Source organism: Thalia democratica, chromosome 5 (genome assembly GCF_965202585.1).
Source record: "Thalia democratica chromosome 5, ktThaDemo2.hap1.1, whole genome shotgun sequence".
NCBI classification, from domain to species: Eukaryota; Metazoa; Chordata; class Thaliacea; order Salpida; family Salpidae; genus Thalia; species Thalia democratica.
This window is the reverse complement of record NC_139169.1, coordinates 80,523,436-80,595,524: the sequence shown is the minus strand read 5'-3', so window position 1 is coordinate 80,595,524 and position 72,089 is coordinate 80,523,436. Positions and strand designations below refer to the sequence as shown.

The 72,089-nt window shown below is 23.1% G+C and overlaps 1 protein-coding gene across 1 annotated transcript; it reads left to right on the top strand.

Moving 5' to 3' along the window:
• The first annotated feature begins 34,476 nt into the window (after window positions 1–34,476).
• Window positions 34,477–63,533, top strand: LOC145837208 (ubiquitin-conjugating enzyme E2 H-like). The gene is made up of 7 exons (XM_082944982.1): window positions 34,477–34,574; window positions 35,562–35,632; window positions 36,776–36,850; window positions 37,841–37,880; window positions 52,883–52,935; window positions 54,754–54,882; window positions 62,469–63,533. The coding sequence occupies exons 1-7, from the start codon at window positions 34,522–34,524 to the stop codon at window positions 62,612–62,614; spliced, it is 567 nt and encodes a 188-aa protein (XP_082801108.1). The 5' UTR covers window positions 34,477–34,521; the 3' UTR covers window positions 62,615–63,533.
• The last annotated feature ends 8,556 nt before the right edge of the window (window positions 63,534–72,089 follow it).

The window sequence follows — 72,089 nt, the reverse complement described above, 5'->3', positions numbered from 1 at the left end:
CAAATAAAAAAATTAAACTTTCAATTAATTAGTAAACTCATGATTTTTCAGTAAGATAAATACTAGTCTTGTTTAAAATGTGTTTTATTTTATCGTTGAATTATTCTTAGTTGTTGTAAAAAGAATAAAATGTATTGTGAGCGAATTGAGATAAACTATTGCAATATTATTTTTATTATTGCAACTTGCTTTTTAGACTGTTAAAAAAAAAGATAAAAGTGTTGTTGTTAACTATCATTCATAAAAGATCGAATAAGTTTAAAAAAATGAAGTTTATAGTTGAAATAGAAGAATTTATGAAAATTTAAAAATAAAAAATTGCTTCTATTATTTTTGTAAAAATTTTTTAGTAACTTTTTTATCAATAAAAAAAAAAAACAAATAAAGAGATATTTATTAAACAGTTTCTTAACAAAATAAATAGTCTTAAATAAATAAATATAATGAGCATAAATAGTGTTTTTGTCTAAACAAAAAAAAATTAGACTAGAACTAGTATTTAAATAAATAATAAATTACAACAAAAAAATTTATTCGCCGCACCCGATAGGAATTCTCATTGTGTATTTTGTTCCAACTTTGTTCTTGTACATCGTGAAATCGACGACTTCAGTTCTCAGCATTTTGTCACTTTTACACACAGGAACCTTAAAATCGACCTGATTGAACTCGTTCCTTCTCAGGTCGAACTTGATTTCGTGCTGGTACCTGAACCCTAATCCACCTGGCGCTTCTTGCTGGCACACCAACATGACCAACCCTGTTGCGTCATAATCCGCGTTGGCACTTTGCCCTTTGATCTCACAGTTGTAAATTTTCATGAACTTGGTGAACCTGAAGTTTAGAGTTTTGTTTTACATTTTACTTTTACCTCAGTGAGAATATAAAGTGAAGAATATAAATTAAGCATTACTCTGATCAGTTAAGGTTGATAAATATCTTTTTTGTAATATTTATTTTATATTTACAAATATTAAATACAGAGAGTTTGTTTATTTATAAACAAAATAGGTACAACTGTTTTATATAGAAAAAATAAAAAAGTTGAAATTTTCTAAACAAATCTTGACAAAAACAGTACAAGTTTCCTACCTTATAATTTTTTTGCCGTCTATAACTTTGTTTTCTACAACTTTCTTTCCATCTACAATTTCTTCCTCCACTATCGGTGGGATATTTTTATCCAGGTACTTTTTGATTTTACTCATAGTGTAGTCTTGTTTCGCATACTTGTTTTCGTTATAACAACCAACGGGCAAGTAAGTGGCATAAATAACTGAACTGTCTTCGTATTTTGCAAAAAACTTCAAAGAACTGATAACTTTTTCATAAATGTCGCACTTGTATCCAAAGAAAGTTGGTAGCTCGTAATCGCTATCGTCTGTGCTTTTTATGTTGACGCAATCTTCGAATTTTGTGCCCCTGTCAGTCTCGGTTTTTGTCAGGCACCTTGCTGCTTCGATGAAGCTTTCGAATCTGAAAATAAAAACTTTAATATTCGACTCAGAAATCTACATAGGTATATTTTATTTATAAAACCGTATAAATCTGTAGTTTTAAATTAAACTTAACTTACACTGAAAAAAAAATCTGAAATTTAAAATTTTAACTTTTAATATTTAAATTATAGTATGATTAAGTCATTTAACTTATAAATCGTTTAAGTTCGCTACTTTAAATCCAGTTTAACTTACAATTTAAAAATATTAAAAAATATTATTCTTAATCAAATCTCACCCGATGTTTTCAAACTTGTATTTTGTTGATGTATAATTATGTTTAGGTGCCATGTCGAAAAACTTAAGATTTTTATATTTCCTATTTGAAGCGAATGCCATTGCAATCATAACCGACATCAAAAATAAGGTAAATTTCTGCAAAAAAAAAATGTAAAAAAAATATTTTCTTTTGTAAACATGAACCTGTTAAAAAAGTATCAAAACACAAACTATATTAAACAACTTCATTATAAGAGCATTATTTACATATTAATGTCAAAAATTCTTTTGTGTTTCATGATATTTGAAAAATTAACAAAATCCTTAAAAACTTCGGTATTTTAATCTAAACATTAAGTTTTTACCTAATAATAGCTTTCAAACTAACCAATTTCATTTCACGAATTGTTTTTTATTTTATTATATCACAAACTACTCTGTGCTTGGTAAAAGTGTTTATAAATTTAATTTTCACATATCGCGTATTTATACAGAAAATTAAATGTCGATGAAAGATTATTTTTGTTTCTCGGTTATAAACAGTTTCTTAAAACTGCATAACATTTAAAGATTGTTCAAAATAAAATTTTAAGTTTTCTCATTAATATAAACTTATTTTCTCATATAAAATTAAACAACGATAAAAATTAAGACATTTTAGATGAGATATTTTTAGAGTATTAAAACAAGTCATGTAATTATCAGTTTAATCAAATTAACACATTTGAATATTTTAAATGTTAAATTAAAAAATGTTAAAAATAATTTTTTATTGTTTCAAAAGCTTGTTTGGTTGTTTTCAAATGAGCTGTAACATAATGATAATTAAACGATTTAATTGATTAATTAACTTTATATAATTGTTTTTATAGATTTTTTTGAATATATGAAAGTTTAAACAGTTGATGTTTTATTATGCTATCTGTCTCTCTAAACTTTATTCATTAAGTAAAGATTTTTCGTAAAAATTTTGCTAGTTAAAAAGTGAGCTATTGTTAGCTTTCAACTAAATAAGTTATTAAATATTTTGGTTTTAAGAAAACTTACTAAACAAGTTATAATAACTAAAAATTTCAAGCATAGTAAAATTACAAAAAGAAAAAAATCAAAAAAAGTTTCAGTGTACACACCCCAATTTTTATTTTTTTTTGTTTTAATATTATTTAATTTTCCTCAATATTTTTATTTTATTCATCTCATATCTAAATTATAAAAGTCAAGCAAATTACCAGTATTGCGTAAAGTTTAATGTAAAACTTTAGTTTAACAAAAGCATAATACTTAGTCTAAAGACCGAACAGTTAGTTACTTGATTGTATAAATAAGAAACTATTGCAAAGATAGTTTTTTTATACATACTCAAAACTTTTTTAGAACTTAAACATACGAAGCTGACAACAATTGTTCAATGTAGTTAATACTTGAGTTATTCGTAAATTTTAGCAACTTTAAATATACCTTGTTAAAATATATCTATTTGTGTATTTTCTTATAATAATTTTTTTTAATTTAGAACGAATTTTTTAGTAATAGTACTTTAACTTATAAAACAGATATAAAGTACCATGTAATTTCGAAATTTTAGAGGTTTTTAAGAATTTTGATATATTTCAAAAGCATCTTACTGATTTTTATTAAGTAAAAAATTCTCAACTGCTATATTTTTCCAAACAATAAAAAACTGAAAGCAAAATAACACTACTTTTTTATTTTCGAATTAAAACAGCTTAAATAAAAGTCATAACTTGGTTACTAAGCGTAAAGATAAATATTTTTTGATTTGTTTGTAATTAAAAACTTAAACAAAAATGACGCCCTTATGAATTTTATGCTCAAGGTTTTTATTTTTTCTAACTTGTGTTTTCAAATTAAGTTATACAAAAAATATTATCAAAAATGTTGTACTTTTTTTTGTAGTGCCAATAAACATACTTAAATAACTTTTATTTGTTTAAGTAGGCTCTATAACTAACTTACATTCAAGTTTTAAATGTTAATCAAAAATAAGATTTTGTAAACTTAAAAAAGTAAAATATAAAAGTTGGTTTGTTTATTTCAAAAATAGCATTTTTAAAAGCCTGTTAAGATAATCTACTGTAGGTATAGTTATATGACTTATATAACTCTAACAGTTATTTTTTTTTGTTTTAAAAATAATCGTTCAAGATAATTTTGATGAAATCTTATAGTATTATTATTATTTTTTCCTTAATTCAAAATAAAGCAATAACTTGCATAGAGTACAAAACATTATTGTTTGAAGAATTTTAAAACTTTTTAACATATTACAGATTAAATTTATGTATTTATTTCTAAAACACTAAATTGAAAATTAATAATTTTCTATGTCAAATATATTAAAAGATTGTGTTTTTAAAATATTAAAAAAAAAAGAAAAAACAAAGAACTTATTCAAGTTTTTATCAAAAATGTAAAACTTGAGATGTAAGCTGGTTTTAGATTCAGAATAATTACTAAATGTTTGTTTTTGAATTAATTTCTTTGTTTTTTTCTAGTAAAACAAAGTCAGTTTTGAGCTAATATTTTTATTTTTGAAGTTATACAACTAACATAGTTAGTAATTAAAAAGTTCAAAATCCATTAAAGAAAAAAAAAACAGTTACTAGGTTTTATTAGACATAAGTATGTCGTAATTTTTATCTATAGATGTAAAAGTTGTAAACAAAAATTTATTTAATAAAAAACTAAATCATAGGTCATGGTTTACTACGATATGAATTTAAGCAAATGTCGTTAAAGTATAAAAAAGTGAAATAGCTTTTCTGGAATTTGCTCATTTTAAATTGAAGTTGTTTCTGAAAATAAAAACATAAAGTCAAACAGATTTTTTTTTGTAAATCTAATTAGCATGTAGACTTTCTAGCCAAAGTATTTTTAACAAAATACAATGTTTAATTTTGAGCTCTAAGCATATATATTTTTAACTATATGTTTTTTAACAATTTTTCTTCAACAACTGAATGTTAAAAATCGAGTAACAATGCTTTTAGTTTTTCTTTTTTTTACATATGCGCTACTTTATTATTAAATCTTATATATTATAATTTAACTTTGTAATTCTACAAAGTGTTCGTTTTTTAGCTAAGTTTTTAAATTATGCTGAACAGTTTAAAAAAAGTTTAAAGTTAATAAATGTATAAATAACTTGTTTATATATCAGTCATTAACTTAAATAAATTTTAGTTCTAGCTTATGTTTTATAATTATTTAAACGAGCTAAAAACATGAACAAGACTCAATTATGTTTAGTTACTTGTTTGTAAAAATTCGCAAAACTTCTTTACCTCATTTGTCTCTTTTTGTATTAAAAAAATTGGTATACGTAGTATTCTTCTGAAATAGTTTTTGTTTGTAACTTTTTGTTGGATTTAGCAGAACGTATCCAAAGTCTTTTGTTAAACTTTTAAAAGCACTTTTAATTTTTGTATTTTACCTTATCGAAACATTTTTTTTTGTTATTTCAAAATTATTTTCATATACCATAAAACTGTTTTGTTTAACATTAGTTATTAAACTTTGTAACGTTTTGAAACTTTTTGCTTTAAATATTACAAAGAAATCAGCTGTTTCAAAAAACAACTTTTGGCTAAGTTTTTTCAGTTGATACCAAATCATATTTTTATCTTTTATATTATACATTTATAGATGTTGTATATAAGTAAAAAGATCTGTAATAAGTTTAATTACAACGATTAAACGTCTTGTATATGTTTTTAAAAGTTTATTATTGCACATCTTATTTTTCTACTGTCAATACTGTAAAGAATCGTCACATAAACGATAGATTTTTACAGCATATTCGTATTTAGTTGAACAAAAATGCTAATTCAACTAGCAATTTACCACTAAAATTGTTTTCAGTTAAAGTTCTTGCAATTGATGTTTTGTTTGTAAAGTTAGCAGTGTATTAAAAGTTTAAAAGCTTATATGTAAATAGTTTGATGCTTTGAAAAATTATGATAATAATCTTAGTTGCTTAACGATAAAATTACTATAACTAAATTTTAATTTTCTATAAATAAAAATGACTATAAGTAGAATAATGTATATGGTCAATTCTTTTATCAATACCGCTGTAAGATTGCCTATAAATTAGAAAATTCATCGCATTTACAAAATAAATTTGTTTACAATTAATAACTAGCTTAATAATTTTGAATAACGAAGTTTTTAAAATCGGAAGCTAATTAGTTTTAAAATAACTATTTTCTTAGACTTATAATAGTTATATAACCAACTAGTAACTAAACATGTAAAAAAATATTTCATTATAAAATTTCATTAAAAAACGTGTTTAGATGTCAAAAATCAACTAAACTTCATACGAACACTGCTACTAAATATAAAAAGTAGGATTTAATTATTTGTTTTAAGTAACTGTTTAAAATAATTAAAAACTGTTTTTTATTTTTATAGATATACTTTGCTGAAAAAATAGCGCTTTAATAAAAAAAGAAACAAAAACACGCTAGAATTTAAACTAATTAAATTATGCGACTTCCAACTTTAGCAATTAAAAAGATACACAAATTTGAAACAAAATTTAATATTTAGATACCCAGTTTTAATAAAGTTTTAATCTGTGCAAGCATTCTACCAATAAATGTGTAAAAAATTGTCGCAATAGAGAGATCAATATAAATATGCTTTATAAAAAATCTCTCTTTACTTTAATTTTTATTTTAAAGAGTTCCTTTTAATTTTTTTTATGATTGAAAATATGTTTAAATGTAATAAGCTGCCCTATTGTCAACAAAACAAATTACAAGAGTAGAACAATATTAATTCTAATATACCAAAATTAGTATATTAATCCTATAGTTATTTGCCTTAATTAAAAAAGAATGCTCAATTTACTGGGATGTAAAGAGCTTATTTAAATATATGTATTTATCCTAAAATTTATATGTATTTTATATATGTGTATTTATTTATATGTATATTAATCCTAAAATATATCTGATCATTTTCTTCTTCAAGGCAAATATTCTGTAATCAATAGCTTTTTTAAGCAAATTTAACAAGTTGCACTAATTAAATATACTTATTATTATTAAAATTTTTATTATCTAACTGTTTTGTTAACCACTTTTAGTGGTTTTTAAAATTTATCAAAGCATATCAAATCAAATAAAAGCTTCTTAGCTGTGCATGAATACTTCACGAATTTTCTATATAAAATATTTTGAACTAAGCATTTGCGTTCTAAAGTTGTATACGTCACTGAGAAATTTCAAAAACTCTGATGGATTCATGTTAAAATTAACGCATATAATAAAACAAACCTAAGCCTTTAAGTAAATGAATAGATTTCTCCAAATAAAACCTTTTCTTAAAAATGGAAAGAAAAGTAGATTTTGGTAATTAAAGTTAGTATTGACTAACGCTAAGTAAAACTAATAAATTGATAACAGACTAATGTTACATAATTAATTAACTTAATAACTAAATTATACGGTTAACAAAACTAAAACTAAAATTGATTACAGAGTTTTTTGTTTAAAATCTTTTATGAATAAACATTTAAGCTCGGTCATACTCTAATTCAGGTAATTATTTGTACTAAAAATATAATTAATTTTTTTAAAGAGCAATATAACAAAAATAACAAAATTTCTAAACAAAAATTTGAGACAAAAATACATTTTGAAATTTATTTTATTTTTGTGAACTTAAAAATTTTTCAATCTCCGCATTTCAAAAGTTGATGTAGATAACTAAACAGGTTTGTGTAAAACAGTAAACTTAATAAAGTAAGATTATGCGTCAAAAAGGTAAATAAAATTGTACGTACTATGCGATGCTATTATAAAGTTGTCTGACAAAATTTTAAGTATATAGCTTAAGTACTTGAAATTGAAAGCATTAATAGCAATTTTAATAAGAGGATACAGACTTATTTAAACTTTCATAAAAAATAAAATTAAACAACAAAAGCAAAACTTAGTAGCGAATTTACAATAACTTAAACAAGTTAAAATTATAAACAAATTTTTGGTCGTATAAACTTGGCTTATTAGTTTTTATAAATAAGGATTATAAAACATTTAAATGACACATAGTCCTTTACAAACAATGAAAATCATATTACCGTTATAGTTTTTTGAGCATTCTAAATTATTTAACAAATGTTCACCTGTTGCCGATTGACTTTTTATTGGCTTATTTGTCCCATAGGTCATCCAGTTTCTTAAGGTGTTGGTAACATGTTGGTCCCTTCTTATGTGGAATCGTTGCAAAGTTCTGCCAATGTACTCACTATCACAGTGGCATTTGTACTTATATATTATGTTGGATTTTTCGGGATCAGGAGTGAGATCTTTAGCAATCCCGTTAAGGAGTTTTCTGGTGTAATGAGTTATTCTTAAATTTACTGCCCGAGCTTTATAATTCAAATTTAAATCCACCAATGTTTCTAAAAGAGATATGCCAGAGTTTGCTTTATATGGCAGCTAAGAACGTAGAATTTAATTTCAATTATTAGATCTATAGACAAGTTGACGGTGTCTCGATGGGCAGTCCCTTGGGTCCTGTGTTAGCAAATATATTTGTTGGCTATCTTGAGTCCATTTTATTTGCGAATATAGAAAAACCTCTAAACTACTTTAGATATGTTGACGATATTTTTGTTTATTACAAGATAGACTACAATGTGGATGATTTGTTTGACCAAATCTCCAACTTACATCTTTCACTTAAGTTCACTCGTGAGCATGAAGCTGATGGCTCTTTACCTTTCTTTGATGTCTTAGTTCAACGAACACCAATCTCCTTAAACACATCCACATTTATATAAAACCAACTTTTTTAGGCCAATATATTCCTTGGCAGTCTTTTTGTCCCATCTCACAAAAAACCAATTTAATATCATGCTTAGTTTTTCGAGCATAAAATATGTTCCAAGGTGAATCTAAATAAAGAAATTAATAACATTAAAAGTATTTTTGGCTCCTTAGGTTACCCTTTAGAAGTTATTGAAAAATAAAAATAAATAGGACTACAGCAAAACTTGTCAGCCCTACGAAATGCGGCCAAAATAAATGTTCAGTATATTTTAGACTTCCATATTTAGGAAAGGAAGCTAAGCTTTTTGAAAACCAAGTTTTAGAAACCATAGATAACACTTTTGGGGCGGTAAATTTAAGAATAACTCATTCCACCAGAAAACCCCTTAACGGAATTGTTAATGAAACCAAAGCAGTATTTAGCTTTAGTTAAATTAAACGATGATTTAGTTTTAATTGAGTCTTGTTGAATAGCGTTGTTTCCCCTAATATATGCTGAGTCAGCATGATGTAAAAAAATTTCATGATTATTTTATTGTTAGCTATTAAACTTTTTTTTGATTAATTTTAAATATGTTTGGTTAAGGTTGGTTAGGGATAAGGATATAAAAATAAAACTAAAAAAAAAACAAATATTAGGGTAAACATCTCTACATTACAATCGGACTTGTTTTAATTGGGTCAAAATTAGATTTAGTCTTAGTAAATTAAAAACACGATATAGTTTTAGTAATGTATATTTAGTCAAATCAAAATATGATTGCATTTTATTCAGATTAAAACATGAGTTAGTTTTTAGATGCTCAAAATATGTTTTAGTCAAAACAAGGTTTAGTTTTAGTTAGTTTAAAATAGGACAGTTTTAGTTAAATAATAAAATGATTTAATTTTTTTTAAATAATGGTTTTAGTTATAGTTAAATAAAAAAAGAATAGTTTTAGTTAATTTAAAATAGGATATATTTTTAGTTAGATAACACATGGTTTAGTTTTAGTAGAATCAAAATAGAATTTAGTTTTAGTTAAATAAAAACATGGTGTTTAGTTTCAGTCAAACGAAATCATGTTTTAGTTTTAGTTAAATCAAAATATAATTTAGTTTCAATTGAATCAATATAGGTTTTTACTTTTAGTTGCAAAGATATTAAGCACTAACTAAAAAAGCTGAGTTGAAAACTTAAATTATAAGTTTAAATAATAAAAAGGAGGATAAAATTGCATGAAGAAATTTTTGCCTGGGTTAAATTTATTTACAACTTTTTTCAATTTTATTATTTAATTTTTCATTTTTTAAAAATTCAGTTTATTTTTACTATCACTGTTGTCCCTAACGCTACTCTCGGTCAATAAAATATTTTTTTTTATTATTTATTTTTTTTATTTTACGATCAATGTTGTCCCTAACCCTACCCTCGGTTGGTAGTTTTTTTTTTAAATATCTTTTTTTTGTTAACTTCTTTTTTTCTATATAATGATCTTTATTAGTTTTTTAATTTTTTTTTACTATCACTGCTACCCTAACCTTACCCTCGGTTAGTAAATTTTTTATTTTGTTTTTTATTAATTTACCTTTTATTTTTTTTTTTGTTTTTAACTGTAATATAATTTAGTTTTATGAATCAAAATATGATTTAGTTTTAATTAAAGAATTAGGGTTTAGTTTCAGTTGAATCCATATAGGTTTTATTTTTAGTTACAAAGATATTAAGAACTCAGTTAAAAAAATTTAAATTAAAACTTAAATTATAAGTTTTAAAATTGTTTAAAGTAAAAACAAGCAAATGTAAATAATGGGTAGCTGTCTAATTTACACAAGGGGACAAATTGTACGAGGGCACTAAACTACACGAGGATACTTTTCAACGAAGATACTTTTGCACGAAGGGATAAAATTTCACGAAGATACTTTTGCACGAAGTTTCACTTTTGCACGAAGACAATTTTGCACGGAGACATTTTTGCACGGGTTGAATTTGTTTTAATACTTTTTTCAATATTTTTTTTTAATGTAGTTTTATTTACAATCACTGTTACCCCTAACCCTACCTTCAATCGGTAGCTTTTTATTTTTCTATCTTTGTTAATTGTTTTTTTAATAATATTGTTTATTAGTTACCTTAAATTTTTTAATTTTACTATTTTACTTTTTTCATTATTTTTATTTTTATTAATTTATCTTTTAGCTTTTTTTTTTGTTTTTTTAACTCTTGTGCAAAAATCTAACTCGTGCAAAATTGAGCTTTGGTGCAAAATTGTCTTCGTGCAATTTTGTTCCCTCTCTCGCAAATTTGTCATCCTGCAATTTAGTAACCTCGTGCATTTTTTTTTGTGCAATTTTGACCCGTTCGGGTAGCTGTCAAATTTGCACGAACGTACAAAATTGCACGAAAATACTTTTGCACAAAGGGTCACTTACGCACGAAGACATTTTTGCACGGAAACATTGTTCCACGGGTTTAATTTTTTTATAATTTTCTTAATAATGTTAATTCTTTTTTAAAATTTAGTTTTTTTTACTATCACTGTTACTCCTAAACCTTACCCCCGGTCGGTTTTTTTTAATTTTTTACTAATTTATGTTTTACTTTTTTTTGCTTTTATATATATACTTTTTTCTGTTTTTTTTACTATCGTATAAAAATGATCCTCCGTGCAAAATTAAAACTCGTGCGAAATTGACCCTTGGATCAAAATTGTCTTCGTGCAATTTTGTCTCCTCGTGCAAACTTGTCGTCGTGCAATTTAGTCCCCTCGTGTGATTTTGTCTTCGTGCAATTTTGACCCGTTCCGGTTCGGCACACCAGGTAATAATTATGAAATGATTTGTTTTAATTGAAACTACATGTTGTTAAAACATTAATTTTTCTCTAATGTTGTAATTCAGCTCTTTAGTTTCATAAAAATAGTAGCTTAAACTTATTTTCAAGTAAATAAGCTTTAGTTATCAAGAAATTAGTTATGTATAAGTTATTTTTTTTTATTAAGTAGCCACTTTATTTGGCTTTGAAAATTATGGTTCCTACATTGACAGTGTCAATAGTCAAGGTATACGGGAGTGTTTTAGTTTTTTAATTTAAAAACTAATAGACATAAATACAAATATTCTTAACTTTAAGACATTTTAAACTTATAAGTTTTACTTAAGTTAATTCACTTACGAACTACTATCTAAATTAAAAAACTTTTTTAAGACTTATGTATTGAATTTAGTTATAGTTTTAGTTTTAGATATTCGTTACATTGCATATTTCATAGTTTGCTTCAGTTAAGTAAGCATCGATTATTTTAAATTTTATTATATCTTTATACTATACTTTAGGAAGGAATTATTGAAAATGACTAAAAAGTAAAAAGAAAAAAAGTATTACTAAGCAAGACTTAAAATATGTATCAAACATATTCTTACTGACCAATAAATTGTAAGAAATAATTTTTATGATTTTCAAAATTTATATGCTAGGTTTAAACTTTTAAGACTAGCATTTCTGTTCAATAAGTAATTTTTTTATGAAAATATAAAGTTCACTTCTACTAGAATTGGTTACTCTATATTGGTTTAGTTTAGAATGAAAATAAAAGTAGTATTAAATGAAAGTTTTTCAAAATTACTGCTAAATTGTAAATTATAATGAGTTTACACAACTTTTTTGAGATTGTTTTGCAATTTTTTGTTTAAAATTTTGAAAATAAAACGGGTCGGTTATAAATTGCACGAGTTTACTAAATTACACTAGTTTACTAAATTTCAATAGGTTACTAAATTTCACGAGGTTACTAAATTTCATGAGGGGACTAAATTGCACGAGTGAACAAAATTGCACGATGGCACAAAATTACAGGAGGGAGCAAAATTGCACGAAGACGATTATGCACCAAGAGTTAAGTTTACACCAGTTACATTTTTGCACGAAAGTAAAAATATACAGAACAAAAAGAAGTAAAAAATTTTTAACAGGATATCAAGTTGCACTTGATTACTGTTTAGATTTGATGGAAAGTTTTGAGCTAATATTATTGTTTGTTCAAGCGGTTAAGAGAAAGCTTGCAAGGTCTAGTTTTATACTGATGCAAGTTTAATACAATTAACATAAGGAGAAAATAAAGTGCGAACAAGAACTTACTGTTGTAATGTTGAAAAAAGTTAAGAACGCTTCTATATAAACCAGCCACAGAAAGTAGTAGGAGATCCTAGCCACAGCCTGCTGAAGTAAACATGTTATTCATGTTGAATAGACACTTAGATTATTTTCTTTTGTTATTTAAAGTGTTTTGTTAGTAATGTTACTTTTTAGAAGTATTTATTTTTTACATATTAAGTAGTTAAATCTTATTTTGTTTTATACATTCTTAAATTTCGTATTAGATCGACTCGTGTGTAAAGTTTTGACTACATTTAAAGTAGTTTCTAAAGTATGATGTTATTTATATTTTTATTAGTGTTCGCAATTGCTCTTTAATACAACATGTTCATTCATTGTCATGCCTAGTTTTATATTGAGTAGCCTTAAGTATTATTAGTATCATTGTTTAGTATAGGTTAAGTTTATATTAAGGTACCTACATCCATAGGTTACAAATTATTAGATAAAAAAACATAAAAAATAATTTTAAAAAAATGTTACCGACCGAGGGTAAGGGTTAGAGGTAACAGTGATAGTAAAAAAAAAATAAATAAAAAATAAATAAAAAAAACATTCTAAAAAGAATTAAGTTATCGACCGATAATAGGGTAGGGGTTAGGGGTAACATTGATAGTAAAGAAAAAAAAACTATGTAATAAAATATGTGTTTGTCTCCGTGCAAAATTATCTGCTCGTGCAAAAGTACATTCGTGCAAAAGTAACTTCGTGCAATTTTGTACGCTCGTGAAATTTAGACAGCTACCAAAAAAAAACACTAAACATCAACACTTTAGTACATTCTTATTTTATTTGTTTTAAAAAGAATTTGTTGTATTGATTTGAATACAAATGAAATTTTGAAATGTTAAGAATTTGACATTTTTTTACATCATCTATTATGTCTATCAACCAAATCTACCTGTGTTTTAGTTTTAATCTTTTAAAAATTTTAACTTACGCAGAATAGTTTTAAATAAATAAAAGTAATCAAAATGTTATTTTTTTACTTTAAATTAAAAAAAAATTGTTCCAAAACCTGCTTTTAAACATTCAATTAAGATTTAATAAACTACCTATAAAAAAATATAAATCATTTTACTTTAACTTTTAGTTGAGTCTTTTTGGCTTAATTTTTGAAAAACTATCGCGTTATTGTAGTATTTAGTTTTTGTTTTCAACTTATATTTATTGGTTAGCCATATTTTGTGGCTTTGAAAATTATTACTTTCTGTGCTCCTAATGCACCAGTTTATTTTATTATAATTTCAGCTTTTATATATACGATTAAGTTAAATCTTTTGATTGTGATATTAAAGTTATTACGTCAGTCGCAGATTTATTTTTGTTAGTTTTTGAGTATTAATGAAATTTGCAACGAAATTTTGTAAGATGTTTAGTTACAGCTAAAAACAGCGAAAGTATTTAATTTGATAAAAATAAAATGAAAGTATTTTAAAACCATATGATGAATTTTTATTACAATTTTAAATGTTGATATAAATGTTGAAAAAAAATCTACATGTTTTAAAAATAGTTTATCGTTGGTATTTTATACTAGTTAAATAAACATGAATAGTAAGTATTAAACTATATGTTTAAAATTATGCTAAAAAATTAAAACTAAACAACTTGTTTTAAACGTTTAATATATTAAAAATTACAAACAGTGCATCTAATAAGTTAGTGAACTTTTCGGAATTTTAGATTAAATTTTAGCACAAAAAAATTTAAAAAATGCGATGTGACCTGCTGACCTGCTACACATTCACATGAGTTAGATTTTAATTAATAAATAACAAATAATTATTTTCGCTTTAAATTATGTGGGTATATTTTAAGATTATGTTGTAAGAAAGATTTTTAGTATGATTTTTTTTTTAAGTTAAAGGTTGAAGTTAATTTTAAGATTCAAACTGGTTTTATTCTATATATTTTATACATAAACATAAGATTTGAAATCTAAAACTAAAGAATTTAATGAATGTAAATTAAGCTGCAACATCTATATACATAAAGATACTAAATAATAGTTTTTAAATTTACATTTATTATATAATTTCTGTAGTTTTGAAAATAATATTAAAAATACAAAACTAAAAAAATATTGTGTAAAAGTAAATTTTATTACAGTTATGACTAAAACTACTGTATTTAACTTGTTAAACCTTATATTAATGTATTTTCTACTTTCATATTGTAAATAAAATTAGTTTAAAAGATACTTTAACATAGTATAAATAATGAGTCTTTTTGTAGATTAAAAAGAAATCCCCTACTATAACTAGTAAATTTAATTTTCAATATCAGGGACAAAACTAGTTAAACTTCAAATGTTTAACTAGTAAATTATAACTACAGTATCAGAGACAAAAACTTCATTTATTATTTGTTATAATATTTAATTACATTATTTCGCGAAATCAAATCTGAAAGCCGCTTATTGACCAAAAGTAAGGGTTAAAGGTTATAAAAAAATAAATAACTACGTTAGATGGGAATTGATCGCGTGTGGTGATATTTTCTGGAGGCGGATTCTAACTCTCGGTTTGTATATTTCACTGATATTAAATTAAGTAATTATATGTATATTTTTAAGCGACTGCAGTAATGTTTAATTTGCTCAATTTTTCGACACTAAAAGTGCTAAAGAGAGCTTATATTACAGAATTATCTATAAAGAGGGTAAAGTTAAGTATTAAAGATTTTGTCGTTTTAAGCTAATCATGTTCGTTTTAAGCTAAAAAAATTAAAATAAAAACGCTTTTTTTTTTGCAAAATTGTATAAGTTTCTGCAGATTTGCAGAAACGTACCAAGCTAGAAGCCTGCATATAACCAATCGTTGTGCTTCTGCTCTTGTATTTTCTATCTAAACTCAAACAAAAATGCAATTGATATTTCTCTAAATATATAGCTTTGGATAAAACTGAAAAAATGAATAACATTAAAATAAAAGTCTAAATATTTAAATAAAATATTTTTTAGATTTAATCTTAAAAAAACTCTTTACAAGGTAGATAAATTAGCTTTATTCAAATTAAGATTAATTATTCCAAATGAGAATATACGTAAAATTAAATAAAAATCTATAAAACTATGGTAATACTTAGATATTTTTTCTAATATTCAGAGATATAAGTATCGTGTTTTAATTTTTTTTTAATAGATATATATGAGTATAGTTTTTAAATATGTCTTAGTGCAAATTAAGCTGATGTTTATACATATATATATATATATATCACAGATGTTCTTGTGCTAAAACTTTATTTCAACTAATGGCGTTTCACTGCTCTCAAATAAATTTAAGAACAGATCTACGGAGTCTATAAAATGTTAACACACATTAGAAAAAAAGCAGAAAAAAGCATGTATAATTATGTATAGTATTTATCTAGGTAGTAACTATAAATGGACTTTATGGTTTAAAAACAAAGTTTGGGATAAAAGCATAAAATTATAAAATTGTCTACAAAAAAAACAAATTTAATAAAAGTAGGCACTAACCTCAAAAAGCTCTAAGAATAGGCAAATTTTAAAAATGAAAATTAAATTGAGTTGTGCAGAAATGTTACGTCATAATAATTTTAACAAATTGTTCAATAATTTATACAGCTTAAAAACATGAAGTATTAAACTTGCAAGTATATGTGAGTTTTGTGAAATAAATTAGTACATAAATAGACAGAGTTATTTAAAGTAGAATCGTCGGTTATGGGGACAGATATTCGATAAATCTTGCCGCTTATTCAGAAGTAGGTCTTTATCTTCTGCTGCAATTACTGCTCTTTCTGTATTGCAAGTTGGGCAAATTCTACTTACTCCGTTGGATGCATGTTTGATCTTAGAAACAATACTCCACTCCATGTTTGGCCTTTTACCGTACCTGTGAAAAAAGCTCCAGACATAATCCGATAAACGCGTGCTTTGTTTTTTATTTATATTTTTAAAAGTATATTTATGATTAGCATATCTATCCTTGAAACTACCTGCTGTACTTCCGATATAAATTTTATCTGGGCCCTTACTTTCAACTTTAACTTTATAAATTACATTTTTAATTAAACAATTACCTTTTAATGGGCAGTTATCTTTGTTTAGTTTACGGCAATTACATGTTTTAGGCGTATTACTTAACTTATTACTATTAGGGTTAGTTGGTTTTGAATATTTATTTATAGTTTTATTGTTATGCATTTTACTTATACTTTTAGCGCTATTATCACTTACTTGTTCTAAGTTTTCTTTTATCATTTTAGAAATACTTCTAGTTATACGTTGATTATTATAATCTACACTATTGTTAGTACTATTGATATGGATATTTTCATTATCATTAATATTAAAGTTATCATTATAGCTTATATCTTTAATGTTTAAAGTTTTAATATGTTTTACATTATTGTTAATATAATTAAAATTTTTACTATTAGGATTATCATTATTATTACTGTTATTAAAATTATTATTATTATTATTATTATTACTGTTATTATTAATTTGATTAGTATAATTAGAAATATTGTTCATATCTACGTTATTACTAACTTTATTACTAGAGTTATTATTTGTGTTAGCTTTGATATGTCTACTTTTAAAATTTGAAATTACTGTTTTGTTGTGCGATTGTATTAAAGTTTTAACATTACTCATGCAACTAAATTTCTGCACAACTCAATTTAATTTTCATTTTTAAAATTTGCCTATTCTTAGAGCTTTTTGAGGTTAGTGCCTACTTTTATTAAATTTGTTTTTTTTGTAGACAATTTTATAATTTTATGCTTTTATCCCAAACTTTGTTTTTAAACCATAAAGTCCATTTATAGTTACTACCTAGATAAATACTATACATAATTATACATGCTTTTTTCTGCTTTTTTTCTAATGTGTGTTAACATTTTATAGACTCCGTAGATCTGTTCTTAAATTTATTTGAGAGCAGTGAAACGCCGTTAGTTGAAATAAAGTTTTAGCACAAGAACATCTGTGATATACATTCCGATAAGCTTAGCTTATCAGGATCTCCAGGATTTAACGCCTTATAACGTTACATCTTATATATATATATATAAATATATGTATATAAAAAAGTTTTTTCAATATGCAAAAACTTGCAGAACTCAATTTTCATGCCTAGGCACTCCTCAACTGCAAAACAAGTTCAAAATAAAGCACAAAACAAAACACTCAAATGAAAGTTTAAAACTTAAGCATAAATACATTATGACGTAATTTTAAAGTTGTAAATATGCTTTGAAAGGGGGCAATTGCCGTTTGGAGAACATCGTTTACAGGGCCACAGTTAACTCTGACGTTGATATGAGGTTCTACATCGGCTTGTGCTTGACTCAGTTCAGATTCAGGTATGCCAATCATAAAAAATCCTTTAAAGGCGGCATACATGAAAATGAGACTGAGCTTTCAAAGCATGTTTGTTGCTTAAAGGGCAGCGGCATTGAACTTGAAATATCCTGGGAAGTTATAAAAAGAGCACAGCCTATAGCTGACGGTAATAGCCCGATATGTAGACTGTGTTTCAAAGAAGTAACAACCGTTGTATATGCACTGAAAGATAAGAGAAACCAAAACAAAAGTAGCGAGTTTATATCGTCTTGTAGGCATTAAAAAACGCTTTTGAAGTTTGATAAGTTTTAGTTTCACTTCATTTTAATTAAAAAATTAAATTTGTACTTAACTTTTTATCTTTTTTTTATCATATTCTATTTTTTGTTCAAATTTGTAGTCACTCACTGAAGCTTTGTGAATTTTTGCCAGTTTATTGTCGATTGGTGAGTTAATTTTTGAACAAGCAGTTTTGCATGATTTTTAACAGTTTTCTCTAAACTGAAATATAACAGTAATTACATCATAATGTATCTATGCTTAAGTTTTAACTTTCATCTGAGTGTTTTGTTTTGTGCTTTATTTTGAACTTGTTTTGCAGTTCAGGAATGCGTAGGCACGAAACTCGAGTTGTGCAAGTTTTTACGTCGTAAAGTAAACTTTATGTATATATATCATTTATTAGGAAGATTCGACTTTGAAAAATCCAGTACATACGTTTCATAAATACAAAAAATATTGTCTTTAATCTTCAGCTGGTTCAATTAAAAATAAAAAAACACTTTGGTTATATTTAAATAACATTTATTGTAAGTACTTTTAATTGGACCAGCTAATTATTAAAAAGAATCTTTTTTGTTTTTGTGAAACGTATGTACTGGAATTTTTAAAATCTTATTTTCCTAATAAATTATTTAAAAGCCCTTTAAGTTGTCTCAGTAGAAAGTGATTTAGTTTGAATAATCATATTGTTTTCTATATATAGATATGTAAAACACTTATAGAAGTAAAATACACAAAATAAACTTTTGCTTTAGACAGCTGTTTCTGCGTTTAATACGCGTCTTCAGCCAAGTTTTATTTAATGAAAAGCAAATTTGTAAGTACAGCAATAAAATTATACATAATTATATATATATATATAAACATAAGCTTAAGCTTATACTAAAATAATTTCAACATTTATGCAAACTTAGTGTGTCTTATACTTTTTAATGATTTATTTAGTGACGTAATGATCCTTAAAGTTTTTGCTTAATTTCGTCTACATTTCGATTTATGTTACAAGATATTATTACAATAAACAAACTGAAGACCTTTTCTTTTTAACAGAACAGTGAAGCAATTGTATTTGAAAACTTAATGTTTTATGTATATACATATGGATGTAGAGCTAGACCTCGCAATGACACTTATGCACCATACAGAAACCAAATTTCCAAGCGACATATGTCAATGTTGAATCAAATGACATGTTGTCACCTAAATCCACCAGCAAAAGGTTGATAATTATATCTAAGGATGAGAGCACTTTTAACAGAGCGAAATAGCCAGGAAGAGTTAGTTAACAAATTGAAATATAACGCTGGTAACAGTGAAAACACCAAAAATAAAAACATCCTGTACTTCACGCAACCATTTTGTTTGTCGGTAGAGACAAAAATCGGTAAACAGTTCCTGGAAATTGTCAGCCGAAACTTTGGCCCAACGCACCCTTACCATAAACTCGTTGAATGCCAAATAAGGAGAGCCAGATAATGTCTCATAATCGCAAAATGTTAGAGGATAAGGTAGAGGAACAAAAGCAGTGTAACTTCAGAGATAAATGCAAGGTAGATGGCATTAGTTTATTAACAAATTTCATCTATATAGCGACATCGGAGAAAAGTAAGCAGTATGTTGGCTCATCAGGTTTATCGTTTAAAAGTAGGTACACGCGGCATAAAAGTTCTTTTAACAAGAGTAAATACAGACTAAAAACTACGCTTTTGAAATGTATATGGGATTTGAAGGATAGAAATGATGATTTTAGCATTAACTAGAAAATTTTAGCACGAACAAAAAACAAATTCAATTTAAACAAAAAGTAAATTTAATTTAAAACATCTGCAACATTAAAACACGAAATCTCAGAATTAAACTCAAATCTAGCTTTAAATAAACAAAATGAACTTTTTATTGATTGTAAACATTTTTCTAGCTTTTATTTTAAATAAATTTGAATGTTTATGCAAGCTTAGTGTATCTTAAATATTTTTATGATTCATTTAGTGACGTAACAATCCTTAAAGTTTTCTGTTTATTTCATATACATCTTAATTTATGATTTAAGATATTATTGTAATAAACTAACTGAAGAGCTGTTCTGTCTATTAAAACAGTGAAACATTTGTATTAGTAGTAAAACATTGTATTAATATATATTGGCACCTACAGTTTATTTTAGAGAGCTTTTCCATTTCAGCATTTACATAATAATATATAAATATAAACTTATATATTTGTAGCAACATTTTTTACATTAAAACAAGTACAACTTAAACCGTTCACTTTATTTTTGTAAATTCATATAATTAATATTTTAGCCATGTTGTGTGGCACCGAAATATGTTTCTTTATTTGTCAATGATAGAGAATGAATGGCAATTGATGTTTTATATCATTGTTGAAACTAAACATTTGCTGTCCAAAATTTATTACGTAAGGATGGTATATCTTATTATTATAAATTAGCATTGAAATATTCAAGTTATTAAAATTTTAAAAAAGTATGTAAAATTTAGATATTTCGGTAGTTTTCTAATTAAAGTTATTAGGAAAAACAGTTAAGGAACTATTTGAAACAAAACTTACTGTCACAAGTGAAAATAAAAAAGAAATATGAAAAAACAGTACAGTAATAAAATAAAAAAACTTAATACAATAACTAAGTGATTAAAACCAAAACTTAAAAATGTTTTATTTATAACTTTAGTCAAAACGCTTAAAAAAGTAAGAAATGAAGAATAAAAACTATTCATATTTTGCTTTAGTAGTTGTTTGATAAAAAAAAAACTTCTATCACTAATTATTTAACTAAAATTGTATCAGACTGATTGAATATTTCAAAGCTTAAGAAAGTATGTCTACGATGTCTAACAAAAATAATAAGTTTAATTTATATTTATACTTTCATTTCAATCTGCGATTGCTATAAAATTTTGTTAAATTATAGTTTTAAATTGTCAAATAATTAGTTTATAACATTTAAATTAAAACTATTATTAGTTGTCACTGATAAAATTTTTGTTATATAATTTTTCATTAATTTTTCACTAAATTAGTTTAATAAACGAAAAAAGAAAGCGCTCAAAATGTTCGGTACAAAGACCTGGTGTACAAAAAACCTTTCGGTTATTTAGTCGCACACCATTTGGATACTTTTTAACGTTTTTTCCAGGACAATTAAAAATATATAACCTGTAAAACGCTAATACTATAATTTTAATTTATGAATGTTTTGTACTAAAATAAAGGTTTATCCGTTTTAAGAGTTTACGATTAATTTTAAGTACTTACGTTTATTTTTTACTCAAAAAATTTTTTTTTAAATGTATCTTGTATTGAACCATATTGACTAAAACCACTATCACTAAAATTTAAAAGTAAAACTCCGCCATGATTAACATAAACAAACTTAAATTCTAAATAAAAAGCATTTTAATTTTTTTTTATTGTTTAATAGTCCTAATAAAGTGTTTAAACGTGTATTTTTAATACCTAAACAAAATAAAATTTAGACTGATGCATTTCCTAAAATTATTTTGTTTTTAAACTAAGTAATAAAGCAAAAACATTAAACTAGAGCTAGTGTTTGCACACGGATCTAAAAGTTTGATATAATAAAATTGAATTTAGCTTTTAAGCAAAATTATGTATTTGTATGTAATATTTGGGTGACAATATCACCATATATTCTAAACTTGATCAACTTTGAAATATAGCAGTGGGACACCTTTAGTTCCAACCTGCGCAATTCCCACCCGATCAATCAAATTAAAACAAAATAAAATCAAAAAAGAAAACATGACCGCCCTAACTTAGGGGTAACAGTGATTGTAAAAAAAAAAATAAAACAAAAAACAAAATGAAATATAAACAAAAATAATAAAAAATATTTTGGGTGGAATTTGATCGGTTGGGTATTGTAAGTATACCATGGTAGTGTCTGTACTTTGTATAAAGTAATACTGCATTATACTTTAAATAATAAGTAAATTTGCTTTACTTTATATTTAAAGTATAATGCAGTATCTACGAATTTAAAACAAAACAAGGTATTATATATGTACAAATAATTTACTTTCTAATTTTTAGATCACAATTTTTACACTATAAAGTAAAGTAAGTTTACCTATATTTTATATTTTATAAGTCTTAAGACTTACGCTTGCATGTTAAACGACTTAAAAAGCTTGCTTTTTTTATTTAAAAAATGCAAGTATTCGCAAATAATTTAAGAAAAGGATTATAGCCGACCGTACACTGTTTGAAAATGTTTTGATTAAGTAAAATTTAAAATCTTGTATACTACCTTGGTAGAAAATTGAAAATAGTTTGGTTTTGGTACTGGTTTTAACTAAAAATTTAAACATAAGTCATTCATTTTCATAAAAACTTTTATTAATTAATATTGTTTAGCGTATCCTCAGAATAATAATGCTAAAAAATTTAGTTTCAGGTAAAAAATTTAGTTTCAGGTAAAAAATTTCTACTATTTTAAATGTTTTTGTTTTAGCAATTTTGTTTTATATTTTACTTTAAATTAGCTTAGTACAACTCAATTCCAATTTAAACTTTTAAAACAAACTTTTATACTTTATGACGTAACTATTTTTAGCTAGACTTTTCAAATTCATTGAATATAACTAAGATTCTACAATAATATTAATAGTTTTTAGCAATATTATTATGAGGATGCGCTAAACGAAATTAATTAATTTTTTTTTTGAAAATGAGTGACTTATGTTTAAATTTTATAGTTAAAATTGAAAATGTTTTTAAGAAGAAAAAACCTTATAAATATATATTTTAACTTGAATTCTACTGCACATCCACAGTACCTAATGTTTACCTTTTCGATTTTTTATACTTGACTAGTGTAAATAAATATTTTTTAAATATAGTGTTTTCTTGTTTGGTGATAGAAATATATTTAAAGTAATTAAGTTTTCCAAGAATGCAAAAACAATTTTTGGTTAAATTGTCATTTTCCTAATTTAAATAAAAAATTGCGTCTATTTACTATAAAACGATTGAGTTAAATTTATACTTTGTTTAAAAAAAAAAGGTTCCATTTATAACTAAATATTTAGTACGACTGAGCTTAAAATATTTAAGAAATTATTAACTCAAAATATCAAATTTAACTAAAGTTTTTTGAATGAAAATTTTGAATAATTTTATTTTGCAGCTATTTTGTTTTGTTTACTTAAACGATAACGTTTAAATTTAAACATGGGAATATTATTATATTTTAATGCTTTTGTAAATTAAACTTTTTGTTTTATTGTTACTTAGTATTTTAGAGGAATTTTTTAATTGCCAAGTAGGATCTATTGAATGAAAAGAATTCAAAATGTTATGTTTGAAGACTCATATATGTTTTTTACTTCTACAAAGTTAGATTGTAACAACATATACCATTGTATACAAGATGTATTCGTAGAGAAATTTGTTTTTAACTTTACAAAAAATTGTTTAAGTTGTTTTTTCATCATTTAATCGATTTAGATGCATAGTTATTACGGTTCCCTATTTTATAAAGTTGTGATTTATAATTAACATTATAAGAAAATTTAACAACTTTATAGTTATTACAATGTTGGAAATAAACATGATTATGGGTTACAAAACAAACTATTTAAAACATTTTTTGATATTTTAAAAATAAATAAATCATTAAAAGTATTAAACTTTATCTTAATGAAAATAATTTTGATACTTTAAGACTTGTGAATGATAATTTACATTTTATTGTAGTCTTTTGAAATAAGGCTAAAATTTTACCTTTAATACAAACTATAACAAAAAAAAAATCAAATCTATAAAATAACTTAAGAAGTTTGTATAATTTTAATTAAAAGTTGAAGTTGTACAAAAGTAGTTGTTAATCCCGTTTTGCATATTTTCACTACGTGTAAGAGTCATTAGAAATGTCTATGAGATAAGAAAAAGTTTTTAGTATGTTCACAACAAAACTTGGTTCTAAACTCGATAAGTTTATCAACTAGAACAAGCTTAATCTAAAGTGCTTAAAGGTTTATCAATTATTCGAATGACTGCTTTGGAAGATAAATTGGAATGTTTAGCTTTAAGATACGGTTTGTATTTTCATAAAATTCATTTTTAATACTTATGCAAAAACTTGAACAGGTGAAAATTTCAAGTGAATTAAAAGTTAAATGACAATACCAGTTGTTTAATAGAAAAAAATCTCATCGGCTTACAACCGAGATCGTTTGAATAATGACGTCACTAATTATTCATTGCAGCAAACTGCAAAAAATAAGTGCAAAAATTGCATAAGTTTGCTAATGTTTTATAAATTGTTACAAATGTATATTATATAGTTTAAACCTTAAATTAAAAATTATATAGCATAAAATTGTAGAAAAAAATTTAGCATTATACTGTACTGCATTAATACATAATGTCATAGTTGTGTTTTACGTAAAGTAACTAATATGGCATTAAAAAAGTATATTGTATATATACCTAATATATCTATTTTTGTAAAACAGTTTTTTACAAACTAAACAAAAAAACCAAACTAGTTAACAACCGGTATTTCACAAAGTAATAAGAAAACATTGTATTACAGTTTTACTGCCATTGAATATACTACAAACAGTTTTAAGCATTTAATGAAAACTGTCAAAAAAACATATTGTTTTTTTAATGCACTTTGTTTTTATAAAAAAATCAGTTTAATTTTTATTGTTTTATCTCCTTTATTCATTCTTTTTTTCCAACTTATCAAAAAAAAGACTAAATTAAAACTCTGAAGTTTAAGTTTGTAAACTAGGTTTGGATTTTAATCAAAATTTACAACGATTTTTAGTTAAGAATGGCTTACATATTGTTAATTTTCATTTGGTATGCAAAATTAAAAATGTAAAACTATGAAGATATCAATAAACTTACACTGACATTTAAATTTACTCAATTCTTGTCCCTCAACGACGTGAAAGTTTTATAAGTCACAAGCTCTATGACGTAAGATGGCTAATACGTCACAACTAGTTTTACGTCAGAAATTATACGTCATAATATGACTAATCTGTTTTGTCAGTACAAGCTTTAAGTTTATATTAATTTTAAATAATATTTGAGATTTTAGTATGTTTTGAATTGCTGTACTTTTCGAAAAACATAAAAACAACTAATTTAAAGTTTATAAGCTCTTAATTTTCTTTTAAATACGTATGCTTTGTTTTTAATTTAACTAAGCGGTTTTAAAAAGCTTCATTCTTTAAATTTTACAAATTCGGAGAACAAACTATAAAAGTCTTGATTTATATTTCATATTTATGAACTTTATTCCTAAAATATAAAAAATCGTAGCTAAAACAGATTTATTTATTTATCTGGCGATTTAAAGTTTGAAAGTTTTGGAAGTTTATTCTTTAAATTCTATAACAAAAGTTTATATAAGAAAACAAACTAAATAAGTTATTCTTAAAAAAAAATCTGTGTAATCTTTTTATCATTTATGTTATATTTGTGTGTAATTTGTGTTATATATTTAAAAATAGTTTGTTTTATATAATTAAAAACATTGTACTATTGGATAAGAAAATAGTTATAGTTACTTATAATTGTTTATGAACATTCAAACATTTTGAAAATAAAAGCAACTACTTATGTGATCAGGTGCCATTAAAAACAAATTTAATGTAATAACAAGTTTTTTGGCCTTTAAAAACATCAGATAAAACTAAAAACTTGTTTACGGCGAAATCACGAGCTTTTAAAATTTCTGCTAATTTTTTTTGAAGGAAAAGGTGACAGGTAGAACTTGTTTTCCAAGCAAGTATACTCAAAATACATTTAAAATGCAAAACTTTCCCAAAACATTTTAGTGTAAAACTTGAAAAATGTAAAAGTTGTTTATCACAACATTATAAACAGTATCAATTAAAAAAGCTAGTACTTTATACGGCATAAAACTTGAATTTTTTATTTAAGTATTAACACAAAAAAACATTATATTATTTCGTATTTATCCATTTGAAGTTAATTTAGGAAGTTAATTAACTAAAAGTAATTAAATGCTATCACAAGATTTTCTATTGTGATTTAGCTTAAATAAACAAATCAAAGTATTAATTCACATGGAAAAAAAAAAAAAACATAAGGTATAAACTCGAAAGTCTAGGTTTTTAGACTTTTTTTTCTGTTAATAGAACGTAAATGTTAATTCATTAGTATAAACTATTAAAGTAAAAAATATATTTACAACATATTTTTAGTAAAATTAGATGAAATAGTTAAATTGTTCTTTTGTGTCTATCATAAAACCTGAAATATAAACTTAAGAAACTGAAACTGTTACTTATAAGTTTTTTTAAATTTATGATTTCGTTGCACTACGTTTTATTCGAGAACCGTTTTAAAATTTAGCTTGTTACAAAAAAATTATTAAAAAATTCTAGTAATAAAATAAAAAAATATTTATAAACAAGAAGAAAAAATATCTTTATAGCATAAACAAATTTAAATAAAAGAAGAGGAGTTAAAATTAAACTTTTTTAAAATTCGTAGATATTTATTTTTGTAAGTTTTAAGAAACTACTTTTAAACAACAATTAAACTTAAAAAAATTTTTTTTATAGTATTACTGTTAGATAGATACTTAACTATTATTTATACTAAATAGAAATATACACATATTTTACTTTAAACATAGCATTTTAAACTAATAACTGAAATATGATCTTCAAATAAAACTATTTATATAATGTATAGTCAGAATTAAAATATTGTATGAAACTTTTACTAATATGTGGCATAAATACTTTTGTTTGCAAAACAAAAACTGTTTACATTTTAGTAGTAAACACTTATCTTAAATAAAAACAACCTTTTGTAAAAAACAACACTACTCGTAAGTTGCTGGTAACAAAAAAGTTTTTTTAAACTTTCTTAAATTCAGAAGTGTAGGTATAGGAGCTTAGAAAAAACGTAATACATATTATAAGTTTTTGTTTTAATCTTTTATGACTTTTGTAAACTTTTATTTTAACTTTAGTAAAAAATAAATAGACTAAAAAAACTTGAGCAAATTGACAAAAAAGCTTTAAAAAACAAAAGTACTAAATATTAGGATAAATATTTTTTTTTTTTTTCTAAATATAGACCAATTTAATATCCTTTTTATTTTCGTACATGAAACAATACTTTTGTATTTAGTAAGCTTAGATCTATCGTTTTATGTACTTAACAAATAATTAGTTGATTTTAACGAGTCGATATTTTAAACCTTAAATCAAAATTTTGGCAAATTAGTGTAAACGCTTTAATTTTTGTTATCAATAAGAGAAATATTAATTTTATAAAGTTGTTTCAACTTTAATTAATTAAATGTTTGTTTTTTGATATAGACTATTTGTATACTTTTGGTTCGTTATAGACTTAAAACTTTTTATTATTTTACTAATAAATGTGTTTTAAACAGTTTAAAACTCTTAATTATTTCCTTTGCTTTTGCTTATAAATTTGAATATTTCTTATGTTTTAATATTGTTTCCTGATATTTTGAAATAGTCTTATTTCAAATTCAGACATTTAATAAGTTTAACCGCTGAATTGTCAAACTGCAATTCTGTAATGATAAAAAAAGTGTTATAATGAAAAGCTATGGAAAAATTAATTAAAATAGATAAACTTATGAAAAATATATAAAGAAAAACATTTTGTATCAAAAGTTATGTTTATGAAGTGTTGTGTATTGCGATATTTTCGAATCAAAGTTTAAAACCAAATAAAGTTAATTTGTTATTTTTTGGTATCATTTTGCTTAAAAAAGTGCTAAAATCTTGAGTAAACTAATGATTTCATATCTAACTAAAGCAGATTTAACAAAAAAATTTTATAGAAAAAATATTTATTACAAGTTCAGACAGTTACTTAGTTTCACCGCTAATTGATTATTTTACACTTTTTAATACAAATCTTTAACTAAATTGATATTTTATTAAATTAGTTTTAACCACATGTTTAATTTTAGAATCTAGACAAAACTTAAAGTTTTTTGACTTTATTTAAGTATTCATGTAATTATTAAAAAGAGCTAAACAAAAAAACAACAATAAAATAGAAATTGTTAGAAATTATATTTTAATAATTTTGTAACATTAATGGTATAGAGAAGTATTTATAAGTTTTTAAATGTTGTTTAGATTTTGAATTGTCAACAAACAACATCAACAATTCTCAATTATATAAAAACGTAATGTGTTTTTTCACCAAAGAAAAAAGTTTTAGACATGAAATATAAACACTCAATAAACAATATTGTAATCTGTACTTGTTGTAACTCTTAACTATAACTTTTATGCCTACTTGAGTAAATAAAATCACTTTAAGGAATAACAAAAAATTATTTAGATATATGCTATATAGTTTAGTATATACTATATACTTCGTTTTATTTAATTTTTCACGCCCTTCTGAAATTCGCACAATACTAAAGTAAATCTATCCACTTGCTGTGCTAGAAATCACCTCGTTGTTAAGAATGAGAGCAAAACAAATAGTTTGAGATTTTTTTCATACTTATGAAGTTCTCTCAATTGAAGGTTACATTTTCAACATCTTGTAAACAAATATATTAAATAATATTCACATATCTCAACTCTTTTGACCCTTATTTGACTCTTTTGACTCTCAGGATCACATTTAAAAAAAATCTTTTGAATACATTTATGTCTAATTTAAGTTATGTGATGTTTAGTTGTAAGTTAAAAAAAAAACTGTGAAACACACTTATAAGTTTTAAAGTTTGAATTATGATAAAAAAAGAAAGTTTTTTGAATTTTAATTTAGTCCGATTAAAATGTTATTTGTGTTATCCATATTTACTATTAGTTTTTAATTTCAAAATAATAAATTACTTATTTAAAAGTTTTTTAATTACTTTGTCAAATCACTAAACCTTAACATATAATGAATAATTTTGCTCATTAAGTATTGTTCTTGAATTTCTTTGAACTTTTAAATTGTAAAAAAATAGTTTTTAATTTTTTTTATTTTAATTAATGAAAACTAAGATGATGTAACAAGTCTAACAGGTTTCTTGAATGAAATAGAATGTAATTAAATTTCAGTTTTAAGTATTAGAAAACTCAAAAAGCAACTTAATATTAATTTAAAATTTCTTATACTAGTTATGTAGTAAAAGGTTTTTTTGTGACTATATTAAAGATTATTTAAAATATTAACTGTTACTCTTACTATTTATTTAAAAACTATTATATGTCTCTAAAATGTCCTGTAGTTTAAATATAATTCAAGTTGTTTTGTTCAGTAACTATGATGTCACACCAAAAGACAAAAATATTCAAAATTTGTCAATTATACTTCATCCTGAAAAGAGGACAATTCAAAGTTGGTAATCAATCAACATTTTAGAGACTTATTGATTTTGATAGTTTCTCATTTTATACAAAACCTTTTAATAGTCTTGATTACATATATGACAACTTATTTAAAAAATTATGCAAGAAGCTCCAATAACTTTACAAAGTTTTAATGTTGTTGTATGTATTGTTTTATAATTTTATCCACAAGTTCATTTGTTTGTACATTTTCCATATGATGCTTTATCACTAATACTACACATTAAAATTTTTCAAATGATATTTTTCTATTGTCATCATATAAATAAAGTAATCTCAAATAAATTTTCACTTTTAGTTATGTGTCCACCTGTCAATACCAAAGTAGTTAACATGTTCAAATTGTGACAAATTTAACTCTCTGATCTGTTGTATTTATTTGACCACTTTAGAATTTAATAAAACTTGCTAAACTTATGATCTGATCAACTCAGACACAATTTTAAACTAGGGTTTAATGATTTGTTGATTTTATTTAGTTTGGAACTTAAAAAGTTTTAATTTAACTCTTAAGGCCATAGGGGGGTCCACTTTGTTTTTTACAACTTGATCTTATTTTGTAGAATTTAATCTGAGCTATCAGACACTTTTAACCGCTTAAAAAAACTCAAAGTAACTTTTGAGATATAAGCGATCAAAGAAAGGGCGTTCAATAGGTTCCTAATGGAAGGCGAAAACTAAAAATGCGAAAAAAGACTATTTCACTAAAAATCTATCTCCTCCTTCATTTTTTGAGTAATCTTTCTCAAATTTTTACAGAATGTGTATCATTAAACTATAAAGAGATCTATTGTAGGAATTTTTTTAATTTTGAGTAAAAAAAAAAATTATTGTCAAAAAACTACCCTTTTTTTTAGTTTTTTGTGAATAAAATTTTTATTTTTCAAAATTTCAAAAATTCCAATATTCAGATTCTTCAAAATATTAAAAGGAACATTTCCTGAAAATTTGAAGTCTCTAGGTCAAAAAATGAAGGAGAAGATAGGTTTTTAGTGAATTTTTAAATTTCCGAGAAAATTGACCTCGAAAAATTTGCAATCCATACGTTTGTATCGGAAACTTTTTACAAAAAATAAAATATCTCAAAAGTTAAATTATATTTTTGAATTCTATAAAAACAGGCTTGTAGTTTGTATTTAAAGCTTTCATATAAAATCCAAAGTTATTTTTTGTAAAAAAAAAAGTCGGACCCCCCCTATGGCCTTAAATTAAGCTCTTTCAGTACTTGAAGCTTTAAAAGGGGTTACAACACTTTTAGGTTCCTCAAGCCACTTTGTCTGGTTCAAAGTTTTAGGTGGTGTAGTATAAACTCAGTTTGTTTCAGACTTAAACTTCTTTTTTGTGGTTTAACTTAAGGCTAGTTGTGGTTTAAAGCTAACTCTCAGAATTAGAAAAAAATTGTTTTAGAATAAACTTTTATTTTTAATAAATTATTTTCAACATTTAGTACTTTGAAATTTATTTTTTTACAACGTCTCTTTCCTGTTTGGTATTTAGTCATTGCATTATTCTTATGATATTTTTATATTCTCAGCTTTTGATTTATTCTTTCAAATTATTTTTACATTATCTCTAACTAGTTTTTTTGATTCAAAGAGTGGCAGCCCTATGTTCAAGTTTCAAATGAAAGTTTTTTAATTAAATTCACATCAACCTACAATTGTAGCAAAGGTTTTCTTTATTTTGACTCATATCTTTAGATTGAATAACTTGTAATAATTTTAAATTGGACTATCTTTTTACATATTTTCTTACTTTGTGGCTGTTTCAATTAAAGTTCAATTTATTATAAGTGTATGAACAGTTTTGTTTTACTTTATAAATTCATTAAATGCACTACAAAGTATATAGCTAAAAATAAAAAGTATACCTAGTAATATTTACTTATGAATAAATGCATAAATTTACTAACTGGTAAGTTTTAGTTATAAAAAATTAAAGAATTTTAATTTGTCTTTAACTATCATCAAAATAATAGTTCTGCTTGTAAATTCTTTAATTTTGAAAGTAAAGTATTTTACTTGCTTGTGTGTAACATTTTAAATATTTTTTTAGTAAATTGATACCATGTGTGCTGTGTTCATTTTGCAATGTACTCCTTTGGGATTAAAATATATTTTATAGTTTATATTAGGTTATAGATAAGAGTAGAGGTATCAATATTTTACTTACTATTGTTTAAAAGTTGTTTTCTTTAGTTTCTGTTTGGAAGTGATACTTAAGAATGATTATTGTTTTACTTTTAAGCAATATTTTATATAAAAAACTCACAACTTATTAAACATTTTGAGTAGTTTTAAAAAAAGTATTCTCAACCTCAAAAAGTTTTCTTTCACTAATTATATGTTTGTGATTTAACTGTTTGTTACCAAGGAATAAGTTAAATATTCTTAACATGTGTGAGTAGTTTTAAAATGCCTAAAATAGTAGAATACATTAGTTATCAGTATGTTTGTTTACAAATCTTTCTAGATTTAATAAAAGTTTTTACAAGTTATAAATTCACCCTACTTATAATGAACTCAAATGCTTATGCATATTGTGTTTGCAAATTCGTAAATAAACATTGCAATTACCACGTGACAAAGAAATAAATATTTATATAAATAACACATCAAAATTTGTTGTGTTCTGACTGTTATGGTGAGTTATATTTTTAGTTTAAAAATTATAAATATTATCATTAATATTAAAATTAAGAAACTGTTTTTGGTATAAAAGGCCCAAAAACCATTAAAATAATATTTAATATATAATTAATAATAAATATATATAATAAATATAAATAATTAATAATAAATAATTAAAATAATATTAAGTAAGTTTAATTATTATGGTTTAAATGGTAGTTAGTATATATCTGTAAAACAACAATTAATTTGTAAAATTACCTTCTAATTGATTAAATTTAAGAAAATTTTGAGTTAGTTGTAGTTTTAAATTAATGATAACACTATGATCATACATATTATTACTATAATTAAATTAAATAAAATAAAAAATGGTTAGGAACAAAAAGCCACTGATGTAATGAAGTCAGACTGAGACAGTGGTTTTTATTTAAAAATGTTTTAGATGTATTAATATAGTTTTTGTCACTTTTTGCTTTTAAAGGTCTAAAGTACTTCTCATGTGCTAAAAATGTTGTGCTTGTAAAGGCACCACTAATAGACAACAAAGTGTACTGAAAAGTATCATTAATAATATTTTGTATTCTCAAATCACACTATCTTCATAATGAGTTATAGTTGATATAATTCACTAAATAATTTGTAGTTTTAGTTTTATATTTATGTTATAAATTTGACTTTTGTTTTCTGGGTATAAAAGTTCATTTACTTTGTAAAAGTAAACACTTTACTTATTTTGCATATTTTACAAATTAAATCTCAAGTTTATTTATAGCGAATAAGTTCCAAGAACTATCTCGATTTGTTTTCTAATTTACAATTTAATAAAAAAAATTATGTTTTAATCAAACAAACCTAACTAATACGTAAAGTCTGAATCAAATATTTTCTTAAAGTTTTAAGTAGGAAGTAAGTGTTATAAATGTTTTAATATTAAGTTGTTGTTAAATGTTTTTTTAGTTTTATAATGTAATGATTCATTTGTTTTGGCAGTTTTGTTTAAACACAATAAAGTCTATGCTTTGTGTCAAATTTTTAAAATAGTTCTTTCAATTTAAATTTTTAATCTTTGCGTAATTGTTAATATAACACCTTTTGTTATATTATTTATGAATAGCTTAAATCTTATGAGTACTAGTTTTTACCATCATATAAGAAATATACATTTTATTTTATTTATAAGTTTTCATACAAAAACACTTTCATATGCATAATAGCACCTATGTATTAATGTTAGTACCTACATATAAGTGTTATAAGTGTTTCTTTTGTGTTATTTTAAAAGTAAAATAAAGTTATAATGACAGTTATGTTTCATTTTAATATAAGGAACTGGACTTAATTAGACATTAGACAACTATAATATTTGTGTATACATAATTAATTTCTATAAATTTTGTCAATGAGTGCTATTATTATGTAAATAATATTCTTAAGGCATAAATATTATGCTATAATTTTATTTAGTGAAATTTAATTTTATAGCTTGTTTAGGTAATAAGATTTAGTTATAAACTAGTTCGGTATAAGTTACATCAATTTTTGAAATATTAGTCTATTTTAGAATAATTTTCAAACTAATTTAAACTAAAATGTAGTTTATAAATTTAGAATAGTTTTGTTTGTTATATAAATTATATTATTAGTATATTAACATTGGTTCTGATATAAGTATAAAAAAAAATATATGTAATTTAAATATTTAAAATAAGATTTTTTGTGTATGTGTCAACTAGTGATTCTCTTAACAAGTATAAGTTTATCAATTAACCAACAAACCACAGTGTAGAGCCAATTTCTTAAGTAAGCTCAACAATAATACAATTTGAAGAGAATAAACTGAGTTATTCAAAGTCATTCAGAGCAAAATGAAATTTCATTGCATCAGCTATTATTAAGCACAAAGATGAGATTAAGTGACAAATGATTTAATTAGCTAATGTTTCAGTGAACAAAAGAACTTTCTCTTTATTATATTGAGTTTATGCTTTGTTGCATCATAAAACAGCTTTTAAGAAAATTGTTGTCATTTTAAGTTTGACATTTTAGTTTTTGATAGTCGAAAATTTTGATTGTGTAGATTAGGGATATTTTACTAAGCATATAAAAGTACGTTATAAACACAAGATTTTCTATAAAGATTTCTGATTAATGTACAAAAGTTTTTATACTAGTAAATATGATTATAAATTAAAATTTTTAGCTAGTCAAATAAATTTTAATTAAGTATTTACAAAAAAGCAAAGATGTCTTCTCCAAGAGTTGGAAAAACTAGACAGAATAAAGATATATGCAAATTGTGAGTTTAGTTCTAATAAAATAAAACAAAGTGTTATATGCAAGTTGTGACTTTATTTTAAATATTAGTAATCCATAATGCAAATTATAACAACTTAAACTCTTACTAGTTTTATAAATATGTAATTATAATAAAATCATTATACCAATCTAAATTGTAAATTTATTTTGGAACTATGTTATTTAATGTTAAAAAAGATTTATATTCAAATAGTAAATTTTTCAAATGGAAAAGTAAATAATAAAATTTATATATATTTTAAGCTTTTGTTTTACTACAAAAAGTATGATCAATATTAAAACTAGGATAAATTTGAACTAGTTTAGAACCATAAAATAGTCAAAATTGAAACAAACATTTGATAAAAAATCAATCATCAATTTTGTATGAATTTAAGCTATGAGTTTATTTTAAAATTAATCATTAAAATAGAGATGTATGTATTCATCAATTTATTTTTAAATTGAATAATCAATAATCAAATAAAACTGCAAGAACTGAAATAAAATGTAATTTAGTTATATATTAAAATAGCCTGTTTTATTTGATGAATAAATAAAGAGCTTTAAAAAAATTGCAATAAGATTTTAGTCATTTATTGCATACTGTTCCAAAATTTTTTTTGATTTAAATTTTAGCAAAGTCTAACAGCAAATTATAAATTTGAAAAAATAAATAAAATTTACTCATTTTTAATGTTAAAGTTTTTAGTATAAAACATATACTTAGTTGAGCTGTAAGGATTAAATATGCTATATAACATTAAATTTTAGATAAATAAATATTATAATTTTCTTAACCCTTAATCTTTTTATATTGATAATAATTTCAATTCTATTTACAAAAGAGTCTAGCTGTAGAAAGCATATTTCAAAAAAAAATTTAATATAGTTTGAATGTCACAACAAGTACAATATGATAATTTATGACAAAATGGTTCTTCATGACTCATAAATAACTAAATTGTTTTAATTAATATTTTTACAGATCTCAGCATTATGAGGTGACTTACAAAAGTTTAAGTGAATTTGTTGTTAAGTTTGAAGGACCAAAAGATTGTGAGTTTTAATTAAATTTAATATTTAATGAAATTTTTGTAACCTATGTTAAAATTGAATTTGAGCCATAAATTAAGGAGGGCTTAAATAACTTTTTTTACAGCTTGATTTTAGTTTTCAGGGCTTTAACTAAAATATATTTTGCTATTTACAAGGGTTAAAGTCGGAGTGTGCAATAGGATCCTTATTGGAGGAAAAACTACAATATAAATAAATGTACAATAGTAAAAAGCAAACATCACTAAAAGTCTATCTCCTCCTAAATATCTTGATAATAATACTTCAAATTTTCAGGATATGTTTATTGCAGTATTTAAAAGAATCTTTGATTTTTTTGGTCGTGAAATTTTTATTTTCTTATTCTAAATATTGCAACAAACATTTTCTAAACGTTTAAAGTATGTGTCAAAAAATGTAGTAAGAAATTTTTACTTATTTTTATTTGTTAAATGTTTTAGTTTTCTCCTACCATAAGGAACCTATTTTACTCTCCGACTTTAACCAGCTATATCTTAAATATTATTTTAGATATTTAAAGCCTGTAAAAAGCAACTTATAGCTTAGTTAAACTCTACAAAATAATAAAAAGATATAAAATAATGTTTAAACCTCCCATCTGGCCTTAATACAGAGTAACATCATTAGTTTTAGTTTATAAAATACTTCAAATTTTTTAATTATGTAAATTTCCTAAAAAGATATTTCGTTTGTTGGAATTGCTTTTCATGATTTACATATACATTTAAAAATAAAATTTAAGTTGAAGTCTTGACAATCACTAGTATATATAAACTAACCTACAATATTAAATTTGAAAAAGCATATAAACGAAACAAATACTTTTATTTGAATAATATTCTACAGTAATGTTTTTTAAAAATAAAATAAGGAGAACGTAAAAACAAATTTTATTATATTACTTCAAGAATATATTCAAAACAAAACAAAGACACAGCACATAAAGTTTGATAAAAATTTGCTTAAATAAAGTTTACAAGTAAATTTCAAATGAGTTTGAAAACTCTAATCTATAATAAAGGAGTCTAAAATTTGATTAATAAGTAATTTTTTTTGTTGCACCATCAATCAGAGTCTATTTAAGTTTGCAAATGTTTATTTATGTTTTAAAGTATATTTTTCTAGCACCTTATGAAGGGGGAGTTTGGAATGTTCGTGTTGAATTGCCAGATAGGTATCCATTCAAATCACCATCTATTGGTTTGTTTAATAATGATAAAAATAATACAAGATGTTTATTTAAGTTACAATCTATTGGTATGTATATTATTTAAATGACTTGTGTTATTTACTTATTAAAATTACTATCACTTAATCTGTTTTTTAAAATGAGAGTTGTTTATTATTGAAGTCAAAGGAATTCACTTGGTATAATTTACAAATTGGTCCCAATTAGTAGGGCTATTAAAAGTTTTTACCTCCAAGTAAAGTTTGAAGTTTAGAATTTTTTGAAAATTAAATAAAGTTTGTGAATATTAAAAGTTGTAGAAATAGTAGGTTTTCAACATTTTCTTAGATTGAACAATTTGCATTAGTATTACTTAAGTAAATGACTTCTGTAAATTTTTGAAATTATTGGATTGGTTACAAAATGAATGAAAATTTAGACTTTCAGTTACTTAGCATTTTTGTCATTTTTGTTAGAACCTTCGGTTATGTACCTATTCAACTCATTTATTTTTATCCTTAATGTTTCAAAATCTAGTTTGAGTTTTGTTAAGCAATAAACAGTGTCTGATATCTGAGATCCAACTTGAGATAATTGCAAAAAAAGTAGACCCAATGGCAAAAGTTTATAAATGCTCTCTATTAAGGAATTTTGCTTCTAAACATAATAAGTTTTATTGGTAATAAGTTAAATTCCAGTCTCATTAAAGAACTCTATCTGTTTTTATTTTATAAATTTGTTCCTATTCCTGACTATAAATTTGGTAGATTTGAAATCTCTAATATTTTTTTTTAAATTCTGGAATTACTAAAAATTGTATTAACATTACTTAGTTAACAAGTAGTTGTTTTTTGACAATTGTGGTAAATGTTTGTCTAAAATTTATTAAGATTTACATCTGTTGTACAGCCTTAATTTAACATAAAAGTTTAAAATATTAAAAAATTTCACATACATGAAGTTGTATTAAAAATACAATTATACTTTACTTTTATATAATTTTTTGTTTTATGTTTTTGCAGGATTCATGAACAAAATATACCATCCAAATATTGATGAGGGGTAAGTTTGTTTAATTTTTTATGATAAAAATGTAAAATTTTCTACTTGTTAAACTTTTTTTTGTTTTCTTATACTGTTCGATGCAGTTATTTTAAAGGCTTTTTCATGAAGTAAAAAGAAAAATCTATGTAAAGTTGTTTAAAAGATCAATATTTCCTAATCAAATCTTTGTTCAACTTTTGTATATGTTTGGTTATTTCAGAAAAACTCAAAAATTCTGTTTATTTTTTAGGCATTTCAATGATTGTACTATTTTAAAGAAATGCACTAAAAATAGAAGCAAAATTTCTAGTCAATAATTGTTTGTTTTATGATTTATTTGCTTTGTAATTTTGGTATTTATACAACAAAAAGGCAAACAACTTTTTATTTGGATTTCAATTTAATGTGGACTATTAATTTGCAAAAAGAAAATTATAATTATTATCATTTAGTATCACTAACATATAGACTATCAAATTAAAACAGAATAAGTAACTTTGTATACAGTTTATAATGTTACATATAGTTTTCTTGTATCATATTTTAAATTTAGTTGCATCACGTTATGAAATTTCAACATAAATTAGAATTAAATGTCATCTTATTTGTAGCAACCCACATAACTACGTCAATAGATTGAATGAAAAACTCAGGTCATGTAAAAAAAGTCTATGGTTTAATAACTATTTAAGTTTTATTGAATCAACAGAGTTTGAAAAAAGTTGTTTTTACTTATAGAAAAATTTCAGTTGTGTATTAAAGGTATATAAAAAAACTAGAAATGTGGAAACTGTATATGGTTTAACTGGCTATTTAAAAAGCATTGAAATCTTAAATTTTATTGATATATTGGTAATTGTGTTTGAATTTTTTTTTCCTTTAGTTTCCATTGCTATGGCAATATTTAAGTCATGTAGAAAAAGTCTATCAATAAATAAAGTAAGAAACCCAGGTCATGTAGATGTTGTCTATGGTTTAATTAGCTATTTAATATAGCGTATAATTTTGTGGTAACACTATACACTTTTGGTTATACTTGTAAGTACTTGTGTTTTAGTATGTTTTTATATTGAGAAATAGGAAACCCTAGATTGATTTATTTGATTTTTCATATAATTTTAAATTGGTATAGCGCTGGTTGGAAGAAATTTATCAGATTTAATGGAAAACTTCAAAAAAGTTTTATATGTATATATTTTATTCTTGTTTCAGCAATATACGATATAGTCTATTGACAAACATTGTATAATAAACATGTGTGAAATTCTAGCTAAATATTAGCTTTTGAGATATGTATGTAACGTTTTACAACATAATTTTAGTTGAATATCAGTTTATTAAAAAATTTATTGTACAATATTTTTTGATAGCATTTTTTGTTTTTATATCTGATGGAAAGCAGTGAATATTGAAACGTTTATAAAAAAACGTTCGAATATTTATACATTGATAAAATTACAATATGATTATGTTTTTATGTTGAAGATTGTTTTTTGACAATTTTGTTACAAAGGTGTTTTAAATGATTTATAAGCCTTGACATATTGAAATTAATTAAAATGTGTTGAATTATAAAACTTAAAAGTTTCTGTAAGAATGTTTATTGTAATATTTTTTTAATAAAATATAATAAAGTATTATATAATTTGCTATACACCTTCATACGAATTAAAATAAAAAATACATTTAGTATAGGCAAGTGTACATGTGTTTTTTCAAATATACTTTTTAATATTTTAGAATATTTTTGTTTCTTTTCAAACAATTGTGAAAAAAACTTTTACTAAGAGTTTTATTATTTATTTTTACCCTTAAGTTAGCTTTAATATATTTTATTTAAATAACAATATCATTATCATTAGTGTTATTACATTTTAAGTAGTTTTATTCAAATATTAAGTAGTTTTCGCTATCACATGCTTTAATTTCTCCTCATTATATTATTATGATGTTAATTACGTTTATATAAATACAAAGTATTAACACACGAGACTTATTCAAATATTATCACGTTTTAAATACTTTCTTGTTTTGAACACGAACAAAGTGTTTCATGTTTTCACATATTTAGTGAACTTTGATAAGTCTGTATATATTTAATTATAAATATTCATATATGGTATTGTAAATTTGTCACTTTTCTAAACTTTTCAAACATTTAAAAATTGAGTTTAGGTTATGAAAATTGATTGCGGTTAACAAACTACAATCATTTAATAAATACACTAAACGAAAAATAATTATGTACTTGACTACATAGGAAGTTATAACGCACACAGTAAGATATCAGTTTAATCTTGTATTTATACTCTTCTTTAGAAAATCGTTTTGTCTATGATAAAATTTTTTGTTACACTGTTGAAGAAAATAAAATTCTGCTTATGTTTCTTAACAAATTAAACTAGTTGTTTTACCTAGACAAAATAGTCTTGTGTTTACAATTTTATTTTAAGTTTTTAAAATTCTTATAAAACTTCTTTTAATTTTTAAATGTTTTTATTTTTTGAATGTTTTATAAAATTTAATTGTTTAAAGCTGGAAAGAAAAAAGATTCCTATAATTTTTGATGTCGTTTTAACTTGGTAATTTTTGTTGTTGTAGTTGTTGATTTTGATTCTTAAATCCACATTTGTTTTAAGTTATAGACTGAAAACATTTGTTACAATTATTTTAAACTTTTGTAAAATCTTAGTAACTTATTTTTTAAAAGTGACTAACTGACAATAATAGTTTATATTTATAAGAACTATATACTTAAAACTAAAATTTATAATATTTAATGAAATAAAATTTGCAGACTTATTAATTCACGAATTTTTTCATAAAACAATGTCTTACTCAGTTAATCAATGAGATCAATGAGATATATTTTATTTCCCTAAAATATATAAGTACATAGTTCAAATATAAATAAATAAATAATATTTTCTTTTTAATTAAACCGATTGTAAGTTTAAATAAAAAACTATAAATTGTAAAATATGCTGTTAAGCTTTATTTTTTCAAGGTCAAAATAAAATAAGTTTACAAAGAATAAATTATCCTTGAAATACCACTCAAATTTTAAAGCAACTAGTTATTTATCACAACTTAATTTTTAGGTGTTTTAATTTTATAAAAAGTGCAAAATTATTTACTGTATAAACAATTAATTTTTCACGTTTTATTGAAGTACGTAATTTAAGCGTATAAAGTGATGTATGTAAATAGTTTGACTCAAGTTATTAAAATGTGGCATTAAAAAATATTAGAACTTATTATTTTACGTTAAAAAATTAATTTGCATATATTTTGTCTGCTTAGTAACCTTGGGTGTAGTTTTTCTTACGTTTTAAAACTCATTAAATAAACTTGTACACAGTTTTTTTTTAAGTAAATTGCATCAGTAAATTTTTACTCAAACTATTATTATTTTAATGTAAAATTAAATTCAAACTTATCACGATGTATAATTTACAATATTTTTGCATAATTTAATTTATTGTTTTGTGACTATTTTTAGCTTACATTTATAACTTCAATCCAAAGTGCATAAACATTTTATTTGTTCTAAAGTTTAACTTGTTTATTTATGTTTGCATATTCTTTAAACGTGAAATAATTCAACTTTTTACGTTTTATTCAACCTTTAAAACGCGTGAAGGAATGACAGAAATTAATTTTAACGTTTTAAGTAGTTTAAAAGAATTAAATATCAAATTAAACGTGTTATTTTGGCTCATAATCCAATATATTATATATTTTTGTATCAAATATTTATCAATGAAGTTTTGCTTAACGCCTTAAAAAGTTATGAAACTGAAATCGATAAATTTTGAAATATATATCATTTTGTTCTGTTTTAAATGTCCAAGTTTAAAAATAACTCATGATAAATATTAGTTTGTACAAGAATCTTTGATTTATAAGTACTAAAAATGTTATTTAAGTGCATTTTTAACATGTTTACTTTATAATATAAACAAAATAAGTAAATTAAATTATAAAAAGCTTATATTTTATAGTACTTTTAATTTCAATACTTGAGTTTAAAAAAAGATCTGCTTTAACAAAAGTAAATTATATATACATAAAAAAATAACAATGTGTGAGTAATTGTTACTTCTATTCAATTAAAAGTAACAGTTAGGTATGTAAAAATTTGAATATATTGTTTAATATTTATTTATAAAATATTGACTTCATTAATAAAAACACAAATATTAGATTTAAACAAAAAAATATTACACGACCGATTTGAATTAAACAGGTGTTGGCAGGGTTGCCACTTTACCTGGAATTCTGGAAAAACCTGGAATTTTAACAATTTTCACATTTTCAGTAGTAAAATTTTGATTTGACTCTAAAATCTATCATATAAGAAACATTTTTTTGTCATCATCAAACATTTTTTCTATTAAAAAACATATTTAAAGTAGCTTTACAGTATCTTTTCAATGTTTTTATACTTTTAACGCAGTTTTTACCTTAAACTTAAACTAAAAGTAGACCCAAAAATGTGTACTTTTATTCCTGGAAGAAATTTGGAAAACCTGGAAAAAAAATTTAAAAAAATAAGTGGTATCCCTGTGTTGGATATTATTACGATGTGTCACGATTAACTAGCCCTTTAAAAATTATTACCATCTGAGTTACTATGAAGTTTCGAAACTGTAAATAACAGATTAGTCCTGAAATAATAGTTTTTGTTTATGTATTTATAATATTTCTCCCTGAAAATCAGTTAAAAAAAACTAATATACAGCAGTTGATTTTTCACTTTATTATAAACTAAAGGCTACAATTATACAAAAAAATTGTATTGAAAGTAACATTTAAAAGTTATTAAGATGACAGACTAATTACTACAATTTATAAATAAAAGTAGCTTGAAATATACTAAAGCTTGACCAACTTTAGTACGTAGAAATTAAGTTAACTAATATCTAAAACTGAATTTTAGTTCTTAAGTGAAGATTTAAAAGTTTTATTTCTACTTTATTATTAGTATTTTGGTTTCTTGTTTTAAACTACTTTTATTGGTTTGGTAACTTGAAATTTGAAACAAATTATTTATAAAGTTTAAAATATGTGTTAAGTGACAATATTTTAAATAGACGAAATATTTTAACGTGATTTATAATATCAAAGTATTGGAGAGTAACTTATAAAGTTCATATCAAAACGTGTTCTATAGTGTTTATGTTATGTAAATGTATAAAATATTTTAGTCTTAAAAAAGTTTTAAAGAGAAATACCATACAGAAATCAAAACTGTTTAGATAATTGATAAAGACTATTAAAAACTTAAAATTACAAAAGATATAAAGTGAATTACATTAAATTTTGTATTCTCTTGATGTTAATCTACGAAAAATTGTAAGAACTTTTGAAATTGAAGTTAGTCAAACTCCCGAATATTTTTCTAGTTTTCAGTTTTTATCTTTAACTTTTGATTTTAGATTTCACTTTTGAATAACTTGTTGTTATTAAAAAAAAAAAAACGTTAGTTTAAAACTTGTTTAAACTGTCTTTTTAGTTAAAGTGTCAACATACTATTTACAAACTAAACAAGTGTTTGATTAACACTTAAGATTCTGGTTACAGTTATTTGTTGTACTAAGACTTTTGAATAGCTTAGACCAGGGGCGTCGCGTGGGGTGTTGCACTGCCGCAACTGCACCACCTTGAAATTTTCTAAGAAAAAAAATAAGTATCTATAACGTTATCGTTAATTTTTTGAACGAAATCTCTTTTAAAACTTCAATTTTGAAAACGACCATTTTGCCCACTTCACTGCCGCAAACTCTTAGCTGACTGCCGCAAATGAACTCAAAAAAGCAAAATTTCTTCAAGAATTACCGCAAAATCAATATCTTGCGGTAAGTAAGCTAAGTTAAAAATTCCCTAAAACAGGACTTGCTTAAGTATCATCTACAAGCTATTGTAAACATAAAATAAAAACAAAGCAAGCTACTGCAAAGGATTAAACTTGAGTTTGTGTACCCACATAATTTTTTAAATTTAACAGATCACTTTTATTAAATGATTTGTCATAAATTGCATATTTTGAAAAAAAAACATAAAAACCCTAAATCACCAAAGTCTTAAAAATTTGATTTTTTATTTTAATCTGCATACATAAACTTAACTATAACTGATTATTGTTATCATAAAGTTAATAAAATAAATAATAAAATTCAAGTTCTGAAAAAAAAAATTAAGAAGTTTATTATAAACTTCTAGTTCACTCTTACAGAAAAATATTTTAGATTTATATTAAATAAAAAGAGTATTATTGAAACAATCACATATTTAAATAAAGTAAATAGCCTTAATTTAGAAACTTTGATTACTTAGAGTAGTTTAACATTTTAGGAAAGTTTAGTCTACCTCTACTTTATATAACTTTTGGGTTAATTTTTTCATAAACAAAGCAAAAATTTTAGATAAAATTGTTGAAACATGGTTGCCTTGCCTCATAATCAGGATAACTTAGAAATGTTAAAAACTCAAGATGACCCAAGATAAATTAAAACAGACCAAATTAGAAAAATATTCAGGCTGACTAAAGCAGTTTTAATTTTTACTCTGAAAATAACAAGGTTATTTAAAATAAAAAAATAAGTGTTTTACCCCTATGGCCACATGAAAACTAACTAACCAAACTTTTACTTCTATAATGGTTACATATTTATAAATTATCTTTAAAATTCTTGAAAAGTTCAACAGCCTCACAACTAAACTTAAAAAAGTTGAGCTCCTGAGAAAAATACTGTCATCAAAATGAAAAACAAATAAATATTAAATAAAGAAAAGATACCCTTAAAAAAATATTAAATTTTAAACCTCCAACAAAAAACATTAAAATTAGAAAAAAAGTTAATAAGAATGTTAATGTTTGTAAAAAAAAAAGGTGCAAATTAGTGAGGAGTAAGGGGGGAGGGTGTAAAGGCACTTTTTTACATGTTGTTCTTATTTTAACTTTTTCAGAAAGCTAATAGTTACTCTTTAATAAACTTGAAATTTCCAATTAAACTTTTAGTTACAACCAATCAAAGCCAGAGAGTACAATGGTTTATTATACAAGGAGCAAACCAAAACAGCAAAAGATACAATTTTACTGAAAACCTATATTCTCCATCATTTTTAAAACAATTTTTAATCAAACTTTTTCATCCTAATTTTTTTAAAACTTTATACTTTTGTTGAAGAGAAGTTTTCTATTTTTAAGTATCAATATACATTTTTATATATACAAAAAAAACTTTTGTTATAACTTTTTTTTCTTGGTGTTTTAAATATCTAATTTAGCAATTTTTTTTTTGTTTTATAAAAGAAACATCTAAAGATTTTGAGGCCAACTTATAAAAAAAAGATATGATTTTAGTGATTTGATTTATTTGTTGTTTGAGTTTATATTATAAAAATAAGGATTCATTTGTACCTCTGACTGTGAATTACCATATCTCAAAAATTTTAAGAATTTTTTATATTGATAAAAGATGACTTGTAGTTAGATTAAACTGTATAAAGTAATTTCAGTAAAATAATTCTAAAGTAGATGTTAAGGGCATAAAGGGGGGGGGGGTAAAACATTTTTTTAAACACTGTTTTAGTTTGTGCCTCCCATTATGAACCTTTTGTTGCCTTTGACTTTGACCGGCTATATCTTAAAACATATACTGAATTTTTAAAATCTGTAAAAAGCATCTTGTAGCTTAGTAAAAACTACATAAAATAAGATGAAATTGTTTCATCCCCCCTATGCCCTTAAAAGCAAAGCTTATCTTCAGGTGTAGCAAAAGTTCAGTTGTTTTCAAACTTGACAGTGAAAACATATTTTTATTAAAATAATTGATATTTTTTTAAATTCTGCACCACCTAAAAAAAATACCACGCGACGCCACTGGCTTAGACTAAACGCAACTTGATTCTAAGTTATATTTATTAAAGTAAAAGTACAGTAGACTACCGCTTAAGTACGCACTTTTTTGGTACGCACCCCGCCTTAAGTACGCACTTATTTAGAAAAACAAAAAAATAGTTTACTTTTTTTTCTACTAAAAAACCAAGTTAAAGAACTAATTTTGAAAAATCTACCTTCTGGACAAATACAGCATTTAAAAGATTTAGTGTCACTGTGAGTTGCTTGATGTTGAACTAATGAACATTGTAGAGCAAATTTTAATAACTATGTTAACGAAACTAGAAAAATAAAAGTTTTAAAAATACAATTCAATCTACATTTCAACTGTGCCATTATATGTACAATTTATTTATCAAAATAAAGGATGTTATATTAGAAATTCTAAAAAATTCCAGCTTTTTTGCCTAAATTTTCAATCATCAAGTTTTTCCAGATTGTTTAATGTTTCCAGGTAGAATGGCAAACCTGCTGAGTTAGCCTGAGACTTTTACAACTTTTAAACTAGGGTGAGTAATACTGAGTAGTCTAAGTGGCCTGAGATTGTGACAGTCCTGTTATTAAATGTTAATAAACTAAATACTTATGTAGTGGTTGCAGAAAAGTGAAAAGAATAATGATATTTGAGCTGTTATGCTATAAAATAAATAAATCTAGAATGACAAAGTTAAAAAAGACCTACAAATACAACATATTTAAGTCATAGTTTAATTTAAATGTACACACATTGATGTTTTGAAAATGTTTGGTAAACACAATGTAGTTTGGTACTTTCCCTCTAACAAAACAAAATATGTGGCTAGCTGTAAGAAAGAAAACAAACAACTAAATTTCATATTATATTATGTCGTCAAAAAGTACGCACTACCCGTGCTAAGTACGCACTTTTTGGCCGGGTTCAATTTGCGTACTTAAGCGGTAGTCTACTGTAACCTAAATAAAACTAAGTGTACAGTTTTTGAAAATTGATAAGTTTTATGTTTATAAAAAAAGTAAATTTTTGAAACTGTTTGATAAGTAGTTTTGATAAATATATGATTAACCATTTAGATTAAATGTTGTTTAGATGTTTAAATGGTTTATTTTTATCACGTTCCAAAAGCATGATATATGCGTGTTTGAATAATGGTTGATACTTCTGCAATTAAATGGTTTAAGTGCTGCAATTAAATGGTATTTTTTAAGCTGTTTTGCAAAACACTGTAAAATGATGAATCATATATTTACTCATTTCGACATTTTAGTTGTGTTAAAGTTTTTGCAATCTTTTTTATTATGATATATAATTTTTTACTGTAATTTTCTATAACTTTTTGTTTTGTGGATTTTGCATTGTTGTTTTTAACCTTAAATGTATTTCATAAAAACTTTTAAAATTTAGAACGTTTTCTAATTTTATTTGTAAAGAAAATATAATTTAAAAAATTCATTTGCTTAGAAAATAAGTTTTATAAAAAAGTTAAATAAATATTAAACTTAACCTTTTTTAAGTTATTGTGGTTATTAATAACATTGAATTATTAGATGAAGTTATTTAAGTTATAACATCCTTACATATATATATATACGTTTTATCAAACAATTAAAAAAGTTTGATCAATGTGGTTACAAGCGTGAAAGAAGTATGGTTAATTAATAAACCATTTGTTTAAAAATGGTGTTAACTACAAATTTGTAGTTTTGTTTATTCTACCATCTATATTTAAAAAAATGTTAACCTTACTTTTATTGTGTTAGAAATTTCTTTGAATAATACTAACAAAGCATTATACTTAAATGTAGAGGATAAATTAAGTTTATCAATTTAATCAATACATGTTTAAGTTATAGTTTTCAAAGTAAATAAGTCAACTAATATATTACAAATATTCATTACAAATTATGCATGAATAATTCGTAACACCACAAATTATTTTCAAATATGATGTAAAATATAAATACATAAAATAGTAATTAGACATTTCATCTATACAAATAATACTAACCTGTCTAGATTACAAAGTTTTAATTTACCTAAAAAACGACATTTAGTTTATAAGTAATTAATTGTTCTTTAAAATTTTGTTTTTCTAGTTTATAATTATAATTTGTTATTATTTAAAAAAGTAGAAGACTTTATATACTAATAAAATATTTAATAAAGACGAAACTAGTTTAATTAAAAATAAATTATAAAAAGGTTAACTTAAGTAGGTGTATTTTAAATTTGAATTAGTCTACTTTATGCATTTAAATAAATTTAGTAATTTGTCAGTTTTTATACTAATCTTTTTAATATCTTCTATTTTCTGTAAAAAGAATTTGGTTTTAATGTAATAATTAATAATAAAAACCTAATTATTTTTCAAACTTTGTAATAAAAGGAAAGCTTTTGTTTTTATCCGGTAGTAATTTGGTATTAAAATTTGGAATTAGTCATAAAAACTTCCTAAATATACTTCTCCTAAGTTAAAATTAGATTTTAGTTTTGTATACTTTTTGAGTTTATAAAAGCTTTAAACAATTTAGTCTAGTTATAACTTTTTTTTTTCAATTAGCACTAAAATAGTACGTTTTAAAATTAGATTGTATTTTCTTAAACTTAAAATAATAAACAATGTTCTTAATCGTCAAGTTGTTTTTATCAAAAAAAATACTGTAAAAATAACGAAATTTTGTGATTTCCTAATAAATTAGAGATTTTACTAATGCCACCATAAATATGCCATTGTGATTAATTTTTTTAGTAGTCAAGCTTTATAACTCTTACCTTACTTGATAATTTCAACTATTATATCTCCATATTTCAACAGCTTGCAGTCACTAAAACCACAAAAAATTAATCATCTAACAGTTTTAAATATGAAGCAATACTTTGGTTCGTAAGTAATTACCTAAAAGTTCAGTTTAAATTTAACCAATTAATAAGATTACATCTTTTTTATTCAAACGCTTTTGAATGTGACTGTTCCAATTAGTTTATAATAAGTTGTGGCCAATAAAGTGCACACTTATTTAACATGTCAAATGTTCTTTATTACTAAATTTAAAATTTAGTGAACATAAAGTCTATAAATCTGTGGTGTCAAAAATACTTATCGGTTCACAATTATAACTTGAAATGTGTAATAAACAATATTTACTTAATTTTAAACTCTTTTAGCTCATATTTTTGAACTTAGTTTAAAAATATTTAAAAAGTTTTGTTAATTTCTAAAAGTTTTCGATAATACTATTTTCGAAATAGTACAATTTTACTTCAAACAATAAGTTTACAGCGGTTGTAACTAAATATTTTCAGTTCAAAAACAACTAGAATAAATAGGTAATACAGGTATTTCTAGATTTTTAAGAAATTTCAAACTTGTTTGACCTTAATAAGGTTTTCTTAACTTCATAAATGTTGAACAAAAATAGCATTTTTATTATTTAAAAAAAAAAAAAAAAATTATACTAGAATATTTTTTTTTACATTTATTCTAAACTAAAACCGCAGTCTGAAACTTAAGTTTTTTCTACAATTTTAAGTGTTATTTTTGTTCACAAAAGCCAAAGTGTTTTATTTTTGTGAAATGTTATGTTAAATATCAAAATACTGGTATTTTTTTACTGACGATGTACGTAAATAGAAGATCTTGTTTGACACAAAAAAAAACATTTGTATAGAATATAGATAGTAAATATTAAAAACTTAAACTTTAAATTCTTGAAACTTTTTGTTTATTATAATTATGTTATCTAAAATATAATTAAAAGTTTTCGAACTTTAAGGTAAAAGTTTATACACAGCATTAATCTATAACAACGTAAATATATATATTATAAATTAGTTTCTAATGTCATTTGATACATTTTATAGTATTCTGTAAATATTTATTTGAAAGTCAGTTTATGAAGATTACAGAGTTTTTATTTTTTTACTTTAATTTATGCATATTTTTGCTTTGTTCAAGTAAGTTTTATATGAGTATTAGACATTTTTTACAAGTTTTAGACACAGCACTATGATAAATTACACAAAATAACTTGTAATACAGCAAAGTAATAAATTATTTACAAGCTTTCGCACTTTTTAGGTTTATAATTAGTTGTTAAAAATATTTTCTTGAAATTGTCGTTACTCATTAACAAAGTAATAAGTTTTTAAATATTTTTAGGTTAGTATCCTATAATTAATAAAATGTTAATGAGTTGACTAACTTTTTTTTTTTGTTATACTTGAAATTTTACTTGTTCATTAAGTTGAGTTTTTGACTTAATTTTGAACTCTTTACATTATAAAAACTTTACTTAAAGTTATCTTTTAATCAAATTTCATGAAGTTAAAACCTTGAACTCAAATAGCCTTTTCAGCTATTTCCAAAACAAAAAAAAGTTATTTTTTCATATTTTATCAATTTTATGTGAGGTTAAACCGAAACAAAGTTTAATTAGATTTTACTTTTTAGGCTATTAACTTTTTCATTTTTCTACTTTTAATAGCTTTTTATTTCTCCCCTAGTTACAACGCAACTAGTTTTTAAAATTAATTTAACCTTTTAAAATCAATTTTCCCCACAAATTTAATAAATTTTTTCTCAAATGACGTGTTTTTATAATCTAAAAAATTATTTTTTTGTTATAAAACAGGTGGTTTTATTGTCATCTACGTAAATACAAAATAAAAATTAATTTTATTTTTAAACATTTTTTACAGTTCTATAAATTAAAGTGTAATCTATTATTGAAATTTTAGTAAAAGCTCTTCAATATGTTAAGTTATAATTTTATTTAATTTAGTTGTTTTACATTATGTTAAAATATAATATTACTTAAATCACATAAACATTAACTGATGACCCATAATATTACTTCAGTGAATAATTAGATAAGTATAAATTTAATATTTATACTTAACAAATACAAAACATAACACTAACAATATTTTATAAGTTGACAAAAAGGCTTAAGGTAAAAAAAAATTTTTACAAACAGTTAGATATATTATCTTCAATTAAGTTTAAATAGTGTTAATGTATTTTTTACTTTATATAAACTAAATTAAAAGAAAACATTTAAAATAGTTTGAACATAATTTTGATGATAACAAAACTTGTTTTTCTGTTGCAAATGGTTGATACGCTTCAACGGTTCCAAATGGTTGCTACGTTCATACGCGTGTTGTTAGCGTGGTTCATACGTGTAAACCATTTGTTTAAATGGTGTTTTTAATAGAATTGGTGTTTTTAGAAGAATGTTGGTTACGTAGCTTTGATCTTATTTCATATGCAAATATTTTTAAGAGTTTTAAAATATCTTACTGTGTAGTTTAAGTGTTTGTATACTACTTATTTTTTTTACAAGTGATTTTTTTATTGTGATCATTGCGTCGTGTAAACATTAATAAACTCTAAGTATAAATTGTCTAATTATTCATTACAAGTGTGTAAAAGTTTGTATAACTACTAAAAAATCTGTAGCAATTTCTTACTGAAGTATACTGATTTAATACGAAACTTCAAAGCTAACTTAAATAAACATTATACAAAGAAGAAAAATTAAAGAAATTATTAGTACTAACTTGTTTAAATTTATATATGAAACTGAAGAAATAATTTAAAATAAATTTTAAACACGACAAAAATTCATGAATTACAAATTATATTAATTTTGTAATTACAAATTACAAAAATGTAAAATCTGAACAAAATTATTAATTATACATTAATGTCAAATTTGTTCCAAACTTTGATTTATAAGTTATTGCTCAAATGTTCATTGTAATCAGTAAAGACCATATCTTCACATTTGATAAGTATTTATTTTCTTAAATGTGGTAAACTTAAAGGAGAAAATTGGGTCTTCACTGGCAAAAATCCATAAAAATGCAATTACAGCATTGAAAAGTGAAATTTGACAGAAAATTATAAATTTGGAAACATTTTGTAAACTTGTTGTCTTTTAAAATATTTACAAATTGCAATAAATAATTAACGCAGGAAAATAAAAAGATAAGACTACATATCTCAAAATAATTAGGAAATTTTAAAATATATAAGAAGTATATTTTTAAAAGCTTATTTAACTTTATAAAGTTTTTTAGTGCAGTAATATTGATTGTGTAATTTGCTTTAAAAGTTCAATAAAAAAGATCGATTGTAAAAAAATCAATCGTAACAAATTTAAATTCTTTCAGATATTTTTATTCAACCGTTTTTTTTTTGTGGTCTTTGCTTGGTACTTTCAATTTTAAAAATTATTTAATTTACTCGTACGAATATTGCTTGTTTTTTTTTAAATTTTTCTAATAAAGTTGAAAATAAAAGTTACTGATTAATATTTAATTTAGTTTTTGGTCTTTGAAAATTTTCAAAATTGTATTTGATACTTATTTTATGAGTATTAACAAATTTAAACATATGATTTAAATTTACAAATAAAAGCCTATAAACTATTAAATTGACTTCAAAGTTTCAACATATACTCATATAACTGGTTTCTAAATCCTATTTAAGCATGGTTTTTATATTTAGTTGATTGACCCTGATAAAAAGCAAAATTATTCAACCAAAAATATTGTATTTTAAAGTTTTTATGGAAAAAATTAAAAGTAAGTCACTTAAGAACACAATTTCTAAACATTTAAATCCAAACTGTTTTACTTCAGTAAGTCTGTTAAAAATTTCAACCATCCATTTATCAACTAATTAACAGATCAATATAAATATTTTGAAGTCATTCAGTTTATAACTTTTTGACCTCATTTTAAATTCTGCCCAGTTTAAACTTTTAAATAGCTTTTTAAACAGTTTAAGTGTTTGTAATTAATCAAACTTGCTAGTATTTAATGAAGCTTTTGACGTTTGTAATTAATTGTTTGTTAATCTAGTTCAAATGTTTTAATATATAAATTTTTGTTAAACATTTGAATCCGTTTTGTACTAACAACAGATTTATTTTTCTTTAGACTTCAAAACTTGTATTTTTTGATAAATTTTAAAAACAAATATTAAATAGTAACTATTTAATTCGGTTATTATATTTTGCTTACGAAATAAGTAACAATAGTTAATTGAACGCGATGATAAATTGTAAATAGGTTTTTAGTTCTTGAAATGCTTTTACAATAAAGTTCAATTGAAATAATTTATTTTAGATCTGGAACAGTTTGTTTAGATGTAATCAACCAGACATGGACTTCTCTTTATGGTTTGTTTATTTTATTAATTTGTTTTAACATAAAATAACTACTTCTTTATTATCTAATAAGCTAAAGTTTTAAATATATATCATCTTACAATTTAGAATATTAAGTCTTTTTTAGTTCAGTTAGATATGCTTAATGCTTGATACTTAGACTTTATAAAAAAGCAAATTTTACTTTTAAATATTTCGGATTTAGAGAGTTTTTACTTTCGTTCATAAATAATTCAAAACTTTTTCAATTATAAATTTTGAACTTCTAAATGCACGTTTTTGAAGTTGGCGAGAAATTAATAATTCATCACTTTTTGTAAAACTTAAAAGTTAGAGGTAAAAAAATAAAACAATGTTTTACACCAAGTTATACACATAATATAATTATTTTCATTTAATTGCACATATTTTAAATTATACTGAATAAGGCTAAGTTAAAAAAAAGTACAAATTTATTTAATGGTCTTTCAGTTAAGATCTAACAATTTATTACTTAAAAAAAACTGACATAATTTGCCTTTAGGTTGTTTGTGATATAAATGTAATTTTAAAGAATGAAAGATAAGTTTATTTACTAACAACATCAAACTTTATACAAAGTTGACTTTAACATGTGTCAAAGCATATACAAGGTTATAAAAGTTTTTTATGAGTTGTTTTAAGAAAAATTTATAAAAGAAGTTTTGTAAATCTGAAAAAATAAGTTTTCTAAGTTAAAAGGATCAAAATTTTTGTTTTATAATAAATAATAAACAAAAATCTCAAAATAAAAGTAAGTAATGTTTTGTTGCATGTTTAATAATTAAAAAAATATACTTGACTAATTTATTTTATAAAACATCAAATCATAGTATATTCGATATATAAGTGTTAGTGTTTATATTTACTTATCTTTTTACAAGCTGTATAAATAAAACTAAGGTCATTCACTTTTTTTTTTATAGTTTCCGAGAGTCATTAAATTTTGTTGTCGGTAAAACTCCTTTTGATAGTTTTCATTTAATTAAAAGTTGCTGAATTTTACAGCTAGTAAAACTATTCATTTAAATTATGTTACCTACCATTTTTAATGATCGAATTTTTATTTTAACTTAATTCTATTATTTACTTCTTATATATTTAATAAAACATTTTATAACTTAGTTTGAATTAAAAAGCAAAACTTATAGATTTAACTTTTAGTTTACAAATCTATAAGAAGACATTTATAAAAAAAACAATTTGGTAATAATTCAAGACCTATAGTATCTGTGAAAGATACACATCAAAAATTTTATTCTTTTGTTGCAAATTTTGTGTTTCTAAAATTTAAGAATTAGTTTTACAATTTGAGAAGTAGACTGCTTTTTACAGGGTGGCCATCTACCTGGATACTTTGAAATATCTGGAACTTGAAAATTCAAGCAACAAAAAAAAACCCGGAGTTCTAAATAAAAATGATGAAAAAGTCTAGAATTTTGAACAATTTTTATGTATAAATAGATTTAATCTAGGTTAGATAGGAAATTACTAATATATACAAAAATTTATAAATTAATTTAGTTTTTTTTTTGTTATCAAACTTATTAAAAGTAGTACTACATTATATTTTCATTAATTTTATACTTTTAATAGCATTTTAAAGTCTTATTTTAGTTTTATACTAAAGAAGGACAAAAAAACTTTCAATTTAAATAAACCTGAAAGAAATTTCTTGAAAACCAGGGGCCATCCTAGTTTTAATATGGTGTTTGATGCATAATATTTTTTTTTTAGATCTGCACTGTATTATTGACAAATTTAAATTTATTTCACACTTTTATAATATATTCGACAAATTTTTTTTTACAGATTTGTACAACATTTTCGACACATTTTTGCCCCAACTTCTGAGATATCCAAACCCAAGCGACCCTCTCAATGGAGATGCTGCGTCTTTACATATTTACAAACCAAAAGAGTTCGCTAAAAAAGTTAAAAGTTAGTTAAAGTATATAAAAATAACATTTTACATATTTACAAACCAAAAGAGTTCGCTAAAAAAGTTAAAAGTTAGTTAAAGTATATAAAAATAACATTTTACATATTTACAAACCAAAAGAGTTCGCTAAAAAAGTTAAAAGTTAGTTAAAATATATAAAAATAACATTTTACATATTTACAAACCAAAAGAGTTCGCTAAAAAAGTTAAAAGTTAGTTGAAGTATGTTAAAATTAGAATTTAATATTTTACAAACCAAAAGAATTTACTAAGAAGGTTAAAAGTTATATGAAATACTTATAAATAAAAGTTAGTTAATATATGTATATAAATAAAGTTCTACTAGCCGAAAGAATTGTCTAAAAAGTAAGTATAATTATATGTATAAAATTATCAAAAAAGTTTAAAGTAGTTTCAAGTTTACACATTTTAACGCTATAACGTATAGCTGGCACTGGTCTTTGAAAATAATACCCAGAAAACGTCATAGAAAATATTAAAACGTTTTCAAAATCTAAAATAATTAAATAAAATCTAAAAAAACATAAAATCAAACTTTTTCTCAAATAGTGTAAGTATTTACTTGGCCTCTACATAATTTCAAAAGTATTTATATAAAACATCCAAAATTCTTTCATCAATTCATCGGCAAACAAAATTTCGCCTGGGCACAAGAACTCATTGAAAACATTTCTTCTGAAATTAATCCAGCGTGTAATGTTTTGGGGTTTATTGAATTCAATCAGTATGAATATACAAATGTTTTATACAAAACTCCTATAAAATACGTTGTTTATGAAATTTTTAACAGTATGTTTCACGCAAAAACAAATTGTTGTGATTAAATTTAGATAAGATTTTAATTAGATTATAAGGGCTTAGAGTCACTTATAAGTATTTAAACAGGATTTTGTAGTTTTATAACGTTTAAAAGAAAATAATAATCAAAATATTATATAAAATTAGTAGCAATAACAATTTTTTTTTTTAAACTAATGATAACTAAATAAATTTTATTTGAAAATTTCTGTATGAAATAAGTTCACAATTTTATCTCAATTTTTTGCTCTTTCCGGTCAAACAGTTTTGCGTTGCATTATTCATTTCACTAAAACGATTAAATTTCCCATTCACAAAGTTAAAAACAACTTTTGAGCTTATAATTTAACTTTTTTTGACCTTATTCAAAAAGTTAAAGTTTATTAAATAAAAGCTAACATAATTTTGACCACATTCGAAAACAAAATAGTTTTTAAAGCTTAATGTATTAGAAAAAGTTTTTGTATCTGTCACTATTAAGATTAATCATTTTGTTATTTCAAGTTAGTCATTTATTTTTGTTTGTTTTGTAAAAACAAAAGCTTTTTCAGTAATTCCTACATCTTGTTTGTTTTCAATTATTTAATAAATTTTAATTAAGTTTAAATAAGTTTTATTTTATGAAAAACAAACAAACTTAATGTATTATATCTTTTATTTATAACAAAGACTGCATTAATGTTAGTTTGTCAAAAAATCTCAACATAGTTTGCAATGAGTAAAAAATCTAAATAGTACATTATAAGATTAAAGACTTTGTTGTCACTGTAGTTAATTTAATGTTCCAGCTGTTTCAATAAAGTTAAACTTAGTTTATTGCATTAGTAATGTTTTATTGTTTTTATGTACATCTGTTTAAATCCTAAATACAAAAAAAGGTTTAATACAAACAAAAATATTGAATTTAAAAAGTTTTGTTTTTTAGTGTATCATCATGGTTTTATTACTTAAACATTAACAATTAAATTAACAACTGTAAATAAGATTAATATAGTTTTATATAACAAATGAGTCCCTTATTCCACTCAAAACAGAACAACAATAATTTTATGAACAAAAACTTTTGTTTTTACAACACAAAAGTTTTGTTGTTTTTAAACAAAAGTTTTTCAAGTTTAAGCAAACAAGATACTTAAGTTGTCATAATAAAAATTATAAAATCTATTCATCTTATAAAATGCAGTTGAAAATTTCGTTTTATAATAATTTAGAAGCTTTATAGTAATGAATTTTTATTAAATTGTTTTTATTCTAAAATTTAAATATTAGTAGGTTGTAAAACAATAGTTAATTTAAGTTAAAAAAGAAAATAATCTGTTAAACTTTTCAAACCTTATTTTTTAACTTTTTCAAAATACAGCGTTCTTTTTCATATGTATTTTTTAAGTGTTTGTAAGTTTTCTAACTTTTAAAGTACAATTTTAGATATATTTACAATTTGTATATAAATTCTGATTTAACTTACCCATATTATAAACATATTCACTAGTAAAGTTTTTAAGGAAGCTACTATCTTATTATGACATCACATTTTTATACTTACACTTATTCACTTAAAAATGATGTCAATAGAACTCGAAATTAAAAAATACTATCATGTTAGATAGTTTTACCTTTTATTTGAACAAATAAATCAACAAACAGTTAAGAAAAGGTTGTTTGTGATTTTGTTTTAAAAATGTTTTAGTAAACTTTTTTTTTTCTTATTCACTTATTTTTTTTTTAAATAAATATAAATTAAGCTTCAAGTTAATAGGTGTGTCAGATTAATCTTTTTTAATTATTTTCAACCCTTTTAACAAACAAGCCTTATAATACCAATGATAAAGTTTACAAAAGGTTTGTAAAAGTTTATTTATAAAAAATTACATGTGATAAAAGTGATTTTCTCAATATAATTATAGGATAAGCTCCCAATTTTTTGTAAATTTGTTTTCATATAAAATTTCAATCTTTTCAGTATGTCTCAAATATATTTTTTAAACATATTCATAACTAAAAAGCTTCAAACTTTATTTTCAAATACTAAGTTCTAATCTTTTTAATATATACAGTATTATGATGACATATATTCATAATTTAGTTCTTTGGTAATTATATATTATATTTTGATTACTCAATTTTAAAATGTGGTTTTATAAGGATTTTTTGTTTAAGATTTTTATTCAAGTCAACTAAAATAAATATTATTCAAAACTTGAACTGAAATAAATGTGTTTAAGATAAACCTTTAAAATTATTGACCCAAAAACTAAAAAAGCTTATTTAAAAAAAATTAGCTGTTTTTGAATGTTGTAAAGTATTTAACGTTTAAAACATTTAAACTTTTCTAAAAATAGTTTTAATCTTGATACAAAACAAAACCAACAATTAATATTAGTAGAACGATTAACTTCGATATTTCTATAAATAAGTAAAAGTATTTGATAAAAAACTTATAAATACAACTTAAGGAAAATTAAGGTATGCAACTAAATAAATATAGAGATAAAATTAAAGTTTTAAAACACATTTTAATAAAGTTTTTTTAAAATAATAATAAAGTATTTTACTACATATCAACAATTTTAATTTATTTATAAGTATATCAACTTATATTTTCACATTTTTTTGCACACGTCGAAGTTAGTAGTTGTTTACTTCGGCAATCATTGTGATGTAACAAGTTTTATTGTGACGTCATTATTCAAACATTCAAGTGTCGAACAACAACTTTGCATGAGTTTGCATGCAGAACTATGTAGGAACTTGTAACATAAGTGAACTATAGAAATATAAGTTCATTTATATTGATTTGGATTTAATGTTTGTTCAATATTGAGTTTTGAAACAAATTGTTTTTCATAAGTTTGTGTTTAGATATATATATATATATACACATTAGTATATATATATTAGATATAAGTGAAAAATAAAACTTTTTGTGATGTAAGTTCGTTTGTGACATTTATCAATATTGGCTGTTGACAAATTTCTATAAAGCTTTAAAAGTACATTTGTGTTAATTTATGCCACATTAAAATTGTTATTACCTAAAACATATATTTGTAAAAATTTATTCAATAGTTTTATTATCTTATCTTTCTTATTCTGTAAATCTTATTTTGTTCTTTTATAAACATAGAAACCCTACATTTTTTTATATTAGACTTATCAAAGTATAGGAAAACTATTTTAAAGTATCATTTACAGTATTTAATCTTTACATCTTTGCATTTTTACTTAAGTAGTTAATAGTTAAGAAACATCAAACTTTTTTATCTATATTGAAAACCTTTCAAAAACATTACTTTCAACTTAAATTGTTCTGAAAAGAATTTGTGGTTTTAAAAGTATACTTGTAGTTGTTAATCTTGTTAAAAATTTTAATTTATGTTTAGAGTAAATTAAGCCGAGTGCAAAAAGAAAGACAAAATTTTACTGTATACTAAGTAAATTGTTAAAAGAGTAAATAGTTTAATGTTTAAACTTAAATAATGAATTTAGTTTTTGGTTGTAAGTCAAATAACCAGTGTCTATTATAAATTAATATAAGATATTGTATTGTTTAATCTGCTTTTAGTTAAATGGTGTAATTAAATATATTTATTAAGAAAGAAAGCTATAGTAAGTTGAATTTAGACAAGATTTAAGCATACTGTAAAAAAAAAGTAAGTTCAAAATTTTAGTTTCAAATCATAACTAGCTAAAAGCGTTTTTACAAAGGTAATAAAAAATATATACATAAAATAGTTCTTTTGTAAAACAGGAAATTTTAGTTATCATAATAAATAAAAACACAATACAAAATGTGATTTCCATATGGATGATAAATAAGCGAAAAAAAAAATATGAAAACTAGAAAACAAAGTCGTAAATTATAAAAACTACAATTTAAATGCAGTGCAAAACACACAAAAAGCCATAATGTCTTTCGAAATCACATGTTTAGTTCAAACGCTTTTAATAAATTGAAGTATTTTTTTTTAGTTGAGTAGCTTTCACAAAAATACCATGAATATTTTAATAATTTATTTTCTTACTTACAAGGGTTGTTTTTTATGTTTGGTTAACCTTATAATATTTTCTAGGTCGTTTAAGCTTGTTTTTGCAGTAACTTCAGTGTCAATTGCAAGTAGACAAGTTATAGTTTTACAGATATCAAGTTATACATCACTTAAAAACTAAAAACTTTTATTGTTTTATGATGTCATTAAGCGTTTATTATAATTTACTAAGCTTATTTTAATTTTTTAAACTTACTTATAAATTTTTTATTTTTTTAGAACAAAGTTTTCTCAACCAAAAACTGTAAATAAAAAAATACTTCATAGATTATTCTAAAATTCTTTGTTAAGTTGGTTTTATTTAAATTTAAATGTTCAACTTTGAAAAGCTTTTAATGTAGTTATGAATAATTTATTGCATTTTTGCAGACGTCTTTTACATAACGTCTGTATGCAAAAAAAGAAATTTAAATTTATAAAATAATTTTAGAGTGTTTTAAGTCATGAAAATATCTAGTTTATTCTAACTGTTAGTTACGAAGCAAAAATGTTAATAAAATTAAATAAAAAAACTTAAACTTAAAATTTGTATATATCATGAAAGGGTTTGTATTTATCCAAAATTATTTTGATTTTAAAAAACTAATAAAAAAAAAAATAATTTTAAGCTTATGAGTTTTTAGTGTTTGAACATTGTATAAGTATTTAAGTTTTTATGCAAATTAATTTTGAACTACTATTTTATTATAAACTCAATATTATAATATTAAAAATTCTCAAATCGTTCTTAGGTATTTCAATTATTCTTTGTGATTCTTTTGTTTTTATCTTAATACAATATATAAAAAGTATTATATTTCAAAAAAATCGATTAAGTTTTTATTTTATACTCATTACATTGTTTGAAGTACTTTTAGATTGTTTTTCAGCAAACAAATTGAATATATACATACAAGCTATGTGTATACAAAAATTTTAGTTAAATGGATTTAAAATTTTAAGAAATTAAAAGGTTCGATATAGTCTAAGTTTAAATTGGAAAACCAAAAACAAAAACAAGCTTTTAAGTTTAAAGTTTAAGAAATCCAATTTTACTTGCTTTTAAAGTTGCCACGCTTATAAAGATCAAAGCGTAAGATTTTAAAACTTTTCAATTTCACAGTTGTTTTTGTTTTCTATACACTTTTGTGAAATTTTTATGTATTTCTTTTCAAAACTTTCATCTAACTGAGTAGCTTAAAGTTTGTTTTTTATTATGATATGTTTGTTTTTATGCTTTTAAATAATATATACACTTGTAAAATATTTCAATAACTGACTTTGATTTTTTCACTACTGTAATATTAGTCTAAGTTTTTTATAATAAGTGGTGATAAATGTTAAAAATGCTTTTTAATTAGTTTCCATACGCTTTTTTAAGCTTTAAGACACTAAATTAAAGGCTGAACACAATAAATCATTCTAATGTCTTATTATTTACAAAAGTATTTTGCAAATTAAAAAAGAAAAACTTAGAAAATTAGAAGATCAAACAAGGATTTCTTCTATACAGTTGTTAAATTTAATGTTTTCAACATTCACAATCAATATATTGATTGTAAAGTTTCAACTAGTCATAAAAAATAAACAAATGTTGCAAATATTTTTGTTATTTTGCGACTCAAGTATTGGTATTTCTAAAAAAAAAATCCATTTGTTTATAATTTTTGTTGAGTAAATTCTGTTACAAAGTATTTTATCTTTATAATGTTTAAGTTTAACATAGATTTAAAACTTTCTGTAAAAGTTTTTACAATGTTTTGATAATTAATAAAGACTTAACTATATAAAAGATATAAAATTAAAATTAAATCTCATTTTTTGCCCTATTTGAATTCGATCAATATTTTTAAACTTATATGCTAATGTTTTTCAATAAATTTAGCTATCCTTAACTCACATAATTCCATTGATCATAAATAGGTTCACATAAAATAAGAATAGTTCAAAATAAGTTTCACGCACTCATTTGGTTACTTTGAAAATATATTTTGCATAGTATTAACTATCTGAAAACTTTAAATAAAAAACTAAATAAAAAAAATATATGCACATTATTACATAGAAATAGTTTTTTGTATTTCTTGACTAATGAATTATTAAAAAATCCTATAAGAATTTTGCACATAAAATATTTTTGAACTAAAAGTTCTTGATAAAATATTTACTATATCATTAATATTTAAATTGTCCAAAATCACTAAACAGCTCTAATTTTTAATAATTGTAGATTTTTCAAGCTAAATAAAAAGTTATATAAATTTTTTATAAATAATTTTTGTTACGTTTATGTGTAAATATATATTGTTTGTTATTATTCTAAGTTAATAAAAATATTTTATAACTTATACAGCCTACATAAAATTGTATATTTTGAAAACAAATTCAAAATATATATTAAGATTTTCACAACCTGGATAGAATTATAAAATATATTTGAATAAACAGTGATAGTTTTATTTTAGATTTAAATTAAAAGCTATTTTTATATGTAATTTTTTTTAGACGACAATAAAAGATCTACACATAAATAAACAATTTTCAGTTAATAACAAATTTCAGTTCTCAAGCTTGTATATAATTGTTATAATTTAAATGTTACTTTTTAGTATCAAATATTTCTCTGGCCTACATTAACAGATGCGCAACTCCTGAAATAAATAAAAATCAATTTAAATTATTTAACGTATTTTCAGCCTACATATAAAAGAAAAAAATTAAATGTTATTATTTTTCTTCAGCGTACATCGAAAGATACGCAACGCCGGAGATCGCCCGCGAGTTGTCCAACAAAAACTCCGCCTCCTCCGCAAAGGACTCCGATTCCGACAGCGACTCCTCACTATCCGACTTCACTGATGATGAGTGCGAGAACATGGACCTCTAGTATCAACACGGGGGGTTTTTTGAAAAAAAATTTCAGCTGTTTTCAGCTACTTTTAAAGTTTTCAGCTTTTTTAACGTGTAAGATTTTTGAGGTTTTTTTTTCGTTTTTTTTTGATTTTTTTTTAAGATGTAGAATTTGCTCTGCCAATGAAAATAGTTTAGTAGTCTATATTAAAACAATAAAAATAATTGTGTTTATTGGCATTAAGTTAGTATTAAGTTTATATGAATATAGTGCTTAAATAGTGATTAATAGTTTTATAAAAAGAGGAGTTTTCGTTATTTAGTTTTAAAAGTTAGAGCTTCAAAAACATTTTATTACAATAGAATTTTAGCTCTTCAATTATTTGAAGTTTTTTTTTTTTGTGATTTTATTTTTTTGAGTGAATTTACATGTTTCTATATCAACATTTTATCCGAGGTGTTTTGTCAATCTGTTTGAAGATTGATTAAATAAAAAACAAGTTTTCTGTGCTATGGTATTTTAAGATTGAAAACAATTTTAAAATATATCCACAATAGTTAAAGAATTAGTTTTTCAAATTTAAGATAAAAATTTAAAAAGTAACTTTTCTATGCCTCAAGTAACTAAAAGCTACCAAGAAAGTAAAATATTTCTGTTTTATATAAATGCAAACGTTCTTTTTTTCCTGTAAAAATATTTCTCTTTTTTTCAGATTTTTTTTGCTTCTATTCTTTCTGCGCTACTTTTCAGCTTATATTTTCTTCTGTGTGTTTAACTGTAATTTAAAATTGTTCCCACAAATATTTTTAGATTATATTAAAACAAATATTTCTTTAAAGTTTTTCCAAACCATATTGGAAATATTATTCGAATATTTTAAGTAAAGTTTTAGATTTTATTTTTGTTATTATAAGGTTTCTTTATCATCGTAATATATTTTCAGATTGTAATAGAATTTAAAATAAGCTATAAATAAGTATTCTTATAAAAATTAATAAAACTAATTGATACATAAAAACTTTTCATTTTATTCGATTTTAACTTTCTTTGCAAAAAAACAATTTTATTTTTGATATTTTATTCTTTTTTTTGCTTGAATTGTAACATCATATCCTAAAATAAACGAGCTTTATTGATTTTGTTGTTTATTATAAAAAATATAAAATATATACTTTTATTAATTAAATTTTTGAATTATAACTTTGTTTTTGATTTGAAATAATTTATATAAACTTATATTTTCTTAAGGTTAGTTTCTTTAAGCTTTAAATCTGTATTAGCTTGTCATAGAGTCTATAATAACTTGTAACAAAGATATGTTACTTTTTTTTATTTCATAAATAAAACAATCTAAAAGTAAATAAAATTTCGATTCCATGAAATGGAAAGTTCCTCTATAAAGGTTTATTTTCTAAAAATTGTCTTAACTACAATTATAATTTTTTGTTATTAGTGTTTATAGTTTATTACAAAATTAAAAAAAAAACCAAGTGAGATTAAAATAAAAGCAAAGTTTTAAACGTGTGATAATTGTTCATTTAATGTTTATTTTTTAATTAGTCACCATTAAAACAAATAAACATAAACGTTTGTGATAACAAATGTTTTTGTTTATTGAAAGTGTTTCTTTAATCATAGAATATAAAAATTTGAATCCTAAGAATTATTTTTTAACTTCTGTGATAAAGTTAACTTTTTAAACAAATCTTTATTTGTTCTTATTTAAGTATTTTGACAACTAAGATAAATAAGCTATGAAAGTAATTACAACCAAAAGATTGTGCGAACATTTAAAAAGTAGCTTTAAAAACCCTTACTTGAATAATAAGTTAATTTAAACACATTAAAAATACGAGTTTTTTTTATAAATAAGCAAAATAAAAAAATATATAGAATCGGAACAAAGAAAACAAAACTTAAACTAAAAAGCTTTTTTAAAAGTTTTTTTCAGCTAAAGCTTGGTACTACAAACCGTTATGTCAAACTCTTGTGAATATATTATTTCTCAAAGGTTCTTATTTATTTTTAGTATGGTATATAAAGGCATTGTTAACATTTTATGATAAAGTTTGTATGCATAATAAATAAATGGGCTAATTTCAACAAGTTAAATGTAAAAATAAATTGTATTTATTTTTTAGTAATGGATGTTTATTTTTAAAAACAAGTCATCAACCACATTAAAATATTTGTAAAAAAATAGTTATACTTATGTTAAGGTGTGTCTTGGTTTTGTGTTCTTAGTAAACAAAAACACCAATAGAAAAACAGATTTCTAGTTATTATTAAAGACACTTTTAAAACAAAATATCTTATAAAGTATTTTATGGTTAACATAAAATTATACATAACCTAGTGTCATCCTAACCTTTGATTTCTTTTTTCTAGCATTAGCTTGCCTTTAAACTTTTAAAACTTGAATAAATAAAAAAATAAAAAAATTGTTTTAGTGTTTAAATACAAATTAGTCACTCAAACTTGACAAATACTTTACTGACTTTTAGTGTTAGAAAAAAAAAATTAATAGAAATACTTGTAAAATCATAAAATTATTTATTATTTAAAAAATGAGAAAATTTTGAACAAGTTAAAATTTCTAACTTTTTGTTGTTTAAAGTTAAGCTTAGTAAGCTTCTTTTGTGTCAAACAAGTTCATACCAACTAAATTGTTTTTTAATTAACAGGATTACCAGATTTACATCATCAATTAAAAGCTTGAAGCGTTTAAACTGTACAGATAAAAATACACTTCAAAATCTGACCATCATCATTTTGCACTTTTATGTGCACACGTTGTTTTTATGCGGCAATTGTTGTGATGTAACAGGCTTTGTTGTGACGTCATAATGCAAACATTCGAGTGTCATCTGCCATCCAATAACAAGTCGAACAACAACTTCGTATGTTGTTGGCGATTATGCTTTATAGATAAGAATTTAATTGATGTAATTAACTTTTAAAATTAGTTTTGTATCAACTTTGTAAAATGCTCAACTTTTTTATTTATTTTGACTGTAACAAATTTACACTAGAAATAATTTTTACCAATATGTTTGTTTTTATATTTACTGCTGCTTATATGTTTTTATACTTTATATAGTATACCAAAATCTAACTATAGTTTTATTGCAATTAAAATAGTTCTACTCTCTAGATTTAGTAATTTTTGTGAAATATTTTTTGATAAGTTGCTTCTTAACAATTAGTTTTTATATAATGTACTACACTTTTTAGTGTTTAACAAAGTGTAAATATTTTTTTTAATTTATTGACCAGTATAATTTTAGCTAACAAAAATCACAATTCCGTAAAAACCTACACACCATCATAAATGCTTAAGAATTTTAAATGGTAAATATAGAAACTTAAAAATTCAATTATTACTTTCAAAACTTACCTTAAAACCTTAAAATGTTTGCAATGAATAAAATAAGATCTTTTGTCATAATCTTACACAGAAACATCACAAAAGAATTTCAACCACAAATACATCATTTATATTAAAAAAGAAAACCACAAATATGTTTTATATAATTGAAACTTTAAAAAAACATCTCTTTCATTACATTAACTCGTAAAGCATTTGTGGTTCAGAACTTTATAAGTAAAAAAAAATATTAATTTAATCTTATTACGTTACAAAAATATAGAGCTAAAAGCATATTACTTTGACATAGTTGATATAATATAAAACTAAAGATAAAATTATTAATGTTTAAAGATAAAATCTGTAAAAAATAAGTTCATACAAAAAATTTGTATTTGTAATAAAAAGCCACAATGTATTTCAAAATCACGTGAATTGAATTAATGTTTAAATGATTTAAAGAATTTTACTTATTTTATTGGTTGAGTATTTTTCAAATAAATTCCATGAATACTTTAGTAACTTATTTTACAAATTTCAAAGGTTGATTTTTATTTTTATTTAAAAACTAATTTGCTTCACTATTAAAAAAAAAATGTTTGTGTTTCTTACTAATGTCTTAAGCATTTATCTAACTTTATTATATTTTCGTTTTATTATACCTAATATTATCTTTTTGGAACTATTATTTAACATTTTTTTAGGTTAAAACTACATATTAAACAAGAACATTTTAGTCTTTATAATATATTTTCTTAGTACTTTTTGAAAATGTGAAGTATAAAAACAGATAAAATGTGCGAATAATAACATTTGGTGACGAGTAAACAAAAGATATTTGGTGTAAAATTTTTATTATGTTTTTATGTATAAGAACAGCATTCGGTAAACAATTTTTGAGTATGCATAAGAAGTTAGTCTTGTTTTCTTTTGAAACCTTTTAGTAGACAAGCCTTTATTATGGTAGACAAAAATTACCTTTTTAAGTAAAATAAATGATGAACTTCACCTTTTTCTATCAGTTTTATTGTTTTGTACAATAAATATTATGAAAAGCGCATTTAAATTAGCTCAGCTGACCAATGAAATCTTAAGCGACAATGAAACAAAGAATTTCCTTTACAAAAAAAAAAGTCAAAACAGAGAAATCTTTTGTTTTTTTATTCTTAAAATTCCTTTGTTGAATAAACAGCAAGCGTTGTCAAAACAACTTTTGGAAATCTTTTTATTCATAAGGGTGTACTTTTTTGTTTTGTTGTTTTCTATTTTAAAGACATTTATTTACTCTAAAAAGGTTTTAAAAACTAAATTCTATTTATCTACTAAAATTAACTTCAAAAGCAAATTTATTTAAAGCTAGTAAATATTATTAAGTTATATGTATTTAAACTTAATTTTAAAAGAAGTTACATTTTATACAAAAGTTTTGATTTCACGTAAAAAAGTAAACAGCTTAGTTTTACTAATTACATATTATATACTATTTAGGAAACGTTTTCTGAAAACAAATTTCTACTTCCTGCTTAGTAAGGTGTGTTGAACTTATTTTCATAACTTTTAACAAATCGTTTTTAAAACAAGGTTTACATCTGTCAAAGATTATATCAATAACTTTAGGATAAAAACTTATTTTTACTAAAACTCAGCTTGATTACAATAAGTATTTATTCAAGTTAAGCAAAAAGTTTTAACTAAATTAAATTTTTTAGTAGTGAAATTATATCTAGTTAAATTATTTTTTTGTTTTTATTGTAGTAATATTGAATTACAAGAGGCTTTTTAAACATTCTAAATTTAAAACATCAACTTCTTAAAATCATTTCATTTAATTTTAAACTGCTTATAAATTTGATTTTTTAAAGTTTATTAATTTGTATTTTAAAAGCTTTAGTTCAAGCTTAATTTTTTAGTGTGTAAAAACTAAACAAAGAAACAAAAACAAAAATTTAAACTGTAAAGCATCTTTTTTATAAACTATATTAAATAAGTTTGTCCGAAAAACTGCAGCAAGAAAAAAAAATTACTTTAACTTAAATAAGAAATACCTAAAAGTACTTAGTTTAACTTGAATCACCAAAAATAAAATGCTGAAATTCTTCAAAACAAGGATTTTAAAAGTTTATAAACTGTTTAAGATTTTTGCAGTTAAACTTTTGCGGCATTTCGATTCCTTGCTGCAATACGAACTAATTATGACGTCAGTAAGAATTCGAACATCCTCTCTCGTCCAATAAAAATCGAGTATTTGCGTCCATTGAGATTTTGATTGCGTGGTTTTACGGCTTGACTTTCTGAAAGTAAATTTAGAAGTTTTAAATTTCGTTATATTTAGTATTTTATGCATCTATACAAAATATTGATATTTTCTTTTGTTGGTCAACTTTTAAATGTTAGCAATTTCAAAAAAGCTTGAAAATAAATAATTTACCAGAGTGCTACCACTTTACATTTTTAATTACATAAGTATAAATTTAAGAATACGCTTAAAAGTTGTTATACTTTTAATTTATTATTTTAATAGTTTTAAAGTTTTTTTTCAATATAAGCTGAAGTATTACTTTTTAATATAAAATTATAAATAGCAGATGCAACAATATTGATAATAGAGAAATTTTTTGAATTGCTGTTACTTGTTATTTTATTACATGTATATATTCGAAATAATGTTTTAAAGTAGTCGAAGCGCACGTATTGAACCCATTAAAACGTTTAAGTAGGTTAACACAAACTAAAGGTACTCAGTGGCGCCTAGTAGTGGATAGAATGTTTGTAACAAAAATCAGAAATTAATATTGCCTGGGCATGACGTTAAACTGTTCTGGTGTATGACTCGATAAAAGAAAGGTTTTTTTGTACACCAGGTCCTTAATCCAAACCTTTTGAGCGTATTTTTTTGTCGTTTTATAAACAATATATTGCTTATCGAGATTAGTGCAAAGAAGTTGTACATTTTGTACGGAAATACTGTGTTGCAATAAAAGTATTTTTAAATATTTTTATCTTTCTAATTGATTGTCGAGCTTTAAAACTCTTAAAAAACATTTAACACGTCTTATCAATATGGGTAGCTGTCTAATTTGCACGAGCGTACGAAATTGCACAAGTGCACAAAATTGCACGAAGATACTTTTGCAAAAAGACTAATTTGCACGAGGGCACGAAATTGCAAGATGATAAAACTGCACGAAGATACTTTTGCACAAAGAAACTTTTGCACAAGCAGACAATTTTGCACGGGTTAAATACTTTTTCTTTCTGTGTTAATTTTTTTTTTTTCATTTAGTTTTCTTTTTTTTTTACTATAACTGTTACCCCTAACCCTTACCCTTGGTCAGTAATTTTTTTTTTCTGTAATTTTATACTCTCGTGCAAAATTGACCCTTGGTGCAAAGTCGTCTTCGTGCAATTTTGTTCCCTCGTGCAATTTAGTAACCTCGCGCAGATTTGTCTTCGTACAATTTAGTCTTTGTGCAAAAGTATCTTCGTGCAATTTTGTGCACTTGTACAATTTCGACTTTGAAAATACAAAAATAAAAACAAGTTTGTTATTTAATATGCATTAAATAGCATTAAGCTTATTAATCTAAACAAACAAGTTTTAAATTGTAAGTTCATAAAGAACTAGGTATAACTTATTTTGTGAGATGGTGAGCTAAGAACATAAACATTTAATTTATCATTATTATTATCTAAGACTCCGTTTTTATAGATGACGTCTATTATAGTAATTAGTTTACTGACTAAAAGCTTAATTATTTGATTTTAAGACTTTATGAATGTGACTTATAGCTTCAATTGAGCTATAATAACCATTGATATTTCTATTAAGTCGACGGAGTTAATGTATTTTTAAAAACTTGAGTAAATTAACATTTTTTTACATTTAAATGAACGGCAACAATGAGCTACTCTTACTTAATTTAGATTATTGAAAATAAAATGAAATTTTTTTTAATTAAATGACGGTTTTAAGTTTAAAAGAGATAATGTTAAAATTTGTCATATAGATTTTCTAGTAATTTGTCAGAAAAAATTACAATGTTACGAAAAAAATTAAAATTTTAGTTTATAAAACTTGATTAAAGAGTAATGAAAATAAAAATCTAATAATTTTTACAAAGGTGTCTATAGCCTAGCTTTAGTTACAAAGAGAATTCTTTTTGAAACTTAAGTTGTATGATTTAGTTTGTTACTTGTAAAAGTAAGTATTGAAATTACTGACAAATAAATGATAAATAAAATGTGAGTAAATGTAATTTCTGGTAACTTGATTATTTAACAAAGTTTTTTTAACGATCTTTAACTATACACCCTTATAACTTTATTTTGTGTAGTTTGCTTATTTTTAAAACGATTCAAATTAGACTGGGTAAATGTTAGCTCAAAGATGTCTTTAAAGCTATAGTACTTAAAACATTTTTCTACTTTGAACAATAAATGTCTAAATGTTCTGCTAAAACTGACTAAGGTCTTACAAAATGTAATTAAGCACAGATTTATATAAATTTAAAACCCCTATTTTAGAAATTCATCGATATACGTGTAAAAGCTCAGAAACCTTGGTGTTGTACATTTTCAATTAAATTCGAAAACTTAAAATGTAAGAAAAATGAATTAACAGAAATATGTTAATTAAAAAAAAATTATCAGAGTTTTCTTTTGTAAAAACCTGTTACATTGTAAATATAAAATGATTTAGAATTAAAAATTCTAAATCATTTTATATTTACATTATGTAACAGGTTTTTACAAAAGAAAACTCTGATAATTTTTTTTTAATTAACATATTTCTGTTAATTCATTTTTCTTACAATTTAAGTTTTCGAATTTTTTAAACTTTTAGTATTTTTTTAAGACTGCCTGTTAGATTGAAAATAAGTTTGAATATTATTTAATGACATCAAGCAGGTATAATTTTTTTTTTAAAGTTAATAGTTTTCATTCAACACATTTTCTACTGATAGCCTAAAATTAAAGTTATGAACTGTTAAGTGTCAGACGTTTTAATGTTAAAAAAGCCCGGCAGTAGAATTTAGATTATTTTAACTAATTTAAATCCTACTGCCAGAGGTCTAGTCAGTGTATTATGTAACATTAAAAACGATCTAGTTATTTCAGTTTTATGAACTTTGTTAGTTCTACTTTTAGTTTGAAGTAAAATTTTAGGATTCACTAGGTTGCAGCAGAGATTAAAAATATAATAAGAATAAAAATATTCTTTTTACGTACGTATTTGTTCAAGAAAGATTATTATGTTAACGTATAATCCAAAAGAAAGTATTTTTTGTTCCAACTTTAAGATTTTATGTATGAAACAAAAATATTTTACTTAAATAAATGACATTAACATTGTTATTAGATACTATACTTAGCATTATTTAAGATTTAAGTTAGTGTTACGATAAAAAAGTATCAAATATAAGGAAATTTGATGACTAAATAGTTTTAAAATTATTTTAGTGGAGTTTTCGTAGTAAAAGTTTTTATTAATGAATAGACTTAAACTCAGTGTCAAAAAGTCAAAAAACACGATGTTATCAAACAATGTTATGTACAATAACGTAGTAAAAAACGTTGCTATTAAAAAAAATATTTTTTTATCATTTTTGTACATAAATAGATACTAAAAACGATTAAATAATGTTTATGTTAACTTTAATAATCAAACTGTTAACTTAATAAAATAGATTCCATTTAACAAGCTATACAAACCGCTGCTGTAAAATGGCAAACGAAGGTTGATTTAAAACTTGATGATAGATATGTACAAAACTACAATAAGAACTGAACAACCTATTTACAAAAAAAAACACAAAAATCAATAAACAATTATTTTCTAAGAAACATTAGTACATTTTAATAAGTTTTGTACATAAAGATTACGAGGTCTTCTACACAACGTTTTGTTAACTTTTAATAGAGGTCAGTAAGTATTTTAATATTTATTTGTAAAAATCAAAGAGAGATTGAGGTTTATTAACAATTTAATGAAGAACAATCTATTGATGTATATATAAGTGGAAAACAAAATTAAAATACCGTCAATACAAAGTTGAGTGAGTTTTCATTTTATATTAAATAAAAATTTTAAGTAGAAAAGCATCTAGATTTGTATTTTTTAGTATAATTTCTACAGAAAGATTA

Excerpts from the sequence above, each read along its gene's own strand:
- LOC145837208 (XM_082944982.1), top strand. The coding sequence starts at position 34,522 with ATGTCTTCTCCAAGAGTTGGAAAAACTAGACAGAATAAAGATATATGC. Across the intron at positions 52,936-54,753 it reads GACATGGACTTCTCTTTATG|ATTTGTACAACATTTTCGAC; the intron begins GTTTGTTTATTT and ends TTTTTTTTACAG. Across the intron at positions 54,883-62,468 it reads GTTCGCTAAAAAAGTTAAAA|CGTACATCGAAAGATACGCA; the intron begins GTTAGTTAAAGT and ends ATTTTTCTTCAG.